Source organism: Saccopteryx leptura, chromosome 10 (assembly GCF_036850995.1).
Source record: "Saccopteryx leptura isolate mSacLep1 chromosome 10, mSacLep1_pri_phased_curated, whole genome shotgun sequence".
In the NCBI taxonomy this organism is placed as follows: Eukaryota; Metazoa; Chordata; class Mammalia; order Chiroptera; family Emballonuridae; genus Saccopteryx; species Saccopteryx leptura.
In genome coordinates this window covers 111406-183494 of record NC_089512.1, presented here as the reverse complement: position 1 = coordinate 183494, position 72089 = coordinate 111406, and the positions used below count along the sequence as shown (strand labels likewise).

The window sequence follows — 72089 nt, the reverse complement described above, 5'->3', positions numbered from 1 at the left end:
TGTTTTGTGTCACACCTTCTCCTGTTAGTCTGATGAACAAGAACCATCGGCTCGGGACCCTCTCCTCTGCAGTGTGGGATCCCTTGTCGCACTCTGACGCATGCTGCCCTGCATTCTGCATTTGGGGAATGTCTCCTGAATAAGGGTCACTGGGATAGGACACATTGTTCTGCTGTCCTCAGTGGGGAAGTTGGGAACAAATAGCACATCGTAAGAGAAAATTTCCTTCCACCCCTGCTGCTGTTTTGCAAAAAGTTTGGAACTGCCATTGCACTTTTCACAAGCAGTGTCTGTGAATGTGTCAGAGGAAGGGCTTCAGCCAGAGACCATGGGCTCATGTCCATCATGCCGTGCTGAAGCCGGTCACCACATACTCAAGCTGAATGAGCCTGTGCTCAATCCAGTGACCTCAGGGATTTGAATCTCGATCCTCAGAGTCCCAGGTTCACACACTATCCACTGCATCACCACCTGGTCAGGCTGTTCCTCCACTTATTGCAACAGGTGAAGGGAAAATAAGACCATGTTATTAAACATCCTGTTGATGTTTCCATTTATATTTTAAGAAATTTATAGACATCCTTGGGAAATTGACATCATTTTTTTGTAAAACTGTTTTTATGAGTTTTAGGTTAATTTAAAAATAAATTAGTAACAGAACTTTTAGTATTTTTAGTGAAATAAAGTCTGGAGGCATAGTGTTCTGAGAGTGAGAAGCATTCTGTAAGTGATATCATGTCCCCTTAAAGTCATTATTTTTTGGGCACTTGTTCACCATGTTAAAAGTGGGTCTGTAGATGGTGGATTGTGGAAAGTAAAAGATAAAGAATGTCATTATTAGTTACATTGCAGCACCAGTAGGAAAGATTGATTTATGAGGCAAGGACGGTTGTCTACAGAGGTTTCAGTGGCGAGGTTTCAAGTATGCTGTTCCCCCAGCAGGCAGGGGTTTTTGGATCTGCCCATCTGACCCACAGGGCACTCGTGCCACCGGCTGTCAGGGAACGCCCAGGACAGTGGTGTCCAGTCAGGTCATTTGCCAGAGACTGCTCGCTGCTTCAGACAGTCCAGTCCCCAGTTGCTGAGGCAGCGCAGTGCACCTGAGCAGCCTCCGTGGAGGCGTCTGTATGGGGACGGGATGTGTGTGAACGCTGAAGAGAGGAGAAAGTGAGGCAGAAAGACTGTCAGTCAGTTAGGGACCAGCAGAGCAATGGTGCTGCACGTTAAGTTGTGTTGTTGTTGCTTATGTTTCATTCATTGAGTTTAGAGATAGGGTATTGGGGGAGAGATGGAGAAACACACAATCATTGTTCCATGCAGTTGTTTCTTGGTGTTCCTATCTGTCAGTTCTTGTACCTGCCTTGAGTCATGAGCGACCACATCATGTAGGGTGGACGGGACAGCAGTCTGTGCAGTCAGCCACCCGGCCGGGGTTTGGTTTCTGCACTTTAGTTCTCAGCCTCCAGGCCACTTCTTCCCAGAAAGGCGTTCCCGGATCATTCGTGTCTGTTCCTGACAGTATTCTGTTCTTTTCCTGCATAGCGGTTGCCTTAACCTAAAGTGGTGTCTTTAACTTTTTATTTCCCGCTTAGCCACGTAAGCCATGAGCCACAGGAAATCATGTGTGTTGTGTGCTCAGCGGTACACTGGTGTCTTTGTCTTTACCGGTACCGACATTAATTACTGTTAAAATATCGGCTCCGAAAGTAAAGCCCTTAAAGAAACAGTAGCCTCGTCAGCCGGTTCCAAAGTAACTTTGGGGACAGTTCCTCTTCTCCTGCCCGGTGGAAGCTCTCTGCACCCCCAGGACGCCGCGGCCACGCAGCCCTCCTCAGCCGAGGTCTCGCGGTGCCGTGGACATCGGCACCAGCCCGCCGGTTCCCGGACGCTCCTCTGGACCGCCGCCCCTCCCGCGTTCCCCTTCCCCTCCGCGGTGCGAGTCCAGGCGCGCAGCGTGGGCGCATCTGCATGCGGGCGTTGTGGGACAGGAGACGGGAGAGCGAGACACCCGACAGCGCGGCTGGGCGGAGGTCTCAGCGACGGACACTCGTGGGAGGGCACGGTGACCTGCAGCGCGAGCACCCGAGGAGAAGGCAGCAGGTCGGTGACAGGTGACGGGAGGCGGAGGAGGAGGCGCAGCCCTGGGAAGAGGGAGGAAGGGCCGGGGCCGCGCTAGGGGAGGGCTGTTAAGGAGGCGCCAACGAACATGGCTGTGGTCTGAGCAGGTCGGGCCGGAGGCGCCCCGGCCGAGAAGGGAGGGCACCGGGCCCGCGGTCGGAGGCGGACGGGACTGTCCTCGGGGGTCCGGGAAGAGGGGGTGCATGCGAGGTGCTGAGCTTGGAGCTCAGGGAAGCGGTTTGGGGAGCGTGCGCTCAGAGGCGGGTGGTGTCGGGGAGGACGGGAGGGTTGGCGCGGAATGAGAGACAGCCCAGCGGTCTGCACGGGAACTGGGCCCGAGGAGGCCTGACCCGCAAGAAACTCTTGTAAGGACAGACACAGGACACGGGACCCACGGCCAGGGAGGTTGCCTGGTCGTCTCCCCTCTGTGGGTGGAAAGGCCGAGAGCGCAGAGCGGAGCGCGCTGGGTCGCAGGTGAGTCTAATGTCCAGTCCTTCAGCTTCTCACGGGGCAGGGTGGGCACGAGGACGGTACTGGGAGTTGGCAACCGCGGCGGCTGGGGGTCCGAGAGGGTGCGCCGCGGGAGGCTCCTGGCTCACCTCCGCCTCGATTTCCTCGTCCTCCGGTGTCCCCAGGGCGCGGTAGGAGGAAAGGGCTTTTCTTGCTCAGAGCGGCGTGTGAACAGTTAACCCAGGTCGTGTGGGTGGGAGCCGCCTGTGCCACCGCGGAGGGTCCGGGTCCGAGGAAGGGAGCAGAGAAGACCTGACGGCAGGCAGGCGGGGAGGTTTATGAAACGAGCTTCTTAATTCCCAGAGCTTCGCTGTCTAGATGCTGCTGGTGGGAGGGGTCCGTATGCATCGAACAAAAAGTGTCCTCGGTGCAACGTGTATGTCTCATTGGGTGTCACTTTGTCAGATGAGTCGTTTTCTGTGTTTGCAAGGACAGGGAAGGCTGAGAAGACTCTGGGTCGTTGTGGTTCCTCCGTGAAGGGAGGACGCAGAGTGCTGTTTGGATGCAGCAGGAATCTCAGGAGTGTCCCCTCGGAGCTGAGGAATGGGTGAGGGACGCCGGAGCAGACATTGTTTTTTTTCGCTGCTGCTTAGATTTGAGAGCGTTTTCGCCATGATTACAGATTTTGGACGTTGTTCGAGTAGGTATTTTTTTGTCCAAGGGCGTCGTGTATGAGTACAAAGTACAGTGTTTCTTCTGGTCATTTATTTTTGCAGCAGTGAGCCGTGAGGCGACACTGTTTTCATTTCCCGGGGTTTATAGTTAAAATAACTCGATGGTGCACGAGAGGTACAAGACACCCTGAGCCTTCTAGGAAGGAGACACTAGCCCGTCGGTTTGGGGTGGGGTTTAGGGAACAGGCGGGATACGGAAGAAGTTGCGGGGGTCCCGCAGGGCCCGCGTGTTCCCAGTCGCCTCACATGGGCGTAGCCTTGATTCCCTTCCGGTCGAGGCCCCGAGGCTGGGCAGTGCCCGTCCCCGCCCGGCCTGACCCCCTTCCTGCGCGGCGGGACCCCCCTCTGCACACTCAGACACACAGGCCGTGTACGCGTCGTCGGAGTAAGGAGTCTGCGTGCGGCTACCGGGAGCGCTTGTGTGTGCGCCGCCCTCGCGGCAGCGGGCTGCACAAGGAGGCCATGGTGCAGGACATCCACGTGGTCCCCGAGGCCAGTGTGACCGACCTCGAGGCCATCATTAGCAACTCCTCTTACGGCTGATTCCAGAAGCTCTTTCCAGAATGAACAGACCATCGCCTGGGCCCTCCCCACAGCCGGAGAGAGAGGCGGGTCCCTAGGCCGGGAGTCCGTGGGCCACGGGGAGGACGACGGGGAGGACTTCTGGCGCTGCCTGGTCGCCGCGTCACGTGGGCTGGCTCTCCTCCCGAGGTTGCAGCTGCGAGACAGGAGAGCCCAGCCACAGGGTGCTTCTGAGCTGAAACCATGGGGCCTCCGAGTGTCCCCTGCAGCGTTGGGGAACCAGCCCCACAACACTTCCCCTTCCAGTGGCCTCTGGGGGAACTGGCCCTGCCACACCCTGACTTCAGCCCCCGGAGGCCCTTACAGACTCCCGAGCCCCAGACTGAGAGAACAGTGACATGGTTGTGTGTTACAGCGACCTCAGGACAGCTGCACACGGGGCATCCTGGGTGCAGGACGAACAGCACACAGGCTCCTGAGGCTGCCCATGGGTGACACGGCCCTATCCCGCTGTCCCCGTGAGTTGGGCTCCTAGGGACCCTGTAGGCCGAGTGTAGAGTGAGCCCGTGGTCCTGGCTGCCCCGTCTGGTCCGCAGGGTGGAGGTGCTGCAGGATGCCCGTGTGGCCCCATGGGGACAGGACAGCCCCATGAGCCGGGGCAGCAGAGCATCTGCTGTATGTCTCTGTTCAGCCCAGCCCTGGGGATCAGCCCCCGTGGGTCTCTGAGCTGGTGGGGCTTTGAGGAGCCCCTGGGGGTGGAGGAGGACTCCTGGGGTGCCCTCTGGGCCCTGAGGTCCTGCCTAGTGTGCTGCAGCCGGCGACCACCTGGGGGCAGCACTGTCCCTTTGCAGGCTGCCTCACGTCCTCTCCTGGCTGCTGCCCACACCCGCCCGTCCAGTTCCGGGCTTCATCTGCTGCAGGCCACTTCCTCCCTGGCTGGGGAAACTGGGCTGGGTGGGGGTTCTGGTCTCGGGCTGGCTCTCCTCTTGGTACCCCCATGGCCGGCACCCTTGTCCTTACTCCTGGAGTCGAGGAGGAGAGAGCTCACCCCAGGGTTGCCTCAGGCACAGCCTGGCCCACTGCCTGGTCCTGACAGCATTGCGGGGGCTCAGCTCAGTGGGGCCGCAAGGAGGAGGAGGAGGTTGGGGTCTTGGGGCCCCAGAGAGGAAGCGTTGGGCTTCGTGTGGGGGAGAACAGGTGCAAGACCACTCTGCACCACTGACGGTTTTATCTCATCCAGGTTACAGGGTCCACTGGGCCCACAGGAGCCCTGACCCTGAGAAAACCACAAGTGGGAGGGAGGCTGTTGTGTCATCGAGGAAGGTGGTCTGGGCTGGGCAGACCCGAGGGTGTCCACCATGTGTCTGACGAGGGAGTGTTTTGAGAGAGAGAGCCCAGGTCAGCATGTGCCTGGTGGCTCCTTCACAAACATTTATTGAGCGGCTTCATAGCGGCAGTCCCTGCCCGCAGCCTGGAAGTCAGTTCACCTGGAACGTCCTGCTGGAAGAACGTGTCCCTTTAACAAAAAGTCTGGAGAAGTCATCCTTACAATTACATGCAGACCTTTGGTTCATGGCCCCTGGGAAGCTGAAGGTATTGTGAACCTCAGAACTCTTTATAAATCAAAGGTAAATGGGAGAAGTGGGCATGATTCCATGTTTAGAAATAGCTTCCTGTGGGCTCCCGCCTGTGTTACCAGACAGAGTGGCAGAGCCAGAGGTCTTTCAGTGGACGGAAGCCCCGCCTGATTATGCTAGCAGCTCTGACTGACTGAGCCTTACCCAGAGCCCTGTGCTGAGTGGAAATAGAGTGGGGAGTTGCCAGCTCTTTGAGCCTCTTACTATCCAGGCAGAGGCGGCAGCAGCAACCCCATAGCTGGATTATCAGGCTACTAATTGAGGAAGGAAAGACTAGGAGAAAGGCTCCAGGAACACAGACTCTCTCACTGTCGGAGCCTATAAATGCTAATGAGCCTCGACTGCCAACGAGACTAAAGCACAATACATGACATCGCCATAGAGACTTATCAACTGCAAACCTCTACCTGAGCATGCCAAAGGGGCAGAACCTGGGGTAGAGAGTCACCGACCAGGAAGAGGGAGAGAAAAGAAAAAGCAAGAAGATAACCTCTCAAAATCAAGAATAATCTACAGACTTTATAACCTATCCCATTTTATTATATTTGTTTGTTTGTTTCTCTTATCTTCATTCTTGATATTTTTTTTTCCTCCTCCAATTTGGCTGATTAACTCTCTGCCGGTCTTACTCTCTCCTGTCCTTGAACTACACTACCCATAAGTGTTACATCTCCCATTATCTTTTCTTTCCTCTTCCTTTCTCTCTATGAGGGTTGCACTCCAAAACCCTTAACTCTCTCTCTCTCCTCTTTTTTCTTTCTTCTTCTTTTAGTGGTTCCCTCTTTTTTTCTCTCTCTCTCTTTCTTTTCTCCCTCTATATTAGTTTCTTCCTTTCTCCTTTACATCTCCTCTCATTCAAACCTCAATAACAAACAAATTATCTTATCTGGGACTCAAACTTATGTTTGTGGCATTTTGGGGGGGTTTTACTTCACCTTTTTAACTCACTAGCAGTGCTCCCATCCCTGGCTCTCCATTTTATCTAGTTCTTGTTCCACTAAATACAATAGTAATTTTTTAATTTTTCCCCCCATTTTTCTGTTTCCCTCTTATTCCTCTCATCATAACTCTTAGTCAACCAACACATAAAGCAAATCATTTTATTCTTGACCCAAATTTTTTCCTTATTTGCTTTTTGTGGGTCCATACCTCCTTCTTTTTTCTTTCTTTCTTTTTTTTTTTTTTTTGCCCCTTTATTACTTTTCCCCAATACAAGCATTGTTTGTTATAATTCACAGTTCACCACAAGATTTTCTCAAGAAAGAGGGGAGAGGAGAGGAGAGGAAAAAAGGAGGGGGGGAATAATTTCATTTTTTTATTTTAATTTTATTTTATTTTTCTTTATTTCATTATTAATTTTTTTTAAAAAAAAACAACTCTTTTCAATTTTTTATTTTTTTAACTTTTTATTCTTTATTAAATCTCATTAATACTATCAACAAAACCACCCTCAGATGCCATTAAGGAAGAGAAAATCGAATATCATGGATACAAAAGAAAGAGAGGTAACACAGCTAGATGAGGAAAAATCTGTGGAGAAAAAATTTAATATATTGGAAACCTTGGAGCTAAATGACAGAGAATTCAAGGTAGAAATCCTAAAAATCCTCCGAGATATACAAGAAAACACAGAAAGGCAATTTAGGGAGCTCAGAAAACAACTCAATGAACACAAAGAATATATTTCCAAGGAAATTGAAACTATAAAAACAAATCAAACAGAGATGAAAAACTCAATTCACGAGTTGAAAAACGAAGTAACAAGCTTAGCTAATAGAACAGGTCAGATAGAAGAGAGGATTAGTGAATTAGAAGACAAGCAACTTGAGGCACAACAGAGAGAAGAAAGAGACTCAAAAATTTAAAAAAATGAGATAGCCCTACAAGAATTATCGGACTCCATCAAAAAGAATAACATAAGAATAATAGGTATATCAGAGGGAGAAGAGAGAGAAAATGGAATGGAGAACATACTCAAACAAATAATAGATGAGAACTTCCCAAGCCTATGGAAAGAACTAAAGCCTCAAGTTCAAGAAGCAAACAGAACTCCGAGTTTTCTTAACTCCAACAAACCTACTCCAAGGCATATCATAATGAAATTGGCACAAACCAACAGCAAAGAAAAAATTCTCAAGGCAGCCAGGGAAAAGAAGAATACAACATATAAAGGAAGGCCCATTAGATTATCATCAGATTTCTCAGCAGAAACTCTACAAGCTAGAAGAGAGTGGACCCCAATATTTAAAGTCCTGAAAGAGAGGAACTTTCAGCCACGAATACTATACCCATCAAAGCTATCCTTCAAATATGAAGGAGAAATAAAAACATTCACAGATACAGAAAAGATGAGGGAATTTATCATCAGAAAAACCCCACTCCAGGAATTACTAAAGAGGGTTCTCCAATCAGATACAAAAACAAAAAAAAACCCAAAGCCAAAAGTAAAAGCTCCAAGAAGAACACAATAAAACCAAATTTAAACTGTGACAACAACAAAAAGAAAGGGGGGGAGAAGATGGAGATTAACAGTAGCAAAGGACGATGGAGTGCAAAAGTACTCACAAAATAGTTCCCTACAATGAACAGGGTAGGAACCCTTTTCAATACTTAAAGGTAACCACCATTGAAAAAACCACCACAGAAGCACATGAGATACAAAAGATAGCAACAGAGGAAAGATGATGGAATACAACCAAATAAAAACAAAAGATAGAAAAACGAAAGAGAAGGATCAAACAAGACACAAAAATAACAGAAAGCAAGATATAAAATGGCAATAGGGAACTCACAAGTGTCAATAATTACACTAAATGTAAACGGATTAAACTCACCAATAAAAAGGCACAGAGTAGCAGAATGGATTAAAAAAGAAAATCCAACTGTATGCTGCCTACAGGAAACTCATCTAAGTAACAAGGATAAAAACAAATTCAAAGTGAAAGGCTGGAAAACAATACTCCAAGCAAATAACATCCAAAAAAAAAAAAGCAGGCATAGCAATACTCATATCTGATAATGCTGACTACAAGACAGCAAAAGTACTCAGAGACAAAAATGGCCATTTCATAATGGCTAAGGGGACACTGAATCAAGAAGACATAACAATTCTTAATATATATGCACCAAACCAAGGAGCACCAAAATATATAAGACAGCTACTTATTGACCTTAAAACAAAAACTGACAAAAATACAATCATATTTGGAGACCTCAATACACCGCTGACGGCTCTAGATCGGTCATCCAAACAGAGAATCAACAAAGATATAGTGGCCTTAAACAAAACACTAGAGCACCTGGACATGATAGACATCTACAGGACATTTCATCCCAAAGTGACTGAGTATACTTTTTTCTCCAGTGTACATGGATCATTCTCAAGAATTGACCATATGTTGGGCCACAAAAACAACATCAGCAAATTCAGAAAAATCGAAGTTGTACCAAGCATATTTTCTGATCATAAAGCCTTGAAACTAGAATTCAACTGCAAAAAAGAGGAAAAAAATCCCACAAAAATGTGGAAACTAAACAACATACTTTTAAAAAATGAATGGGTCAAAGAAGAAATAAGTGCAGAGATCAAAAGATATATACAGACTAATGAAAATGACAATATGACATATCAGAATCTATGGGATGCAGCAAAAGCAGTGATAAGAGGGAAGTTCATATCACTTCAGGCATATATGAACAAACAAGAGAGAGCCCAAGTGAACCACTTAACTTCACACCTTAAGAAACTAGAAAAAGAAGAACAAAGACAACCCAAAACCAGCCGAAGAAAGGAGATAATAAAAATCAGAGCAGAAATAAATGAAATAGAGAACAGAAAAACTATAGAAAAAATTAATAGAACAAGGAGCTGGTTCTTTGAAAAGATCAACAAAATTGACAAACCCTTGGCAAGACTTACCAAGGAAAAAAGAGAAAGAACTCATATAAACAAAATCCAAAATGAAAGAGGAGAAATCACCATGGACACCGTAGATATACAAAGAATTATTGTAGAATACTATGAAAAACTTTATGCCACTAAATTCAACAACCTAGAAGAAATGGATAAATTCCTAGAACAATACAACCTTCCTAGACTGAGTCAAGAAGAAGCAGAAAGCCTAAACAGACCTATTAGTAGAGAAGAAATAGAAAAAAAAACATTAAAAACCTCCCCAAAAATAAAAGTCCAGGCCCTGATGGCTATACCAGCAAATTTTATCAAACATTCAAAGAAGACTTGGTTCCTATTCTACTCAAAGTCTTCCAAAAAATTGAAGAAGAAGCAATACTTCCAAACACATTTTATGAGGCCAACATAACCCTCATACCAAAACCAGGCAAGGATGGCACAAAAAAAGAAAACTACAGACCAATATCTCTAATGAATACAGATGCTAAAATACTAAACAAAATACTAGCAAATCAAATACAACAACATATTGAAAAAATAATACATCATGATCAAGTGGGATTCATCCCAGGATCTCAAGGATGGTTCAACATACGTAAAACAGTTAATGTAATACACCATATCAACAAAACAAAGTACAAAAATCACATGATCTTATCAATAGATGCAGAAAAGGCATTCGATAAAATACAACACAATTTTATGTTTAAGACTCTCAACAAAATGAATATAGAAGGAAAATATCTCAACATGATAAAGGCCATATATGTTAAACCATCAGCTAACATCATATTAAATAGCATTAAACTGAAGGCTTTCCCCCTTAAATCAGGAACAAGACAGGGTTGTCCACTCTCTCCACTCTTATTTAATGTGGTACTAGAGGTTCTAGCCAGAGCAATCAGACAAGACAAAGAAATAAAAGGCATCCATATCGGAAAAGAAGAAGTAAAGGTATCACTTTTTGCAGATGATATGATCCTATATATCGAAAACCCCAAAGAATCCACAAAAAGACTGATAGAAACAATAAGCCAATACAGTAAGGTCGCAGGATACAAAATTAACATACAGAAGTCAATAGCCTTTCTATATGCCAACAATGAAACAATTGAGAACGAACTCAAAAGAATAATCCCCTTCATGATTGCAACAAAAAAAATAAAATACTTAGGAATAAACATAACAAAGAATGTAAAGGACTTATATAATGAAAACTATAAACCATTGTTAAGGGAAATCGAAAAAGATATAATGAGATGGAAGAATATACCTTGTTCTTGGTTAGGAAGAATAAATATAATCAAGATAGCTATATTACCCAAAGCAATATACAAATTTAATGCAATTCCCATCAAAATTCCAATGACATTTTTTAAAGAAATAGAGCAAAAAATCATCAGATTTATATGGAATTATAAAAAACCCCAAATAGCCAAAGCAATCCTAAAGAAAAAGAATGAAGCTGGGGGCATTACAATACCTGACTTCACACTATATTATAGGGCCACGACAATCAAAACAACATGGTATTGGCAGAAAAATAGACACTCAGACCAATGGAACAGAATAGAAAGTCCAGAAATAAAACCACATATATATAGTCAAATAATTTTTGATAAAGGGGCCAACAACACACAATGGAGAAAAGAAAGCCTCTTCAATAAATGGTGCTGGGAAAACTGGAAAGCCACATGCAAAAGAATGAAACTGGACTACAGTTTGTCCCCCTGTACTAAAATTAACTCAAAATGGATCAAAGATCTAAACATAAGACCTGAAACAATTAAGTACATAGAAGAAGACATAGGTACTCAACTCATGGACCTGGGTTTTAAAGAGCATTTTATGAATTTGACTCCTCAGGCAAGAGAAGTGAAGACAAAAATTAATGAATGGGACTACATCAGACTAAGAAGTTTTTGCTCAGCAAGAGAAACTGATAACAAAATAAACAGAAAGCCAACTAAATGGGAAATGATATTTTCAAACAACAGCTCAGATAAGGGCCTAATATCCAAAATATACAAAGAACTCATAAAACTCAACAACAAACAAACAAACAATCCAATAAAAAAATGGGAAGAGGATATGAACAGACACTTCTCCCAGGAAGAAATACAAATGGCCAACAGATATATGAAAAGATGCTCATCTTCTTTAGCTATTAGAGAAATGCAAATCAAAACTGCAATGAGATACCACCGCACACCTGTTCGATTAGCTATTATTAACAAGACAGGTAATAGCAAATGTTGGAGAGGCTGTGGAGAAAAAGGAACCCTCATCCACTGTTGGTGGGAATGTAAAGTAGTACAACCATTATGGAAGAAAGTATGGTGGTTCCTCAAAAAACTGAAAATAGAACTACCTTATGACCCAGCAATCCCTCTACTGGGTATATACCCCAAAAACTCAGAAACATTGATACGTAAAGACACATGCAGCCCATGTTTATTGCAGCATTGTTCACAGTGGCCAGGACATGGAAACAACCAAAAAGCCCGTCAATAGATGACTGGATAAAGAAGATGTGGCACATATACACTATGGAATACTACTCAGCCATAAGAAATGATGACATCGGATCATTTACAGCAAAATGGTGGGATCTTGATAACATGATACAAAGCGAAATAAGTAAATCAGAAAAAACCAGGAACTGCATTATTCCATACATAGGTGGGACATAAAAGTGAAACTAAGAGACATTGATAAGAGTGTGGTGGTTTTGGGGGGGGGGGAAGGGAGAAGGAAGGGGAGGGGGAGGGGCACAAAGAAAACTAGATAGAAGGTGACAGAGGACAATCTGACTTTGGGTGATGGGTATGCAACATAATTGAATGACAAGATAACCTGGACTTGTTATCTTTGCATATATGTATCCTGATTTATTGATGTCGCCCCATTAAAAAAATAAAATTATTAAAAAAAAAAAAAAAAAGAAATAGCTCCCTGGGACCCGGACACAGTTCACATTTCTGAAGCCCTTCATGTTCTCAACGCCTGGGTTGTCTGACCACAAAAATCTGTGTCAAAGCCGAGTTTCATGTGTTTGTTGTTCTCTGGGAGGAAGTCACTGCTGTGGATGGTTCCTGGCTCAGGCACGACCGAGGGAAATGTGGGTGTGCAGGGGGTGACAGTCGCTACGTCAGAGACATTGTGAGTCGTCCCAGCATGCGGCCCTGACACCTGGTCTGCTGTACCCGACCAGGCTGAGCCGTGGCCTGAGGTCCCAGCACGTGGTTCCCAGCTCAGGGTCTCAGGGCCTTTGTGTCACAACGGCATCCTGGCCCCCGAAGCGTGAGCAGGTCTGTCTTGTGGGAAGTGGCTGAGTTGACCCCAAAGAGAATCCAGTCCAGCAGGGCCCGAGCTGGGTTTGTGCTGAGACAATGTAACGTCTGGTGCCCTTGCCTTTAGCATGAATGTTCCCTAGCAGGAGCTGCACAAGGATTGACATCCCTTCCAGGACGGAAGTGACGTGAAACCGTGGCTGGGGTCCACCCTTTGTCTGTGAACAAGAGCCCCTGGCTCGGGAAGGCCATGTGCACAAAGGAGGTACTTCCATGACCTTCGAGGTCCTGGGACCCGGGCTGTGGGCCTGGGAAGGCAGCGCCCAGGCTTCTGGATCTATGCGGAGTCCCCTGCACACCTGGGGCCACACAGGACTCGGTTTTCCGGGTGGGGTTTTAGCTAAGGGAGATGCCAGAGCTAACAGAGCGGTATGGGCCTCGTGTGTGAGGTAACAGGCAGCTCTCGTGAGGGACCTGCTCCCCGGTAGGTCATTTGCACCTTTAGAAGCAGCTTGCGTTGGGAGGGGCCAACGGTCCTGGGTCCCCACAGCTTGAAGTGCACAGGAAATAGAGACATACAGTGCAGGCAGTCAGCGCTGATGCAGTGATTCCTGTCCTGGTCCTCACCAGGTACCCAGACACTCACGGCACCGCTAGTCCAGGAAGTCCTGCCTACAGGCAGCAGGGACAGGGGAGCTGGGCGCTGAGTCCTCCCCCAGGTCAGCAGCCCTGAGCCCCGTGGGGCTTGTCAGGGCCCCAGTCCCCTGGGTCAGCAGTTCTGAGCCCAGGAGGTTTACACCCTGCTGCCTGCAGGGCACATGGGTCCCTCTGCCCCCTCCCTTGGGGTCCCTGGGGTCCAGGTATGGGCAAAGCCTGAGTGACAGGAAAGGGGGCCCCATGGGGACCACACTGTGCCTGCTGGCTTGACTTCCTGTGGGGCCTCAGTGCAGACAGACCTCAGTCCCTCACCTCAGATGACCTCACTCACCTCCGCAGACCTCACTCAGCAACTCCAGCCTCCGTCCCTCCAGCAGAGTTTCCAGCTGGTCCACCACTCTACTCTCCCTCCCTCCTCAGACTCAGGCACTTCCAAAAACACTCCCGGGGACCTCCATTGTACACTGGAAACACCTACTCCTGGGAAGGGGAGGAAAAGGGGCCCCCAACTGGAACAGTCCTGCTGAGCTCCAGGGTGGCGGCAGCTGCAACCCCTAAGTCCAGAGCAGGACCCCACTGTGGGGACAGCACTGCCCAGCTGGAAGGGGGACCCACGGCCCTCACAGCCTCCAGTGTGTGGGGAACAGACCCTCTTGGGGGTGTCGGGATTCCCAGCCATGGCCATGAAGCCCCATGGTCACAGGACACTGGATGGGGAAGGCGGCTGTCCTGTGTGTGACCACAGGGTCAGTGGTCAGAGGACAGGCAGTGACCTGAAGGCCCGACCCCACTCTGACTGTGGTCCTTGCTCCTGGTTCCTCTGGGCCCCAGGCCAGAGCAAACACGCCTTCATCCCGGCCCTCTGGTGGCTTCGTGCCTGCGGCCCAGGCCTCTGACCTGTGAACAGCAGTTCAGCAAGTGTCCACTTCTTTCCTGAAGTGTCCGGTCCTCCCAATCCTGAGTGGCCTTTGTCCCAGACCCCAGCATGGTGCTGCCTGAGTGAGGGAACTGGGTTTCCTGAGTGGGTCTCATCCTGTGGACTCCCTCAGCCCCATTGCTGACCAGACACGAGGTGACCGGGACCCAGCAGAGGCCCCTCACCTTCCTCCCTCCTGGCTTCTCTCTCTGGCTCAGTGGGCTGTTCAGTCAGCAGAGTACCTTGAGCCCCCATGTCCCTCCCTGGTGAGAGGACAGGACTCAGCGGTGAATGAGATGGGAGGGACATTTTGGGCAGCTCAGTGCAGGTTTTTGGGGTACAGTCCTCGCCCCTCAGTTCTAGGCATCCGTCCTCCGAGCTGCAGGTGCCCCAGGGCAGCTGTGGTCTCGGGGACATACTGCTGCGCACCCACTCCCCACGGCCTCCTCCTCTGTCCAGTCAGCTCAGGCCCATCGGCCCCTCCCCCAGGTCACTCTGCCCAGCGCCCCCCTCCCCCAGGACAGCCCAGTGCCCCAGAGGGACGTAGCTGTTGGGCACAGTTAACGTCTCCCCTCTGTGATGTCTTGTCCACCTTGGACCTTCTGGGACCTGCTGCCTTGCCTGTCCTTTGTGTCAACCTGGGCAGTGGGCTGTGCTCTGACCGGGTCTGCAGGACAGGAAGCTCGGGGTTAGAAAGGTGGGGGGTTCTGTGGTTACCTCTGCTGACGGAGACTTCCAGGCTGGGAGCCGCCCACTTTGTGCAGGACATTTGTGACTGCGGAGCTTAGGACAGAATCAGCACCCCCCCATACACACACACATAGGGTTCCCCTGTAGCTCGGCGTTCTTGGCTGTTGGGGGACCCTCAGCGTTCCTGCAGCCCGTGGGTAGCACTTGGGTTGTGTCCGTACCGGGCAGGCTGGGGCCAAGGGGCCGGGGCACATAGTAAGGCCAGGTGCTCCGGTCAGCTGCACGGTGTCCCTAGCATTGGCGTTGGTACACCGCCCCCCATGTGGGGGCTAAGGGCGAGACAGCCCTGGACCTCTGGGTGCCCTGCGGACCAAGTCAGGGGCTGTGGAGGCCCGCCCACTGCGCCCCCACCCCTTCCCGTCTGTCACCCCGTCTGTCTCCTGGTCTGTCTCCCTGTCAGTCACCTGTCTCTGGCTCTCAGGACCAAGAGGAACCATGCAGGGGGGAGTCAGTCCAACTGCAGTCTGTCTGCCCCCCCTGGAAAAGGAGGTAGAATCTCTTCCTGAGGGGGTTCCTGACCCCTCCCACGACCCTCACCTCCCCGGTTCCCCTGAAGCTCCGTGCCCCCCCTCCCACCCCCGCAGCCTGTGAACATCCTCCCTGCCGCTGGTTTGGATGTCTCTGCACAAAGTCCCCGAGCCTGAAGTCACGATTTCGGGGTTTGGGGGTTCTGGGACAGGATGGGACTGGACAGGCTTTGCGAAGGAGACGGTTAAAGGGTTAGGGGTGGACGGAGCTACCTCATCCAGGAGAACCCTCTGTCTCAGATTTTGGGACGTTTAGCATCTCTTCCCGGCCTGTCCCCGGGGCTCACCAACCCTGTCTCATCCTGGATTTCTCCGAGGGGGGGTGCTGCTCCTCCCTGCCGCCTCCCCGGCTCCCAGCTGCTCCCGTGGGCACCTCTCCCCCGCCCCTGCCGCCTGAGTAGCGCTTGGGGCAGGGACCTCCATGCTGGGCAAGGAGCTCCCCTCGGCCTCCTGGCCTTGCCCCGGCCTGCTGGCCACGCAGGACCTCGGACACCCGCTTCACCTTTGTCCCTGGGACCTTCATCTGAGACAGCAGCGATGGGTGTCCCAGTGCAGGTGTGAGGGTGACCGACCCACCAGTGACGGTTTCCCTGGGGGCTGTTCTTGGCTCGGCGTGTTTCCAGGGTCCCGCGATGGGGTTGTCAGGAGGCCTACCATTCTGGGGTATTCGTGGCTCATTAATTTGGCCCCAGCTGTTTATGGAAAATGTCTGAGCTCCTACCACCTCCACTGGCTGTGAGGCTGCAGACAGCTTCACCCTTCATGGGGGAGACTGTGTTCGGGTGTTTGTGGTGTTAGGGGCTCTCACTGTTTCTGCAGCAGGTTTTGTGTTGGTTTCCACCACCCTCCCTCAAAGGGTTCCTCCCACCCTCACCACCTGGGCTCGGCAGGGACCCAGAACCCCTCACTCATGGTGGCTGCGCCCAAACCTCCCCACCACGGACCACACATCCCCAGGCAGTCTGTCCCCGCAATCCAGGTCCAGTCCAGAGGAAAACGTGACCCGTTTGCTGAAACTAAGTATTTCTGTCAACTTTGTATCAAGAAAATCTAAACAAGATGGGAGCGGGGACGAGTACAATGACCCCTGGTGAGGACACAGGGCCACCCCTTCACCTGCGTCCACTTCCACCCCACACCCAGGGGAGGTCATTGAACTTGTCCCAAAGAGCACTTGTGTCCTCAGAAATACTGGAGTGTGGACACCCGAAGGTAAGGACACTTGAAAAAGAGTAAACACACTACACACCCAAGGTGCTCTGACGAGTCATGTATCACTCCAAGTCCCATCACCCCATGTGTGTCCCCGTCACCCCATGATGTCCTGGGCACCACATGAGTGCCCTGGGTACTTGTCCACCATTTAGTGCCCCGTCTGGAACCTCTCTGCCTGTCACTGGCTCCCAGGTGTGTCCTTGCTTGTCTAATGAGTATGCCAGCTCTGTGCTCACCGCTCAGGTCTCCTTTGCATGTAGAAACTCGAGGAGAGGTTTCTTTTATCTTGTTAATGGCTCTAAATCTGCTTCAGTCTCCTCCCACTGAGCTGCGGGCTCAAGAACCCCAGCCTAGGTTCCCCATTTTTGGCAAAAGAATAGTAGAAACCAATAGGTTTTGAAATGGCCTTGGGTAACATATCTAAGAGCATAAAAAATAAAAACTTGAAAGTGCTAAAAACATCTCTTATGATCAGGTGGTGGCGCAGTGGGTAGAGCATCTGACTTGGACACTGAGGACCTAGGTTCAAAACCCAAGGCTGCCGGCTTGAATGCGGGCTCATCTGATTTGAGCAAGGCTCACCAGATTGAGCCCAAGGTGGCTGGCTTGAGCAAGGGGCTACTTGGTCTGCTGAAGGCCTGTGGTCAAGGCACATATGAGAAAGCAATCAATGAACAACTAAGGTGCTGCAACAAAGAATTGATGCTTCTCATCTCTCTCCCTTCTTGTCTGTCCTTGTCTCTCTCTCTCTCTCTCTCTCTCTCTTTCTCTCTCTCTCTCTCTCTCTCTCTCACACACACACACACACACACACACACACACACACACACACACACACACACACAGCTTAGACACAGCAGAGGGCCAGGGACTGCAGGAGGGAAGGAGATGGGGGAGAGGATGGGAGAGGGAGATAGATGGTGATGGAGACTGGATGTGGGGTGGCCCCACCTCCCTCACCCCACCTCCAATGTAGGAAGTACCGTCAGAGGAGGGAGGACGAATCTGAAACGTCATCCACTGATGACTTCGTGGGACCACAGTGTTTTCCATGTTCTTTGTGTGTCAGCATGTTGCTACAGGGGAAAATGTTAACATTCCGGGGGTTATGCACAGAACACGTTGAGTGGGTCAGCTCTGGAGTGACCCTCTCTCCTGTATGGTTGAATGTGAAACCTCCCCATAGGCTCCCCAAATGGCCAGGTGAGAAAGGGAGGAAGGAGAAGGTGTAGGGGCTCTGAGGAGGCTCGGTTCTCCTCTGTCTGTGGAGTAGGAAGTCCTGTTCCTCCATCACCTCCCTGTGCGCGTAGTGAGTACATGAGGTGAGATGGCACAGGAAGCAACAAAGAAATCGAGGCTGTCGTTGAATACCCATTTGGGTGTGGTGTCTGTCAGTGGCTATGCGTTATATTTCTGTCCACCTAACAGAACCCAAACGTGAAGTTAGTGATGTGGTCCAGGGCATGTCACGTGAGTGGAGGGGGCTGGAGGTGAGCAGGCGTGGGGAATCGGTACAGCTGACCTGTGAGGACCAGAAAAGGGTGCCCAGAATAGTTCTGGGCTACACATCATAGGTTCTAAAATAAAAGAGTCATTCTGATTGGACCACTTTTAGTGAGTCCATCAGCTGGACTGCATACCATATCCGGGAGCACACTAATTCTGGTTCCAGTTCACGTGAGCACGGCGAGGTCCAACCTCACAGGCTTTTAGGTGGCAGAGCCAAGTCCGAAGCCAAGGTTTTGTACAAAGCATGTTGTAAACTATGAAAGTGACAACTTTTACAAGTGACAAAACAAAGGTCCTAATAGGTTTGTTCCCTGGATCCACATGTCTGACATTGGGTGTACAAGTTGCGCAGGGAGTCTGGGACTGAGAGGTGCGAACAGACTCCCTCAGGGAAGACCCCTGGTCACACTCAGAGGAGGCAGAGCCGATGTCACCGGACTCTCCACGCTGTCTCAGCGGAACACCGCGCACACTGGGGTGTATTCCGCCAGGAAACGCTCTTCTCTGCTGCCATCTAGTGTGCACCATGGGAACAGCACCCATTTACCAAGCACCTGCCTTGGTCATTTTGCAGGGACACAGTGAATATCCAAGGCTCCTCCCATCACCCCCAGCTCTGGATGTCTGTGTCTTCATAATGGTAGGAACTAAAGTGCGTGGGAGAAAGCTCATCATTCTCTCTGGTGGGACTCCTGTCCACGGAGGCAAAAGCCAAAGCTCACATGACCCCTCCTAAGGTAGGGCCCCTCACCACAGTAAGAAGACCCAGCCGTGCTGAACCATGACTCCTGTGGTAGGACCCCTTCTTACATCAGAGGGTCAAGAGGCAATGAGATCAAACCCAGACCTTCTACTCTCTCAACTGTGACCTTTCCACACCGTCAAATGACACAGAGCAGGTGTGACAGGATGCCCTATGCTCTCAGGGAAAGACCTTTCCTTGTACTCACGTGGATCAGAAATGACGTGATGCCCTCAGTCTCGGAGAGTGACCATTCCTCACCCTCACAGGTTCCAGAGCTGACGTGACAGGACCCCGTTCTCTCTGGTGGGCCTGTTTCCTGTGTTCACAGGGAACAGAACCAATAACAGAACCAATGTGACAGGACTCCTGTGTCAAGCGAGGCCCCTTCCACAATGACTGGACCCAGAGCTTACGGGCATGGCCCCTTACCTTCACAAGGCACAGCCTTCTTCCTGTGAGAGGACCCCGTTCTCTCTGGTGGGCCTGTTTCCTGTGTTCACAGGGAACAGAACCGATGTGACAGGACTCCTGTGTCAAGCGAGACCCCTTCCACAATGACTGGACCCAGAGCTTACGGGCATGACCCCTTACCTTCACAAGGCACAGCCTTCTTCCTGTGAGAGGACCCCGTTACTTCACTGTCTGTGTTCTTTGAAATATGAATTCACCTTGAGCATGTATTGTATGTTGGGTATCTCTTGTTCATCTGATAGAGTTCCTTTGATTGTTACCACAGCTGTTGGAACTTATAAGGTATGAGGAAAATATGTTTTTTATCCCCCACTCTATCGATGAGCTGGACATGTGGAGATAAAGGATGAGAAACTGACTTCAGGAAAGTCCTGCAGCTGAGACGTGGACCTCTGCCAGCTGGGGTTACTGTTATTTTTGTTCACTGTCAGCTGTTTGGGTTAATTTTTGTAGGGTTTGGGGGAATTATGTAGTGCTCCCTCATTTGCACTGGCATGAAAACACATCTGAGAAGCTAGCTGCTTGGACTCAGAGTCATGAGTTTGCAGTATTGAGTCCCGGCTGTGTTTACATTGTGAGGATCCAGTTCAGCTCCTACATCTGTCGTGTGGAAACTTGGGTCCGTTGTCCAGCTCCATGTCTGGAGTTCGGTTGTGGGGTCTCAATTACAGATGTGGATTCAGTCTCTGGGGTCTGTGGTTGAATCTATATTGAGTTGTGTGGCATCTGGAGTGTGGGGTCCCTCTGTGTGTGTCTCCATGTCCTGGTTTCCAGTGTGGGGCCCACACACAGCTCTAGTCATAAGATGTAATGTGGGGCATCTGGTGTCCAAGTTCTTGTGTCAGTCTCTGCTGTCTGGCATTTGGGTTCCAGGGTCTGACTTGGGTCTGGAGAACAGTGTTTTGTTTGGGGCCTGGGGTCCAGGGTCCTACTTTTGGTTTGGGGTCTGTTGTGTGAGTGGAGGAACGTAGGGTCTATGTCTGGGGTCCTGAGTCTGTCTGTGGCCTCTGTCTGGTGTCTTTCAAGTAATGGTTGTTGTATTTACAAAGACAGGTATCTGTCTATTGTTGAAGAAAGAGAGGTAAGGAAATAGCACATTATAGTTTATAAATCTAAGAAAGCATGTTTTAGGAAGAAGCTTCAGCATTCCATTGAGCTTAAGCTTAATCAGCATGAAAGCTCAAGTATTTCTAGTTTTGATGGCCCCTTTCAGGAACCCACTGTGTCCTCAGAAGTTCATTGTCCCCTGTGTTCCAGTCGGGCAAGGGTGAGTGAAGGAGGCCCAGGTCATCACGCACTGGAAGGTGTCCCAGTTCTTAGCCATGGACACAGATAAGCCACATTGGCATATTGAGAGCTAGCTTACAAAATGAATAGGGTGGAGCCCTGGCCGGGTAGCTCAGTGGATTAGAGTGTCCTCCCAATATGTCAAGGTTGTGGGTTTGATCCCTGGTCAGGACACGTGTCAGAAGCTACCACTGAATGATTAAATAAGTGTAACAACACATCATTGTTTCTCTCTCTTGGCTTCTGTCTCCCCACTCCCCTTCCTCTTGCTCTCTAAAACCAATAAATAGCCTGACCTGTGGTGGTGCAGTGAATAAAGCACTGAGCTGGAAATGCTGAGGTTGCTGGTTAGAAACCCCAAGCTCTGCTGGCCAAGGCACATAGGAGAAGCAACTACCAGTCGATGCTTCCCTCTCCTCCCCACCTTTCTCTGTTTGGCTGTGACCTTTCTCACATGGCACTTGAGACCTTGGAGCTCAGGATGGCTCTCTCTCTAAAATTAATAAACAGAAACTATAAAAAATAATTAATTTTTGAAATGTATAGGTTGAAGAGTCCCATCTTTACAGAGACCCCAGTATGAACATATAAGCAATATCTACAGCTTGATGATCTCACATTAGATGCCAGGAAGGAGTTTAGGGAATACAGCCCAGTGGCCAGTGGGTCTGTCCCCTCTGTGCCATAGCTGCTCTGCTTCTGGAGAAGGTCAAGAGCAAGTCACTATAATGTTGGAGGTTATGGGCACTGAGTCCTTCTGCCCTTTTCCTCTGGATGCCTCCCCTTTTCAGGTGGCCCCTCAGTGTCCCTTCTCGGACTGTGGTCTCCAAAGAATGAAGAGGTTGTGAGAGAGCAAGGTCTGGGAGGGTGTCCCTGGCAAAGCCCTGGGCTTCCGGGTGCTTGGCCATATCAGTTTATTATTGGCCTGGATGTCAGCTGGGAACAGCAAGAACAGAGTACAGGAGGGCCATCCTGAGCTCCAAGGTCTCAAGTGCCATGTGGTGGTGGCTGCAGAGAGGAGGGGACTGATAGGAATGTCATATGAGGCATGGACCAAGATAGGACAGAGGGATAGAGAATGCTGGTCACACGTTTAGCAGGAGTTAACATGCACCACTTTCCTGAATCCTCACAGCCACCCAGAGGGAGCCATTCTCCACATTTGACAGATAAGGAGACTGTTTTTCATTTATTTGCCTGAAATCACACAGCTTGCAGGTGGTGGAGCCAGAAGTTTGCTCTAGAGTTTATTCCGAGCTTGTGAAAAGCTCCTGTCAATTGAGATCTCAGAGGAAGAACACATGAGTAGAAGCAGACCAATGCTCTGGACTGAAGAACAGATTGTAAAGACAGAAAAGGGGTAGAAGTGGGGAGGGCACTCTTAAAGGGATCTGTTGGTTGAGCAACTGGGAAGGGCCAGGCCACCTCTTCCCTCTCCACCTATCCTATCTCATTTCCTGCCCAAGTTCTACTTCAAACATCACCTTGGGTGAGAACATGGCAAGCTGGACCATCAGGTTATGTGCAGGTTTTCTTAAAAACATAAAAAAATTAAAGTACAATATTCAACAGAAGGAGTACTTGGACTGCTCGTAGTGTCCAGGATACTGTGAGTGTGCACTCTTCTAGCTCATCTTGGACCATCGGTTCTAGAATTTGAACTATGTTAGAATCAGTCTTTAGTTCAAATGCCTGTGAAATAGAGATAACAATCGTTTCTGTTTCGTTCGGCAAATGGGAGCAATAGGTAAGGTGAGGCATGTGAGGGTCTTAAAATAGGAATTATTACCAGGTCTGGATGCTCATTTAATGCAGAGGGCAGTGCTGTTGTTTAATTTTTTGTCTTTTGTTTCTTTTTAATTGAATCCAGAGAGGGGAAGGGGGAGAGGGAGACAGAAGCATCAATCTGTTCCTGTATGTGCCCCAGCCTAGGATTGAACCAGCCACCTCTGCATCTCAGCATGATGCTCCAAGCAACCCAGCCGTCCAGCCAGGGCCTTTGCTGTTCTGTTTTGCACATATTTGGATCAATATCGCAGTGGACCTGTCTAGGAAAAATCCCACAACTATGTTTTTGCTACTATCTTGTGGACACCTTGAGAATAACAGCTAGGTAAAAGTCACCAGAGAGTTTTTTCCTCAGCTGCAATCTGGTTGCATGTAACCCAAAACTCTCAACCTACTTCTGCATCATCACACAGACGTATTTTACTTATCCCCTCTTTCAATTTGAATCTCTTTACAGCTTATATCATATTTTAGGGACGGCGCGGGGCTGGGCGTGGATGGTGCAGGGCGGGGTGGACAGCGTGGGGCAGTGATGGCGCCGGGTGTGGACCGCGAGGGGTGGGACGGGGCCGGCGAGGGGCCGGGTGGGCGTGGGGTGCTGCGTGGACGGCGCCTGGCGGGTTGGGGCGAGGCACGCAGCCTGGAGAGGGGAGGGACGGCGTGGTGAGGAGCAGCTTGGTGTGGGGTGGGGCCGGTGGAGCGGTGTGGTGCGAGTCGGGTTGGTCCAGCCGGTGTGGCGCGTGGATGGCACGGGGCAGGGACGACATGAGGGCGTGGACTTCAGGGGTGTGCACAGCGCGGGGCGGGGATAGCGAGGGGGTGGGGACGGTGTGGGCGGGACACCTCCGTGTAGGGGTCATTCCGTGGAAAGGAGCTCCACCCTCGCCTTAGACTGGAGCTTCCTCCCGGAGAGAGGATAACTCCCTGGAGACGTCTCCCTCCTGGGATTTGGTGACCTTCCAAGTGAGGGGCCCTCCCTCTGTAGGGTGGCTCTCCTTCCACGGAGGGGCGGCGTCTCCCTGGAGATGTTTCGTGGGGGGAGGGAGGCTTTCCCCTCCCCCTGGTCTCCCTTGTCAACTTAAGCAGCGTCCAGACTTGCAGAATTTTTTTGATGAGCCAAACTGTCAACAACTGCTGGTAATCAAAGTCTCAGGAGATTGAAAAAGTGATCTGGAAAATGGCGTTTTGCCCCGTATTTTGTACATCAAAAGCAAAGCAGAAGAGAAGGAGGTTACATAAAATTGGTGATAGATTAGGGAGGCTGAGAACGTAAAACAGGGTAATCTGTGGGACTGGTTATAAGTAAAAATGTATATACTGAAATTTCTTTTATGTGGGCAAGAATAAGATAGGTAACAATGACCATGATAATAATAACAATGGAGTGGTTGGCTTCTGCTCTGGTGATACAGCTTGCTCTGAGGACTGCAGGGAAAAATTACCCTTAAATTTCAAAGACACGCTATTGTTAGGTAGGATAGACAGGCACCGGGGCAGGAAAGGGGGGAGGGGAACAAAGGGGGTTTAATCTCACCCACTGAAGGAGGGGGTCAGCGGTCACACCGTCTGCCAGGACAAAATCACCAGATGTCCAAATAGCCTTGAAACATGGTACGTTGGTCAGAGTATCAGTGAAAGGGAACCTTGGAAGTACAGTTAAAAAGTATATGATCTCTAAGACCCCAACAGGTAGCAGTGCTCAGAGTAGGTGAGTTGTCCACTTGTGTCTTGTGCCAAGTGCACAACTTTGCTTAATAAACTGCTTGCTTTGTATGAACACTGCACCCTGTCTCCTGCCTGTATTCTATCTCACCTGAGAAGCCCTCATGCACCTGAGTTTTCTCTGTTGCCACTATCAGGTACATTACACTGAGGAAAAAAAATTTTGTTGCAGCCACAAAAACACTTGTTCTTACCTAATTCAAGAGTGCTGATCTCAAATCTGACATTAGTTTTTCTCTGTAAGCTAGTTTCTTTGCAATTCTAGATTTTAGGTTTTTATCTTGTAAAATTTTCAACATTTAGTTTAACATAATGAAGTAGAATGTCTTCTTGGGCATCATCTTTGTGAAAATATAATAATTTATATAATGCAGTAAATGCACTAATACACTAAAAGATATGTTTGCATCAAAAAATTTTTTTTCATTTTTTTTTTTTTCTGAAGCTGGAAACAGGGAGAGACAGTCAGACAGACTCCCGCATGAGCCCGACCGGGATCCACCCGGCACGCCCACCAGGGGCGACGCTCTGCCCACCAGGGGGCGATGCTCTGCCCATCCTGGGTGTCGCCATGTTGCGACCAGAGCCACTCTAGCACCTGAGGCAGAGGCCACAGAGCCATCCCCAGCGCCCGGGCCATCTTTGCTCCAATGGAGCCTTGGCTGCGGGAGGGGAAGAGAGAGACAGAGAGGAAAGCGCGGCAGAGGGGTGGAGAAGCAAATGGGCGCTTCTCCTGTGTGCCCTGGCCGGGAATCGAACCCGGGTCCTCCGCATGCTAGGCCGACGCTCTACCACTGAGCCAACCGGCCAGGGCTGCATCAAAATTTTTCTACGATTTCCAAATAGAACATATTAAAACACTTACTTTAATCATAAAATTTGCGCAAAACTTATTAAGTTCTATTCAGGCAAAAATTTGTATTTGTAGCTCTTGTGTTTGTGTACTTGTTGAGGACAATCTCGTTTGATGCTCCAGCAGTAGTCTGCTCATCACTAACAGCTCCAAGATTTTCGGGAAACTTATCAAGGTGACTGTTCAGGAAGAGAATCTTAACGTTCATGTTACATCCAATGTCACGGAAAGCCAACAGCATCCTTTAAACCAGAAGTTCATAGTTTTTCTGGTTTTTTGTTGCCAAGGAAGTGCTTTGTAACTGCCACAAAAGATTGCCATGCTGCTTTCTCCTCCTTATTAATCTTCCTGGCAAATTTTTTTTTTTTTTTTTTTTTGCATTTTTCTGAAGTTGGAAATGGGGAGGCAGCCAGATAGACTTCCGCATGCGCCCGACCGGGATCCACTCAGGATGCCCACCACGGGGCAATGCTCTGCCCATATGGGGTGTTGCTCTGTTGAGACCAGAGCCATTCTAGTGCCTGAGACAGAGGCCATGGAGCCATCCTCAGCGCCCAGCTAACTTTGCTCCAATGGAGCCTCTGCTGCGGGAGGGGAAGAGAGAGACAGAAAGGAAGGAGAGGAGGAAGGGTGGAGAAGCAGATGGGCGCTCCTCCTCTGTGCCCTGGCCGGGAATCGAACCCGGGACTCCTGCACACCAGGCTGATGCTCTACCACTGAGCCAACCGGCCAGGGCCTTCCTGGCAAATTCTTTGTCTCGTATGAGGGTTCGAAATTGAGGTCCAATGAATACACCTGCTTTTCTCGAAAGACAAGGCAGGAAAAGCAGAAATAATATGTTGAAAGCATTCACTTTCTCTATTCAAAGCCTGAACAAACTGCTTCATTAAGCCAAGTTTGATGTGAAGTGGGGGGGAAATGATCGTGTCTCGATTAACTACAGGTTCATTTATAATATGTTGCATCCCTACTTCCAGAGCTTCACGTTTTGGCCACTCCTTCTGTGTCCAGTGTTTCTCCTGAGCTCGGCTGTCCCACAAACACAGAAAGCAAGGATACTTTGTGAAACCTCTCTGTTGTCCCAGCAGGAAATTTACCATTTTAAGATTCACACAAATGATCCAGTTATGCTCCTCATACTTCAGAAAGTCAAGGACAATTTTTATGTCATTATAATCTTCTCGCAGATGAGTTAAATAACCAATTGGAAATGCTGCATAAACATTACCGTTGTGTAGGAGAACACATTCCAAACTTCATTTAGAGCTGTCAAGAAATAGCCACCATTCTGTTGGACTGTAAGTGGTAATACTTAGCTGACTGAGAAGACTACTGAAATCATGACAGTAATCAAAGTGTTTGTCTTTGGAAAAAAAGTCCACAAAAATTTGTTTACGCTTCCTGAAATGGAATACTTTAGCTGACCTGTAAATTATATTCTTTTCATGAAGCCTGGAGGCTAATGACTCAGCTGCTTTCTTTGATAGGCCCAAACTTCTTACTAAGTCATTCAATTCGTGTTGGCTGAGTGGTTAATGACTGCTTGGCATCAGAAGAAGACCCTTCAGATTCATTCTACAGCCATTTCCTCATGCATCTTATCAAAATACACTTGATCACCATGTTCACTTTCTTTGTCCTTAGAAGAAATAAAACCATTGAAAACTGGAGCTGGGAGTGTCTCAGAGTGTGGGATAGGTCGTATTGCTGAAGGAATATTAGGATATGCGATCATATGCTGTTCTTTCTTGCCAATGCCCTTTGTATGGATCAGACGAAATAACAGTCACTGCTGTGGTCCTTAGGTTCACGCCAAACCATGGGAATACCAAAAGGCATTCCTTTGCATTTTTCTTTTGTCCAATCACAAAGCATTTCCTCACAATTATGACACACAATATGAGAAGCCCAATTTTTTTTTTTGATCGCCAAGGGGAACTTGAAAATAGGCAATATATGCATATGTCACAAATGATGAAATATTGTGCCATTGATGTTGAAGTGTGTAACAGACCCATATATAACAGAAGGTGTTAGGACTATTCTTACATTTACTCCTACTTGAAGAAGCCTTGATTCAATCATAAAACAAAATAAGAGGGTGTTTTTATCAGATAATAATTTTTTACATTTAAAAACAACTACAATTATGTAAAAGTGATGTTTGTAAAACAATAATTGCCTTGTGGTTATGTTCAATCCAAGAGTCATTGCCCTTTAACTCCAATTTAAAACCAATGCAAAACAAAAACAAACAAACAAAAAAAATGCATGCCATTAACTGTAACAAAAAGATTAAAATTGCATAGAAGCTAGAGCATACACCAAAAAACGAATTTCAGATTTGGAACCAGCAATGCAGAAATATATAGAAACAGTTCTAAAACCTCATGCAACAGTAAATGAAAAAGAAATTGTTCCCCGTGTTATTGTAGATGCAGAAGACAACAGACCGGCTCAATTACAGTAAGCCTTTGACCTTTTTAGAGAAAAATATCTCTGTAGGACATGACTACCCAGCATGAACTACTTTTAGTCTGACCGACCTGTGTGGTTATTTTAGGTCTCTGAGTTTGAAAGGCCACCATGCAAGCCTCCCCTGAGCTTGTCAGGTTCAGCATGAGTCCTGGCTCTGTTTGCATTGTATCAGGTTCAGCTCCTGCATCTGTCATGCAGCAAGTGGGGTCAGGCATTTGGCTCCATGTCTGAAGTTCGGTTATGTGGTCTTGGGTACAGATCAGGAGTCTGTCTCCAGGGTCTGTGGTCGAATATGTATTCTGTTGTGCATCTGGGATCTGAGATCCCTTTGCATGTAGCCTCGTATCCGAGTTCCAGTGTGGGGCCCACGAGCAGCTCCAGTTCTAGGGCCTAATGTATGGACTCTGGTGTCCAAGGTGCCGTCAGTTTCTGGCATTGGTGTTTCCTAGTCTCAGTTGGCTCTGGAGACCAGTGTTTGGAGTTCAGTGCCAAGTTCTCTTTTTGGTTTGGAAGTCCGTCCAGTGCTCAGCTTCAGTTGTCTACAGTCCTTGGGGTCCCAATTCTGTCTAAGGTCTCTGTTCAGTAATGATTGTTATGTTCACATTGGCAGTAAAGTATATACTGATGGGGAAAGAGCAAAGTAAATTGTAGATTTTATTCTATAAAACAGAATATGTGGACCCTGGCCATGCACTGAGCTATCTGGTCAGGGAAACATAGGTTTTTAAAATTAATACTATCAGTTGATGAAATTATTTTGGAATTCCAATTGCAATGTATGTTACAGGTTATTTGAAATAGTATTTTATATGTGTAAGTATAGGGACCTCCTGGTTTATCTGTTACTAATGATTTCAAGGTTAACTGTTATGAGAGGAGGAAACATGGGTTATGGAATTTCAAACTTTTGAAGTTTGTTGTCACTTCCTTTATAGTGGAATATGGTCCCTTTTAAATGTGTCCTCAGTGTGTCTCTGCTGTTAGGTCGTGTGCATCTTGAGAACAACACGTTGGTGGCAGTCAGGAGGAACAGGGGTGTGTACGGTGCATTATATGTCAGTGGTTGTATTGCAGGAATCAAAGGAGGACAAAAAATTCCAGACAACTTGATGAAGGAAGTAGGATTTATTTAGCCGGCAGAGCAGGGTTACCCCGAAGGAGGCAACCAAACAGGTACTCCCCGAAGTTAGATTTACATGTGATATACTTTTAACAGAATAGAGGTTGTCATGCCAGGGGCTCGTGATCCCTTTGTCTAGTATATGTCACTCCCATGACTCCAGGATGGGAGGGTGAGTTTAGGTAGACTCAGAGGATAAGTGTTGGAAGTTTTTAAATTAAGGTATGTAAACATTGTTTCTTAAAAGCTTTTGAAAAGTGAAAAGGGGAAGAGGTTTTCAGATAAGTTCTATCTTCTTTGCTCTGTGTAGCAAGTGGCCCCAGGCACCCTTTCAGAGAACTGTAGGAAGTAGTTAATCTATAACTGGCTGACTCAGCTACCCCTGCAGGCTCCTTTCTCTTGCATTCTTCTTGTTCCTTCCTTCTCAGGGAAGAGGAGCATGCCCCTCCCTCCTTAGTTGATCCAATTACCTGCTTATGTTAAGTATGTTTTCTATCTCTGTACTGATTTTCATTTTTTGTGGTAATATATTGGTTCTGAAAGGTATTTTCTATCCCTAAATAAGAGAGTTGGATGAAACCCATGGTTATGCCCTTGCCAGGTAGCTCAGTTAGTTAGAGCATCATTCTGATACACCAAGGTTGTAGGCTTGATCAGGGAGCATCCAAGAACTAAACAATGAATGCATGAGAACATTGGTACTGTCATATTTGGAGTTTAGCAGTTCTGATAGGTGTGAATGCTGTATTATTGTAGTCTGAATTTGTCATTTCCTAATGATATATCAGGCAAAGCTTATTTTTACAAGGTTAGGTGCTTGGTCTCATCAAAATAAGAAACATGAAAACTGGGAGTGTTTAGGAGTTTATCTGAGCCAAAATGACTCCAAATGTTTGGGATGGAGATCCTACAGACTCATAGTGTAGCAATTTACTTTTTATTTCTTTATTTTTTAAAATTTATTTTAGACAGTGGAGAGAGAGAGAGAGAGAGAGAGAGAGAGAGAGAAGGGGGAGGAGCAGAAAGCATTAACTCCTATATATGCCTTGATCCGGCAAGTCCAGTCATTTATTTGTTTGTTTATTTTATTCATTTTAGAGAGTGGAGAGAGAGAAGCAATTTTTTTCCTTTTTTTTTTTTTTGGCAAGAGAGAGGGACAGATAGGAACAAACAAGAAGGGAGAAAGATGAGAAGCATCAATTCGTTTTGGAGGCACCTTACTTGTTCATTGATTGATCTCTCATATGTGCCTTGACCAGGATGCTACAGCACAGTGAGTGACCTCTTGCTCAATCCAGCAATCTTGGGCTCAAGCCAGTGACCATGGGGTCATGTCTATGATCCCCGGTTGAAGCCCACAAACACCACGCTCAAGCTGGTGAGCCTGTGCTCATGCTGGTGACCTTGGGGTTTTGAACCTGGGTCCTCTGTGTCCCAGTTTAGTGCTCTATGCACTGCATCACTGCCTGGTCAGGCAGCATTCCCAATTTATAGATTAAAAAACAGGCAAAGAGAAGTTGAGAATCTTGCCTTAGGTCGCACAGCTGGTGAGGGAAGAGCTGAGATTCAAACCAACTGTGGAATGATCTGGAGTCCATGTGATGTGCACCAGGAGATGCTCACCCTGAAGAGGCAACGAGGAGAGAGTGAGGGAGACCAGATGCCCAGACTGAGTCAGGTACATGGACATGCAGATGCACATGTTCTTCCCTGGTTTGCACCACTGAGGCTACAGAGGTCAGAGGAAATCAGGACAGGAGCCAAGAGAAGCCAGAGGAGGAGGTGGTTGTTATAAAGTACTCATACCCCAGATGCTGAAAGGTACTGTACCTCAATTCTGTGGATTTACATAGAGAAACCAAGTCCAGATGAATTTTGAAGAGTTTTATTAGAGGAAGAGATTTATTAAATATGCTAGCCGCATATAGCTGACACAGGGCAGCAGACCCAAATTGTGTGTGAGCCTCCAAAATATTTCAGGGGCTGTTTATATACCCTTGATCACACATGAGCAGGGGAGAGCATGACATCATGGCACAAGCTGACAACATTTGTTTAGGGGACATACAGATACATTAATACTTTCAAGGTAACACAATCAAAGATGTTTACAAATCCTTTAGGGTTCATCTTCCCTCACTAGCCTAGAGGTATTTTATAATCAAGATTCCAGGAAGGGGGAGGAACTACAATCAATGTAAGGTGGTATGTAAATTCTGTCTCCCATTGAAAGAGAAGAAGTTTCTCGGTTAACCTTTATTTTAGTTTTAAAACTAAAGAATATAGAAGTTTCTGGATTGATTTTTGGTACCTTACAACAATCCCCACTGGTTTTATTTCCTAAATCAAATTCTTAACTTAATTTACTGAAGAATTTGAGGCTGTGGAGTAAGAATATTAACTTACAACATGTAATAGATATTTAACAGACAGCATTAATAGCAATGCAGTTCACTAAAGAAACAAATATTACTGATTATTTTCCTATGAAAAGTACAAACCTTTTGCAATTTACATTAAACTAATTGGCTTTTATAACAATTTACTTTTAGTCAGAACTCTTAATTTAAAAACCTTTAACTTTTAGTAACAATTAAGTTGGCTTTCGTTTTACCCTAGTTTCCCCTTTCCCCAAAGTCTGATTAAAAAGGAGTCCTTAGTGATTTTCCTCATTCTTTTAGCCATACATAGACCAGCCAGCTTCCAGTTTGTGGTTGGAGAAGGGCAAGCCATCTTTCTACCTTAGCCGCAATAGGAGTTGTCAGGATTATGGTGTGTGGACTCGTCTACGTGTGAGTCAGTCCTTGGGTGATGTACTGGATCTCCTGGCAATGATAGAAGCGCCTCTCAGACAGTCTTTTGAACAGTTTGCTGAGTAACCTGAAAACCCTGCTAGTACCCTAAGGAAGGGGTGGTTATGTTTCCTTTATGATCTGATTCATGCATTTTACTTGTCCTGAACTTTTTGGTGTCTGTGGGCACAATGTAACTTTAAATTAGCTTCTAATTAATATTGGGTCCCTTTCCTACCAGCTTTAAGATTGTGGATATAAATGCAGGCCCAACACTAGAATGGGCAAGCTAAACCTGGAAATAATTCTATATAGTAACTTCCTAACAAGTGTCACTGTACCTTATTTATTTGTCAATTATTTTATTAAAGTCTATTTCTAAATGTTTATTTGGGAAAGCCCTTTACCTGTTTTTTTTTCTATAATTTCCTTATTTTCTTTAGTATTTACTTGGATACAAACTGAATATTCAGGTATTATTGTTGGCAAAATTATTTTTCTAATTGGTTTTGAATAAACCTTTGGCAATAAGGGTCCCAAAAACCCCACTGGTTTGGGGTGGCATTTTTCTACTCATTTAAATTCTTAATTCCTGTGTTCCAATTATAGGCAGACTGAAAAAATATGAAACAATAAAATTAAAACAGCTAATGTTAACAAATATTATAACAAGTGTCCTAATAAGTGACTAAAGCCTACTAGATTATTTAACAAAAACTAAGTTCTAACCAATATAACAGGATTCAAAATAAAAATTCTTACAGTCACAAATGTTCTTAACATGTTAACGTAATTTTACTAAGTCTATGTTGACACTATTACTGATTTATATTATTTGAAAATGTAACCTAATTCCCACTTCAGTCTGAGAATTGTCTCAAAGAGCAGGAGTTACACATATTCAGTAAAAGTCCACAAGGTACTGCAGTTGTGGTTGCATTTTACACTCTGTAGCTAAAGTCCAAGTCCTAATGATCACTGCTTTTAACTGAAATTAGGAGCATATCCCAGCCTAAAATAGGCATGGAGGCATTGAGACAAGAGGAATAAAGCAGACACTATACATTAAACAAAGCAACAGAAATAAGACTGTCAATACCCACAGTAGAGATCTTTGAGGGATAAATAAAACTTGAATATCAGGCAAGGTATAGTAAGTGGCCCTTGTGTTTACAAGAAATGAGATCAGTTTACCTGCTACTTGGAAGAAATACCCTAGGCTCATCCACGGTGATGTGAGATGGGGCCAATGGCCCTGGGCACCTTCAGATGGCAAGTCCCAGCTGGCTGGGCAAGATCAGCTTACAGGTGGCTAGATTAGGGCTGGAAGAGAGCGGACCCTCCCTCTGCAGAGCAAGGGGGCAGCTTACCTTCTTGTGTTCCTTTTTCCCACAGCAAAGGAATGTCCTCTGGTGGGGCCGAGAAGCCTGGCAGGCCTCAGCTCAATGACCTTCTTTTCCACTCTTGAAGCACGGCTCTGATGAAATCCTGTGAAGCCCCTTCTGGGCACTGGAGCCTTTAAGGGCGTATGCTAAAAGCTGGTATTTTCCTGATCTTTTGGGCTTTATTTGCCTTTTCCGTTCCTTACTTGATCATTATAGACCTTAAAAGCCATGCTCAGAAGATCTCGTTTAGGAGTTTGAGGGTTCTTTCCTGTCTATATAAGCTTTTGGAAAAAGACAAAACATCCCTGGCTGGTTGACTCAGTGGTAGAGCATTGGCCTGGTGTGCAGGAGTCCCGGGTTCGATTCCCGGCCAGGGTACACAGAAGCACTTATCTGCTTCTCCACCCCTCCCCCTCTCCTTCCTCTCTGTCTCTCTCTTCCCCTCCCACAGCCAAGGCTTCATTGGAGCAAAGTTGGCCAGGGCGCTGAGGATGGCTCCATGGCCTCTGCCTCAGGTGCTAGAATGGCTCTGGTTGCAACAGAGCAATGTCCCGGATGGGCAGAGCATCGCCCCCTGGTGGGCATTCTGGTGACATAGTAATGCCCCAGATGAGCAGACCATCCCCCACTGGTGGGCATGCCATGTGGATCCCAGTCGGGCTCATGAGGGAGTCGCTCTGACTGCCTCCCTGTTTCCAACTTCAGAAAAATACAAAAAAAAAAAAAGACAAAACAGTGTTATTAGCTGGATCAAATAAAAGAGGGTAAAAGCTTGCAGGAGGAACAGCTTTGGTGTCTCCTTTAGAATTCCAGAGTCTCTCTGCTGCTGAATAACTCATTACATTAGCATTCAAAAGAAATTTTAAACTTACTTTAGCTATTCCTTTTTTCTGTTTCTGACTCAATTCTGGCTTGACTAAGGGGATGTGGCTCCCGCTCTGTATCAAGTGTGTTTTAAGCCACTGTGGTGGATTCATTGTTAATTTTAGCTATTGATCAATGTATGGAAACTGATCGGGGCAGCCTGGATTCCCAGTTATAATATTCCTTACTAGCTGGAGATAAAAAGTTCCAGGCACCGGCACCTATTACAAAACTGAAACTTGTTCCAGGAGAATCTAAGAATTAGTGCACCAATATAAGCAAGAAAGATGAGACAGATAATTAACTAGCACCCAGAATAAAGGGCGTTTTACTTTAGTGGTATTTATTACAGTGGGGAACAAATTTTTTTTCATTTTCTGTTGCATGAGATTTTAGAACTTTTTCTATATATTTCTGCATCACTGATTCCAAATCTAAAATCCGTTTTTTTGGGTGCATGCTCTAGTTTTCATGCAATTTTAATTTCTTTTTGTTACAGTTAGTGGTATGCATTGGTTTTTAAATTGGAGTTAAAGGGCAATGACTCTTGGATTGAACATAACCACAAGGCAATTATTGTTTTACAAACATCACTTTTACATAATTGTAGTTGTTTTTAAATGTAAAATATTATTATCTTATAAAAACACCCTCTTGTTTTATTTTAAGATTGAATCATGGCTTCTTTGAGTAGGTGTAAATGTAAGAATAGTCCTGACACCTTCTGTTATATATGTGGCTGTTACACTCTTCAACGTCAAAGACAATATTTCATCATTTGTAACACATGCATATATTGCCTATTTTCAAGTTCCCCTTGGTGATCAAGACAAGAATTGGGCTCCTCATATTGTGAGTCATAATTGTGAGGAAATGCTTCATGACTGGACAAAAGGAAAATGCAAAGGAATGCCTTTTGGTATTTCCATGGTTTGGTGTGAACCTAAGGACCACAGCAGTGACTGTTATTTCTGTCTGATCCATACAAAGGGCATCAGCAAGAAAAAATGGCATATGATCGAATATCCTAATATTCCTTCAGCAATATGACCTATCCCACACTCTGAGACACTCCCGGTTCCAGTTTTCAATGGTTTTATTTCTTCTAAGGACAAAGAAAGTGAACATGGTGATCAAGTGTATTTTGATAAGATGCATGAGGAAATGGCTGTAGAATCTGAAGGGTCTTCTTCTGATGCCAAGCAGTCATTAAACCCTCAGCAGTTTAGCCAACCTGAATTGAATGACTTAGTAAGAGATTTGTACCTATCAAAGAAAGCAGCTGAGTTATTAGCCTCCAGGCTTCAAGAAAAGAATGTACTTAAACAGTCAGCTAAAGTATACTGCCGGGGTCCCACAGGAGGAGACGGCGTTGGTGAAATCGATTGAGAGAGCCGAATTCTTTTCTTTCTCTTTATTCTCTGGTTAGCATTTACTGCCAGGCATCTCTGCCAAATGTTAGTATAGCTCCCTTTTTATACACACACACTGAGTTACAATTAACATGGTGTTAATTATTGCTTCTGTTTCACGATGTTTACATGTTTCCAGATAACAGTTAATTTATATCCATAAATTACAAACCAGGTAGCAAATCATTCAAAATACAAAATAACTTGAATAGCAATAACAACATCGGTAAAAGCTTTTAAAGTATTAGTACTAATAGTTAACTAACTTTACTGCTGTTGTGAGTTAAGGGGCAGAGAGAGATTAGCAGACGAAATCATTAAGGACTAACAATGGGCCACCGTTTGCTCAGGTAAATGGCTTTGAGTTTAAGCAGTGTCCTACTTTTTCTCACAAGATTCTAAAAGGCTTGCCTATAAAGAAATTGACATAACATTAAGAGTAGCTTTCACCCAAAGATATACATAGTGCACTTGCAAGATAGCCTAGTAGCAACATAATTTCAGAAGACATTAACTGTTATTACTTCTATGGATTCCCCTACATTTTTCTCATTATCAAAAAATCTTGGAAAGTATATAAATCTCATGAGAACATCTCATTGAGAAAGCCTAGCAATTGCCTTTAGCCAAAAGACAATTCTCTTAGTAAAACATTCTTTTCTTGCTGACTACGCTCTCATCCTAGGCCACACAATGGGCCATTCTACTATACCTTACCTAAGATACGATTGTCTAGTCAAATATTACTTATTTATTATATTTAAACACTAGTTAAGTTCTAACTCTATTCTTCTCAGAGTGTACCACTATCTGCAGATCAAATAAGCAAGAAGAAAGGAATGCTTCTCTACTCTATCACATGAAGGCCGAAAGGTGCTCTGTGCACAGCCACTGCCTCCTACCCATTCACAAGTCACAATCTATTCTTTTTAACATGATTAAGAAGAAATTCTCCTACAGACTTAACCCTTTACAAGGGATATCATAGCCAGCCTCTTATGTCTATGAGCCCAGCTCAAGGGGCCCACAGGCTTTTCTGTGGAACTCACACCCTCTGTCTCATTTCCAAAGAAATCACTACGAATCTACAGGGAAAGCACGGTACTATTATCCCTGTGCCATAAATAATAGCACACACCCAGAAAAGGGGGGATATAAGGCCAGATTAATTCACAAAGTCAAAGGGGGAAGTATCGTTGTGTCTCTCCTTTGGGTGACTTCGTCAACCCGCAGCCATTGGTCTTCTCTGCTGTGACTTTGTCAATCAGCAGTTTTTGATCTTCTTCTGCTGTGACCTTGTCAGCCAGCAGTTGTGGGTCTTCTCCTGCTGTGACCTTGTCAGCCAGCAGTTGTGGGTCTTCTCCTGCTGTGACCTTGTCAGCCAGCAGTTGTTGATCAGCTCCCGACATCATACCATTTCAGGAAGCGTTAACAACTTTTTGTGGACTTTTTTTTTAAGACAAACACTTTATTTAATGTCATGATATCAATAGTTCTCTCAGCCAGGTAAGTGTTACCACATACAGTCCAACAGAATGGCAGCTATTTCTTGCTCTAAATGATGACAGACTACTACTAGAGCATCAAATGAGATTGTCCTCAACAAGTACACAAATGTAAAAGCTACAAACGCAAATTTTTGCTTGAATAAAATTTAAATAAGTTTTGTATAAATTTTATGATTAAAATAAGTGTTTTAATATGTTCTGTTTGGAAATTGTAGTCATATCTTTTAGTGTATTAATGTATTAACTGCATTATATAAATTATTATATTTTCACAAAGATGATGCCCAAGAAGACATTCTACTTCATTATGTTAAACTAAATCTTGAAAATTTTACGAGATGAAAATCTAAAATCTTGAATTGCAAAGAAACTGTAGCTTACAGAGAAAAACTAATGACAGATTTGAGATCAGCACACTTGAATTAGGTACAAATAAGTGTTTTTGTTGATGCAACAAAAATTTTGTTCCCCAGTGTTATTACACAAGACAAGAGGAAGGAGCCAACAGAAGAGAATAATTTCTTCAGGGGAGAAATCTAACAAAGCCCCTGAAACTAAAGGTTGGATCCAAGAACAAAGAGAATAAACAATTTCCCATTTAAAATTGCCTTCTAGTCATAAACCTCCAATTCTTGACACAAAAACTCAAGCCAGGCCTTAAAACAGACACATTTAAACATAAAACAAAGACTTCACATAAACAAACAAATAATGAGTGTGCTTTATTTCAATTAAAATAATGCCAGATATTTTGACAAAGACAAAGCTTTATAGACAAGGGAAGCGCTCCCCCTCATGGCCTCTCAGGTGCACGCAGGCCACAGCACCAGAGATTCCTTTAAACCAGGGGTTTCTAAACAGACAGAAGGAGAGCAAAGAATGAGATCTCGACAAATACAAAGGTGTCTTTACTCAGGTTTTTCTGTGAGAGCATAACACAACTAGCTGCCTCCAGAAGTTTGGTGTCTCTACTCAGTCCCCTTGTCTTCCTAGAGAAATGTACAAATGTGAAAACACAAATGAACCTTTCTGGAAGTCCGCTTTCCAGAGTACAACTAAATGCATCCCAGAGAATCCTAAGGCAGGACCAACAGACCTCCTACCAATGTCTCAGTCTTTGGAGAGTCCCAGACTTAGACCAGTTTCAGCTCAGTAAAGCAGCTCTGAAGGCCCTACCTACACACCAGAGTTCCACATCTCCAGTCACAACTCAACAAAGCCCCAAACTTACCTACAGTTTAGTCCCAAACAGATAAGCAAAAGCAAGAATTCAGAGGAAAGCCAGAATTCAGTAAAGCCAGAGAGTTGCTTTACCTACCTCCTTGATTTCTCTGCTAAATTTTCCAAATTGTTGAATTTGGGAACTGGGAGGCGTCTACTGGAGAACTGTCCAAACCCACAGGAAAACCAGGAGCCCTGGAAAGTCTCAGGTGGCATCTCTGCTCGAGATTCAAGGGGGTCAGACAGCTCCCAGAGAGCCCATCTGATTCAGGGTGTCTCTACCTGGTGACGTGAAACACCACAGGTCTGTGTTGGGTGCCAAATGTTGTAAAGTACCTGTACCCCAATGCTGAAAGGTACTGTACCTCAATTCCGTGGGTTATGTAGAGACACCAAGTCTGGATGAATTTTGAAGTTTTATTAAAGGAGGAGATTTATTAAATATTCTGACTGCATATAGCTGACACGGGGCAGTAGACCCAAATCATGTGTGAGCCCCAAAAATATTTCAGGGGCTGTTTATATACCCTTGATCAGACATGGGTGGGAGAGAGCCATGACATCATGGCATAAGCTGACATTTGTTTAGGGGACATACAGATACATTAATACTTTCAAGGTAACACAAAGATGTTTACAAATCTTTTAGGTTTCATCTTCCCTCACTAGCCTAGAGGTATTTTACTCTCAAGATTCCAGGAAGAGGGAGGAACTACAATCAATGTAAGGTGGTACATAAATTCTGTCTCTCATTGAAAGAGAAGTTTCTTGGTTAACCTTTATTTTAGATTTAAAACTAAATGATTCAATGTTCTTGCAAGTCAGAAACTTCTATATTCTTCTCCCTCCCCTCCCCACAGGAAGGACGGGACAGGAAAGCCTGACCTTTTCTCCTAGAATATCAATTTTTCAGCTTTTTGATACCTTACAACAGTTAGCCTACTAAAAGAAAATGCTTCACTTCCTGGGAATCTAGGAAATTCCTTTCCTGGTGAGTCTGTCTCAAATCCCTCTCCCTGGGCAGTAAGCTAAGTAGATTGACTCCAGACTTCCATATTTCCAGGGGTTGAGTTTCTGTGCCTGACAGTGTACTCTGTGGCCCTCCTGGAACTCTCAGGTTTCATTGACAGGGGTGATTGAGGTATGTGGGCTTCATAGTTTTATGGAGATAAGATTTATTAGAACAGGAGGTCAATAGACCATGGAGGAGATTGGTGTTGACATTCCCATAGCACTTAAGGAACTGTTTGTCTAGCTCATCTCTTGTCATGAAAGTGAAGAATTTGTTTAACCAGTTACTTCTGTACTAATTAGTCTTGGGAGGGTAAGGAGTCAGTAGACTCCTTCTAAAGTCCCCTCAGAACTAGAGTATGACCTGTGTAACAGCTATGGCTGTGGAGATGCAATTTAATGCTAATGAATCACCCTCTTTGCAAACATAGGCTTCTCCCTTGAGTGTGTCCTCTAATATATGAGATCTGACATCCAGTTAAATCCTCACTCACACTCCCTGCAAACATAGGGCTTCTCCCCTGAATGTGTACTCTGGTGTCTGAGGAGATTTGCCTTCTGTGTAAAGCCTCGCTCACACTCCCTGCAAACATAGGGCTTCTCCCCTGAGTGTGTCCTCTGGTGTCTGAGGAGAGTTAACTTGTGTGTAAAGCCTCGCTCACACTCCCTGCAAACATAGGGCTTCTCCCCTGAGTGTGTCCTCTGGTGTCTGAGGAGAGTTGACTTGTCTGTAAAGCCTCGCTCACACTCCCTGCAAACATAGGGCTTCTCCCCTGAGTGTGTCTTCTGGTGTCTGAGGAGAGTTGACTTCTGTGTAAAGCCTCGCTCACACTCCCTGCAAACATAGGGCTTCTCCCCTGAGTGTGTCCTCTTGTGACTGAGGAGATTTGACTTTCGTGTAAAGCCTCGCTCACACTCCCTGCAAACATAGGGCTTCTCCCCTGAGTGTGTCCTCTGGTGTCTGAGGAGAGTTGACTTGTCTGTAAAGCCTCGCTCACACTCCCTGCAAACATAGGGCTTCTCCCCTGAGTGTGTCTTCTGGTGTCTGAGGAGAGTTGACTTCTGTTTAAAGCCTCGCTCACACTCCCTGCAAACATAGGGCTTCTCTCCTGAGTGTGTCCTCTGGTGTATGAGATCTGCCTTCCATGTAAAGCCTCGCTCACACTCCCTGCAAACATAGGGCTTCTCCCCTGAGTGTGTACTCTGGTGTCTGAGGAGAGTTGACTTATCTGTAAAGCCTCGCTCACACTCCCTGCAAACATAGGGCTTCTCCCCTGAGTGTGTCCTCTGGTGTCTGAGGAGAGTTGACTTGTCTGTAAAGCCTCGCTCACACTCCCTGCAAACATAGGGCTTCTCCCCTGATTGTGTCTTCTGGTGTCTGAGGAGATTTGACTTCTGTGTAAAGCCTTGCCCACACTCCCTGCAAACATAGGGCTTCTCCCCTGAGTGTGTCTTCTGGTGTCTGAGGAGAGTTGACTTCTGTTTAAAGCCTCGCTCACACTCCCTGCAGACATAAGGCTTCTCCACTGAGAGTGTCCTCTGGTGTCTGAGATTTGACCCATCATCAAAGCCTTGCCCACACTCTCCATACTTGATAGCTACAATTCTTGACATTCTTACTCCCATAGATAGTTTGCCTGTGTCCACTGAATTCACTTCCTGGCCACTGCTGGGCATTCCCTGCATTATTCTCTCTTGCTCAGTAGAGCTCCCCATGTGTCCTTTGGGAGGTTTTAAAAAGGCCCTTAAAATCCTCCTCTGCCTGGTCCTTTTAATCAAAGGTTTGGACTTTTTTTTGACCTCTTGACCTTCAGCTTTGTCATCCCAGCTGTGTGTATCAGTATGTTGCTGCTGCTGATTTGGATCCTCTGGGCAGGAATCCTCTGACTGGAGCTGTTTTCTTCTAGATGTTCCTGGGAGAATCTGAGGGGAGTTATTGTGTCTCACGTTTTCTCTGAAGAATTTCTGACTGGAGAAGGCCAGAAAGTTGGAGGAACACGGGTTTATCTCTGGCTTTGGTTCTGCTGAAAGAGAAAATTTTGGTCAGAGAAGAGGTTGATAAGGCTGCCTGGGCCATATGTTTTGTCTGCTGTTAAGACTTCTCTCATGAGTCATTCTTATGGGGTTGACAGTGTAATCTCTGTCTTCCACAAAGTATTTCTTTATAGTCTGTTTTCTCTTTTAATTTTTATGTACTATATCTTCTTTAGAAATCCAGAAAGCCCATATCAAGGGTCCTTTGTACACATTTCCAGATGAGGGACTGTCAAGTAGCATCAGGGGCTGTTTCACCCCTTGTATGGTGGAACAATGCTAACATTTCCTATATACATGTAGCTTTTAACACAGTCATTTGGAAAGACGACTGGCCCCATCTAGGAATTGCTTCCCTCATAGTTTCCCACAGATGATAAACTGAAAATATGTTCTTCCTCAAGTCTCACACCAAATATTCATATTTGATTTCATTCAGTGTCAGTCCCATTTCATATACAATGGGAAGTCCTGTTTCAAAATACTTCCCCAACCATATGTCTTAAAAATTGATTGATTTTAGAGAGAGGAGGAGGAAGAAGAAGAGGAAGAAGAGGAAGAGGAGGAGAAAGAAGAAAGAAGAAGAAATAAGAAGGAAGAAGAAGAGGGAAAAGGAAGAAGGAGAAGAAGAAGAAGAATAAGGAAGAAAGAAAAAAGAAGATGAAGGAGAAAGAAGAAGAAAGAGGAAGAAGAGGAAGAAGAAGAAGAAAAAAGGCATTTATTCATTGTTCTACCTAGACATGCAGTCATTGGTCATTTATCGTATATGTCCTGAACCAGGCTCAACCTTGGTATTACAGGATGATGCTCTAACCCAGTGGTAGTCAACCTGGTCCCTATCACCCACTAGTGGGCATTCCAGTTTTTGTGGTGGGCGGTAGCAGAGCAACCAAAGTATAAATAAAAAAGATAGATTTAACTATAGTAAGTTGTTTTATAAAGATTTATTCTGCCAAACTTAGCAAAAATCTGACATAAAGTACTTGGTAAGTAATTATTACTATATGCTTTAACTTGCTGTAATTGCTTTATAAATTTTATAAAGTAATTTCCCTACTTTATAAATTACCATTACTATGGAACCAGTGGGTGGTTAGAAAATTTTATGACTAACAGAGATACAAAAGTGGGTGGTAGGTATAAAAAGGTTGACTATGCCTGCTCTAACCAATTGAGCTAACCAGCCAGGGCCTCTAACCATGCTTCTTACATGCCTGATTCCCATTCCTCTCCCATCCTCTCTCACTTGGAGATGAAGTAATGTCTGAGAGGATTCCCCACTGAAATTTGTTTTCAAAACTTAACAAAGCAAATCTTAGAGAACAAGCCACCCTGTAGGTGGGAACAGCACCATTGTCCCACCTCAGGAAATCCCAGCATCTATTCTTGGATCACAGCACTGCATTTCCAGGCTGCTGGTCATCTATCTGACCTCTGCTCTTACCCTGTATGCTAGACAGGAGTGGCCCTCAGAAAACAGGCCCTGGCCCAGCATGTGGATGTCCTTGGTTCAATCCCTGGTCAGGGCACACATGAAAAGTGAGTATCTGCTTCTCTTTCCCTCCCTCTCCCCCTTCTGTCTCTCTTCCCCTCATACAACCAGTGGTTCAATTGATTCGAGCATCAGCCCAATAGCTCAGTTGGTTCAAGTGTTGACCTCAGGTGCTGAGGATATCTCAGCTAGTCTGAGCGTGGACCTCAGACAGGGCTTGCTGGGTGGATCCTGGTCGGGGCACATGAAGGAATCTTGTCTGTGTCTCCTACTCTCACTTAAAAAAAATTAAAAGTAAAAAAATTTGTCTAAGAATCAAAGACATATGAAATGAATCCTTAATTTCTGAAGCATCTGATTTGAAATCTTACTGACTTTAGAGTGTACCATGAAAATTTCTAAAGTGAGTGCTCTCTTTTCTTTCCATTTTGAAGAACAGTTGTGCCCACCTCTAGCTGCTGCGAGCTCTCTCTTCCACTTGCTGCTGCACTTGATGCCTAGCTTCTGGCCATACTCGTCACCGTACCAGACTAGCAGCTCACAGTCTGGCCTGATGACCCGGCAGGTTCGGTAGAAAATCTGCCCATGATACTGAAAGGCCACCAGGTTCTGCTCTTCATCATCCTGGGCACAGTTCACATACCTGGGATTGAGGTAGGTGAAAGAAAAACCCACAGGCGATGAGTTCCTACTACCTTCAGATCCATGTCCAGCTCTGCACCTGACACTCGGGCTCTGATGTCGCCCACTCTCACATTGCTCACGGGGAACTTTCTGTTCAATGTCTGAGCCTGTCACAATGTCATACTACTTCCTATGTCCAAGTCCTGCTTATGGTGCTCATTCTGCCTAATACCATTTTCCAAAGCCAATTGGAGATGTAACCTCACCCTGATTGGCCATAAAACCCAGTCACCTCTAGCTTCTCTAAACTAAATCAGGTTCTGTTTATATCACAGAACTTGCTACTTGATGTTGGACTCTGTGTCTAGATTAGTTCACATCATTCAATACTCAGCCCAAGTCCATCTTTTCTTGAGAGGCCTTTCTCCATTCTCCTCACATTTTATCTAGGTAGCACTTGATACCTCAACCAGTTTCCCATAAAAATCTGAAGGTCCCCCACACAAACACAAAGTGAGAAGCGGAGAGGCAGGCAGACTCCCGCATGTACCCGACCAGGATCCACCCGGCATGCCCACCAGGGGCCAATGCTCAGCCCATCAAGGGCGTTGTTCCACTGCAACTGGAGGCATTCTAGCACCTGAGGCAGAGGCCATGAAACCATCCTCAGCGCCTGGGCCAACTCTGCTCCAGTGGAGTGTGGGCTGTGGGAGGGGAAGAGAGAGAGATAAAGGAGAGGGGGAAGGATGGAGATGCAGATGGGTGCTCCTGTGTGCCCTGGCTGGGAATCAAACCCCGGACCTCCATAGGCCAGGCTGACGCTCTACGACTGAGCCAATTGGCCAGGGCTTAAAGGTTTGTCTTAGCAAAATTATAAAGAACAATAATTATTACATTATTCACATTCTGTAGCCCCTGATAAAATAGCCCCTCAGGAAAGTGGCCCATGATCATTGCTCTGCAGGCTTCAGAACTCAGTTCTAGTTAGAAGTGAGGCTGGGATAATTTGCTGCCCTCACTGGTTTAGGCTATCAATGATTTAGGTATCCTGGCACTGTGCACTTCTCAAAAAATAGAAAAATTATAGTTAAATATTTCTAAAATCAATTGTTTCACTCTGTCTGCAATTAGTCCTCCATAAGAATATGGGATACATGATCTGTTTAAGTAATGAATACCTTCCTCTAAACTAGAATATAGTAAGGGTTTGCTTAAATAATGTTAATTAGATAAATTAAAGTGTAATCCAGGCCCTCAAAGTTTTTCTCCAGTGGCTAAATTTTGTCTAGCATAGAGATTTCTATTTTGAGGACATATGCTATATTTTTATCTCCTTTTTCCTCTAAATATCTCTTGCTTTGAAAGAGTATCGAATGAAGATAAAAGAGGAACAGAGGACTGAGGGAGACCACTGAGGGAGGCATGATGAGAAGGAAAGATGTATGGGCTTGAGAGGGATGAGTGTTCTCGTGACTCCCAGAAACTTATTGGCTTTACCTCATCCAGTTGGCCAAGGATTCGTCTTTCCCATTCACATACTGATAGCAGTTTCTCCCTTTGGTGATCTGCATTTCAAGAAGAAAAAGGAAAGGTTTTTTTCCAGGTGAGGAGGTAATAGAAGAATTAGTTTACCCTACTGTCAACAAAGGTCTTTCAGCTCGCATGCATTGCCACTTGTGACCACATGATATTTTTCTTACTCATCACATCTGAGTTGACCTATCCACTCAGGGCTGGGAGGAAGCATTTTTTTGTGTCTGTACCATTTTGCTCCCACTTAACCTGTGATCCTCAACAGGAGCTCCATGGTCTGCAAAGTCCACTCAGTACTCAGAGCTAACCAGACTGTCTCCATCCATGTCCTAGTATGTAGAAAGGCAGGTCCCACCAAGCCATGGGAGGAATGTGAGAAGCCACAAGACATGGGAAGAGGTAAATACTTCTTACCTGCCAGGAGTATCCGTTGTTGCCTGCCTCTTCATCTTCTGTGATCTGGCCCTTATAAGGGCCAAAGTGCAGACCCACTGGCAGAGTAGATGCCTCATTCCACACTCCAAGCCCAGCCTCAGGGATGCCCGACAGTCTGATTATCAACCCAGGGGGCAGAGTGAGGACTGCGTGGTTTGGATGCCCCTTATCCACTGCACTGTCTTTTACAAATGTAGGGGGCCCATGCACGTCACAACTGTCAATGAAGAAGTTCTGACACTTCTCACAATCTGGGGGTGAGAGCAACAGGGATTAGGGAAAGTGTAGTGCATGTTCCTGGACATGTAGAGCTTCAGAGAGAGCCCAGGCACTCACATCACTGAGCCTCAATTCTGCAGTGCAGGTCCTTTGGGGAAGGGAATGCTCTAAGGGCCTAATGACCAGATGAAATTATTGTATGAAGAGATAACATGCTTTGTGAGGGTCACTTACAGAGGTGGTCATCATCCTGGGGCTTGCTGACCTCTTGGTACACATGGCCTTTTCTTTCTTGTAGGCTATACATCTTTACTTCAGTCTCCTTTCTCCTGAGTTCTAAGTTGGAGAAGAGTGAGTTTGGTGGAGTCTGGAGTATTAGTCCCTATTTTGTCAGAAAACACACAATAATGTCCTCCCATCAAATTATCACCTGTCCTTCTATATACTCTGGTATTATCCTCTGTCAACTATTGGCTCAGAGAGCCTCTACAATAGTAAGCCTCTATACTGACTACAGATGGCCAATTCAATCTTTGATTATAGATCTTCCCATTATGAAGTATAACTTCCCAACTTTATTAAGGGCACATTATATGTTAGGTATTGAGGAAAGGCCTGGTATACAACACCAACAGCGTATGGTTGCTATTATCAGAGATGTATTTTTGGAACAACTTGTATGTGTCAGTTCTTTTACATTGAATTTAAGCCCTAGCCAGTGGTCAAAGGATAGAGCGTCGGCCCAGTGTATGTCCTGGGTGTGATTCCAGTCAGGGTACATAGGAGATGCGACCATCTCCTTCTCCACCCCTCCCTCTTCCCCTTCTCTCCCTCTTCTTTTTCTGCAGCCAGTGGCTCAATTTGTTCGAGCATTGGCCCTGGGTGCTGAGGATGGCTCGGTTAGCTAGAGCACATCATCCTGAGGTGCTAAAAAACAGCTCAGTACTCGAGAACTGGGGTTGCCAAGTAGATCCTGGTAAGGATGCATACGGGAGTCAGCCTCACTATCTCCCCTCGTTTTACCTAAAAAATAAATAAATATACACAAATAAATTTAATTGAATACTGTCAAAGCATACATGCACGTATCTTCTCCTTACACATTAGCATTGAAGAGCTCAGAGAATTTGTAAGATTTGCACAAAGCTCCAGTGCTAAATTCACTCTCAGTTTAGTAGAGTTTAAATCCAGGCCTCTCCAAAGTTCACCCCACATACCTAGGCCATACTTATTAGCCTTTCTAGAGGACTTAGGGGAACTGAAATCTACAAATGATTTTCTCTTAACCAATTTTCATCTAGTGTTGTCCAGAGGGTCTTGCTTCTTCTGGATGGACTGTGATGCTAAGGACCCAGGTTTGAAACCTCGAGGCTGCCGGCGTCAGAGTGGGCTAATCCGGCCTGAGTGCAGGCTCACCAGCTTGAGCACAGGGTTGCTGGCTTGAGCGTGGGATCATAAGCATGACCCCATGGTTGCTGGCTCAAATCCATGGTAGCTGGCTTGAGCAAGGGGTCATTCACTGTGGTGTTGCCTCCCAGTCAAGACACATAGAGAAAACAATCAATGAACAACTAAGGAGCTGCAATGAAGAATTGATGCTTCTCATCTCTCTCCCTTTCAGCCAGTCTGTCCCTGTCTGTCCCTCCCTCTCTCTCTATCTCTCACTAAAATAAAAGAGAAAAAGAAAAAAAATTGGCCATTCATGTCAAAAATACAATAAAGGTCACTTAACTGGACAGAAAGTCCATTTCTTTAACATAACTCTTTATCCTTTCTGTTTTTTTTTAAATTTTTTAAAAATTTGCCTGACCTGTGGTGGCACAGTGGATAAAGCAGCGACCTGGAACACTGAGGTCACCAGTTCGTAACCCTAGGCTTGCCTGGTCAAGATACATACAAGAAGCAACTACTACAAGTCGATGCTTCCTGCTCCTCACTGCTACCCCCTTCTCTCTTTCTCTCTCACTCCTCTCTCTAAAATCAATAAATTAATTTTTTTATTGGTTTTAGAGAGGAGGGAAGAGAGAGAAACACCGATTTGTTGTTCCACTGATTTATGCATGTAGTGGTTGATTATTCTTTCTTTTCTTTTTTCTTTTAGCTAGAGACAGACAGACAGGAAGGGAGAGGGGTGAGAAGCATCAGCTTATAGCTGCAGCACCTTAGTTGTTCATTGATTGCTTTCTCTATGTGCTTTGACCAGGGACTCTAGTTGAGCCAGTGACCCCTTGCTCAAACCAGCAACCTTGGGCTCAAGCCAGCAACCTTGATCTTCAAGCCAGTGATCATGGGGTCATGTCTATGACCCCACACTCAAGCCAGTGTACCTATCCTTAAGCCCGCAACCTTGGGGTTTGGAACCTGGGTCCTCATCGTCCCAGGTTGATGCTCTATCCTCTGTGCTACCACCTGGACAGGCTTCAATGGTTGATTCTTATATGGGCCCTGACTGGACATCAAACCACAACTTGGTGTATGGGGACGACTCTCTAATAAATTAAGCAACTTGGCCAGGGTTCCTTTCTGTCTTCTTGTTTCAGAGTGGCCTTGTCCAGTCTAATGGTACAATGACCACCTTGCCTCCTTTCCTTCTTATCCTTTCACCTTTACACATTTAACCATCCTTGCCCTTCCTTAATCATCAGAGTCTGGTCAGCACCAAACAGTCTTGGGAACAGAACCTTGGGTCTGTGGACCACAGAAACCATTTCGGTCAAGTTACAGATCACACCTGGACTTCAGCTGTGTTTCAGTGCTAGACCCATGAAAATGGAAGCACCTTACTGACCACACCCTCATAAAACCAGACACACTGAAGAGATGGCTGACACAGGGCCTGATACAATGGTCCCTACCCTGGCCCACAACCCCAGCTGCCTTAATCACCATGATTAATCCTTTCCTGTCTGCAATGTGGCCGGGACCACCCAGGGAGCCCTGTCCTGGAGCACTGCTCACTGGCCAGACCTTCCTCCTCCTCTTGTGATACAAGTGTTCTGAATGAGTTATTTCTTTACTATACTGTTCCTGCTCATTAACACATCTATAAATATGTGTAATTATTTACACATGGAAGCAATGTAGCAAATCACCCCATACTGCACAATGCACTGTTTGCATCTCGCTCATTTGCTAAACGCAAGCTCTGTCCCTTGTTAGCTACAGAGAGGGGTGGGGGTGGGGGGCTGACCCCAGGTCAGTTTCAAAAGGGAAGCTTGCCTGCGGCCCCTCACCTCGCTGCCTCCGAGTCCATTCTTCATGCGAGTCCTCAGTGTCCTCCGCCGGGGGTCTGGTGGCCTGCCGGCAAGCGGGCTGAGGAACTCTGAGGCCTGGGGAGAAACAAAATCGTGGTCTGGAAAGCGAAGCGGTTGAAGGAGCAGCTTCCACACTCCGTCAGCCCCTGGGCCGTCCAGTGGTCCCCGCCCGGTTCCCGCGCCGGTTACCTGTGCGCAGCAGCGCGTCCTGGTTCCTCTTCATGTTACCGCAGCGCGCCTTCTCCCAGTCGCCCATGGCGGCCACTCCTGGGAGAAGTAAGCGTGGATGTCCCGGAAAATCAGGGGCCTGGGGTGGGGGGTGGGAGGGGGGGGAGACGTGGCCACGTGACCCCGCCGCAGCGGCCGGCAGGAAGCGCCCCTCCCCCGGCTGGGTCCGGCTGCCCCCAGCCCGCCGCCTGGCGCTCACCTGCGGCACCGCCCACGCCCTTCCCGCTGCTCCCTTAGCTCCGCCCTGCGGGCTCCAGTCAGCAGCCGCGCTCCCGTCCGCATCCATGCTCTGGCCACCCTGCCTGCGTGGGAGATGGCGCTGAAGCCGACTGCTTGGCCCACAGGCGTGCATTCGCACGCGTGCGAGCACTCTTGCGGTGGGGTGTCCTGAGAGGAGACACATGGGGCCAGCCCAAGGGACGCAAGGACAGGCCAGGCCAGGCCAGGGACTTCAGCCAGACCAGTAATCCCCTTGCTCAAGCCAGCGACTTGAGCTTTAAGCCAGCGACCTTTGGTCTCAACTGGCGACCATGGGGTCATGTCTATGATCCCGAGCTCAAGCCCACGTCCCCGCGCTCAAGCCGAATGAGCTTATTACATTTTCTTGTTCAAGCGCTCTCTTAAGTTCCTCTATTTTACTCTAAAGTTTATTGAACAATTGAACATCATTATGACTGCTTTGAATTCTTTATCTGTCCATTTACCCATCTCCATTTCATTAGGATATTTCTCCGGAGTTTTTTTCTTGTTCCTTCATTTGGGGTTTATTCTTCTATCTCCTCATTTTGTTTGTCTGTTTTTGTTCCTTTGATTTGATGAAATGGTCATCTTGCCCAGTCTTGAAAAAGTTGTCTTTGTTACATTGTGTGTTGAATAGTTTCAGCCTGCCGGTTGTATACAGCACTTGTTGTGTGGCCTGGCCTGAAAGAGTGGGTTCTGAATGGACCACCTGTGGTGTGAGCCTCCTTGCCCTTTTAATTGGAGCAGGGCTGCCTGGTGTAAAAGGGGCTGCATGGTGTGTGTTTTGCGTGTCCTGTTTTAATCACTGGGGGACATTTTTTTTTTCATGATGTTTTTGAACTTTTTCCATATATTTCTGCATTGCTGATTCCAAATCTGAAATCCATTTTTTTTGGTGCATGGTCTAGTTTTCATGCAATTTTAATTTCTTTTTGTTATAATGGCATTCATTGGTTTTTAAATTGGGGTTAAAGGGAAATGACTCTTGGATTGAACATAACCAAAAGGCAATTAATGTTTTACAAACATCATTTTTTCATAATTGTAGTTGTTTTTAAATGTAAAATATTATTATCTTATAAAAATGCCCTCTTATTTTGTTTTAAGATTGAATCATGGCTTCTTTGAGTAGGTGTAAATGTAAGAATAGTCCTGACACCTTCTGTTATATATGTGGCTGTTACACACTTCAACGTCAAAGATATAATATTTCATACAATATTTGTAACACATGCATATATTGCCTATTTTCAAGTTCCCCTTGGCGATCAAGACAAGAATTGGGCTCCTCATATTGTGAGTCATAGTTGTGAGGAAATGCTTCATGACTGGACAAAAGGAAAATGCAAAGGAATGCCTTTTGGTATTCCCATGGTTTGGTGTGAACCTAAGGACCACAGCAGTGACTGTTATTTCTGTCTGATCCATACAAAGGGCATCAGCAAGAAAAAAATGGCATATGATCACATATCCTAATATTCCTTCAGCAATATGACCTATCCCACACTCTGAGATACTCCCGGTTCCAGATTTCAATGGTTTTGGTTTTATTTCTTCTAAGGACGAGGAAAGTGAAAATGGTGATCAAGTGTATTTTGATAAAATGCATGAGGAAATGGTTGTAGAATCTGAAGGGTCTTCTTCTGATGCCAAGCAGTCATTAACCCTCAGCAATTTAGCCAACCCGAATTGAATGACTTAGTAAGAGATTTGGGCCTATCAAAGAAGGCAGCTGCGTTATTGGCCTCCAGGCTTCAAGAAACTAATATACAGCTAATGCATCTCATTTCAGAAAGCATGAACCAATTTTTGTGGACTTTTTTCCGAAGACAAACACTTTTTTTACTGTGATGATATCAGTAGTCTTCTCAGCCAGCTAGGTGTTACCACTTACAGTCCAACAGAATGGCGGCTATTTCTTGACAGCTCTAAATGAAGTTTGAAATGTGTTCTCCTACACAACGGATAATGTTTATGCAGCATTTCCAATTGGTTATTCAACTCATCTGCGAGAAGATTATAATGACATAAAAATTGTCCTTGACTTTCTGAAGTATGAGGAGCATAACTGGATCATTTGTGTGGATCTTAAAATGATAAATTTCCTGCTAGGACAACAGAGAGGTTTCACAAAGTATCCTTGCTTTCTGTGTTTGTGGGACAGCCGAGCCTGGAAGAAACACTGGACACAGAAGGAGTGACCGAAACATGAAGCTCTGGAAGTAGGGATGCAAAATACTGTGAATGAACCTATAGTTAATCAAGACAGGATCATTTTCCCCCCATTTCACATCAGACTTGGCTTAATGAAGCAGTTTGTTTAGGCTTTGAATAGAGAAAGTGAATGCTGTCAACATAGTATTTCTGCTTTTCCTGCCTCGTCTTTCGAGAAGATAAAAGCAGGTGTATTCGATGGACCTCAAATTCGAACCCTCATACGTGACAAAGAATTTGCCAGGAAGATGAATAAGGAGGAGAAAGCAGCATGGCAGTCTTTTGTGGCAGTTACAAAGCACTTCCTTGGCAACAAACAAGCAGAAAACTATGAACTTCTGGTTCAAAGGATGCTGTTGGCTTTATGCGACATTGGATATAACATGAACGTTAAGATTCACTTCCTGGACAGTCACCTTGATAAGTTTTCTGAAAATCTTGGAGCTGTGAATGATGAGCAGACTACTGCTGGAGCATCAAATGAGATTGACCTCAACAAATACACAAACGCAAGAGCTACAAACGCAAATTTTTGCCTGAATAGAATTAAAATAAGTTTTATGCAGATTTGATTAAAATAAGTGTTTTTAATATGTTCTATTTGGAAATTGTAGAAAAATTTTGATGCAGTCATATCTTTTAGTGTATTAGTGTATTTACTGCATTATATAAATTATTATATTTTCACAAAGATGATGCCCAAAAAGACATTCTACTTCATTATGTTAAACTAAATGTTGAAAATTTTACAATAAGATGAAAACCTAAAATCTTGAATTGCAAAGAAACTGTAGCTTACAGAGAAAAACTAATGTTAAATTTGAGATCAGCACATTTGAATTAGGTAAGAATAAGTTTTTATGTGGATGCAACAAAAATTTTATTTTTCAGTGTTATCTGTTGTCAGAGCATGGTCTGCGCTGGGTTACCTGATTGCTTTCTTGTATCTCACCCCCCATTAGATCCATGTTTTTTCCTGGTGGGGTAAGTAGCCTAGGTGCACACACAGCCTTAATTTGTTTATTCTTCACCTTCTTGGGGCTTGGCAGCCCTGTGCACATGGGCAGTATTGCCCCCCTCACTCCACACTGGGTCGCAGGGTTTTGCTAGCTTTGTGCTTTCCTTGGGTAGAGCAGCCCGACCAGTGCGAGCAGCAGCGCCCCCCAATCTCTGCACTTTCTCTAATCAGGCAGTCCTGTGTGCAGACCATAGTCCATTTTCCGGCTCCACATTTTCAGGAGGGATAATGCCAGTAGTGACCCACTATCTCTGCACTTTTTCTTGGTTGAATAGTCCTGCATCTGGTACCAGAGTGTTTTGCTGGCTCTGCACTCTTTCTAGGTGGGGAAGCCCCACATGCACAGGCAGCTTAGTGGGCAAAGTGTCACTCTGCCATACCTACCTGCTGGGTCAATATCTGGGAAGAAGAACAATCTTTATACAAGCTATGCTGCCCTCATGATTCTGTTGTATTTAGCTCCAGGAGGGGCGGTTGGGGATGTGCTGCAGTGCCCTGCAGGTGGCCATAGAGCCTGGATGGAGCTCCCCATCTTCTATCCACATGCCCGGGAGGTATAAACAGTGGCGCTCACTGGTCTCTTCAGTCCTGAGCTGTTCCTTCACCTCCTGCAGAGCTCTCATGGTCCCACAGCCTTCTCTATGCTTTCTCTCTCTCTCTCTCTCTCTCTCTCTCTCTCTCTCTCGCTTGTGCAGAAGCTGTTTGTTTCTCAGTTGTCTTTCAGGAGGAATTGTTCTAAGCAAAGGGGTACATTGGATGTGTTTTGGGGAGGGTGCAAGCTCAGCGTCCACATGTGACATTATCTTGGACCCACTGGAGAGTTCTTAAATAAAGTCTGATATTGGCTGCAGCAACAGGCTTCTGCTCTGATACACTCTTATCCCTCATATTCAAATGTCTATACAATTTTGGAGACATTGGTTTTCTCTCTGACTTCAATTAGTTGTTGGATCCAGGAGGAGTAGTTTTATTTTCACCTTGTTTGATTTTTTTCTCCTGTGAGGATGGGCATGATAACTGCCAAGCTTCTTACTTGTAGGACAAGAAACCAGGAGTCTTGCGTTAGTAGCTTTTTATCTCTTGGATTTGTGTTCCCTATTTGTAAAATAAAGGGATCAGATCACTCCATGGTGCCTAAAGTCTCCTCTAGCTCCAGCATTCTGTTCATTCCATAAGCACTGACTTGCGTGAACAACAGTGCAAATTTGTGGCATTTGCTACTATTCTACAGGTAGACCTATAGGTGAACAGAGAGGCACATTTTTTTTGAGTCCTCCCTTGATTACATTTATGAAATTCAGGATGTTCAAGAGTCCAAGAAATTCAACATGTGGAGCCAGTAAGTTCCATGTATTCTTTAATGCTCTAAAAATATATTCTGAATGCTTGGTAAATGCGGAGAACTTTTATCGTAAACTTGGGATCTCAAAGAATGTGAATGTATATAATTGTGATGAATCTCTCTTTTTCCTCCCCCATTTTTTCTCTCTAGCTATGATTTGTTTTTCTCTTTTTTTCTTCCTCTCTTCTCCTTACCCTCCCTGGATTTCTCTATCACCCTTCTTTTCATCTTGTTTTTCTTCTTTCCTTCCTGCCATGCTTTCATAAAGCCTTTGAAAGTGCCCATCATATACCAGGCACTGGGCTAGGAACTCATGTTCCCGCACTCAATGACTTCCCATTCTACTATTTTTACTTCTGTCCTTTTAACTTTTTTATTTAAATCTCCTTAATTTATTATAAAATATAATGTGCTTTGATTTGACAAGTATATTGAATTTTAACAACTTTTTTTTTATAAAACTGTATTCTTATTGCAGAAATGCTAGAAAAAATTATAAGAAAAACAAAACAACAAATTTTCCATACAGAGATATTTACTGTAAATATTATGACATTTTCTTCCCATATTCTCTGTGTACCTATTATATTTCTCTATCTATATGTACCCAGGTAGATTGGGTGTGGGTACATCTGTGTGCATAGATGTGCATTGCACATGAGCATATCTCTCTGTGTCTATATGTGTCTGTCATTTGTGTACATGTGTATATGTAAACAAATGAGTATTTATTCACTCATCCAATAAACACTTATTGTACTTCTATTATGTGCCAGGCACTGTGCTTGACACTGTTTGCCTATAGTGAATGAGACAGACTCACTTTCTGTCTTTATAAACATAAGCACTGGATTTGGCAGTGCAATGCATTTAGTCCCAGTTTTGATTGATTGTGATGAGGTCCAATATCTCAGCTTCTTGGAAGGCAGAGCTGAGGCCTAAGTCTCAATCCTTCAGCAATGCGTGTTCTCAGGTATAAAACTGAGAAAATTTACGAGTGACAAAACAAAGACCCTGGGCGGTGTACTGTGACCAAAATAACCTTTCTTATAAGTGGTGACCCAGGCTCAGATAAATTCTGGATGCCCAGAGGTTAGGAGGTCTCTCAGTCTGGACTGCTGCCATGGCACAAGAAAAAGTGCATGTTAGGAAAGGGGTCACTTTGTGCTAAAGAATTAGAAATAGTGTTTACGCCCCTGACTGTCAAGAGCAAAGAAAAGACTTCTGGTGTTGTCACCACAGCAGACAGATTATTATTTTATTTTTTAATTATCTCAGGTTTTCTCTAGTACTTTTTTCCCCCAAAAGATAATGGCTTGCTCTCACCAGAGAGCTCAGTTGGTAAGAGCATCACACCCATACACTAATGTCATAGATTTGATCCTGGGTCAGAAACATATTGATGTTTCTGACTGTCTGTCTGTCTCCCCCTTTCCTCTCTCTAACATTAATTAAAATTTAGAAAAAAAAAAAAAGAAAAATGACGATGGATTTTTTTGATGTTCTTGCAGCTTAAATTGTATAGAGGAAAGAATTATTTTTTTTTCAAAATCTCACCCCAAGAGGAAAAAGTGATAAGGTTGTAAAGTACCATATTTCTCCATGTGTAAGGTGCCTCACTGTATAAGATGCACCTTAATTTGGGGGCCCTAAATTTGAGAAAAAGATAACAAATGCAAATAAACGGGAAATGCAAGTAAAATAACTACAACCACTGTTTAGGACGCACCCAGATTTTAGACCCCAGTTTTGCCAAAAAAGATGAGTCTTATACATGGGGAAATATGGTATACACCCCCCAGATGTCTCTGTGAACAGTTCTTTCTTTTACTTTCTCTGGATTTAATTTACTATCCTGGTTCTTAGTATGGGTGGAAAGGCTGTGTATTTTCCATTTTTTCCCCCTAAAATGTATTCATCACTACATTATGCCATAGGTTTTCTTATGTAGTTTTTATTTTCATTAATTTTAAAGTATTTTGTAACTTGAATTGTTATTTTGAGAGGGATTATTTAGGAGTGAATTTCTTAACTTAAAAAAGTAAGGGTTTTGTAGTTAGTTTCTATTACTGATTTCTAGATTAAGTGTAATGACAACAAGAAACGTGCTGTATATCATTTCAAAGGTTTGAAGTTTGTTGAAACTTGCTTTAAAGAACGTACACTATGGTCTCTGGTAAATGTGTTCCAAGCGCACTTCTCTGCTGCCACGTCGTGTGCATCTTGGGAATAACAGCTCGGTGGAGTTCACCCGGGAAAAATAGGGCAGTTGGGGGTTGTGCGTTATCAATGTTGAATACAATGCTATCTAGAAGTTACTTTTATAACTTGTAAATATAAGAAATTTCTAGTTACTGTTTGTTACTGGTTTCAATGTTAACTGTAGTGAAAGCAAGAGCCATACTTTATATCAGGGGTCTCAAACTCAACTCAGCATGTGGGCCGCAGAGCAAGATCACAGCGGTTCGGCGGGCCGCACTAGGTCTACAAAAGGCAACTGTTACGCAACACTTTTCTCACTGCAATTGAAAACAAAAAAAGTCAGTACAACAAGCACAATTGTACATGCAGTTTACTCAGTGTCACAAAACGACCAGAAACTGTAGTTCACATCACAACTGCTGTTAACTAAGCTAATATCTAGCTAGGATGCTAGAGAAATGAAAAATACAAGTAGGCCCCTAGGCTTACTTAATTTTATCCAAAATATTTTGAACTTCGTGGATTAGTCTGCGGGCCGCACAAAATTGTTCGGCGGGCCGCATGCGGCCCGTGGGCCGCGAGTTTGAGACCCCTGCTTTATATCATTTCAATCCTCTGAAGTTTGTTGGAACTTGCTTCATAGCACATACAATAATGGTCTCTGTACATGTGCTTCTTTGCTGCCACCTCATGTGCATCTTGGGAAATACACCTCAGCTCAGGTCCACAGGAAAGGTTTGGTAGAGAGGATTGTCTACAAACGTTGGTTCCAATTTACTGTTCATGTAAAGTTTCTGTGTATCCTTAGTGATTTGTTTTGTGGGGACCGAAATATAAACAAGGTGTTTTTATATCCAGGGGACAGGTGCTGGATGTAACCACCCATTTCACCTGCCCAGCTAACAAAAAGCTATACCTGATTATTACTTATCCCACCTATGTTTTCCGGAAGAGGCTGGAAGCTAGTTTCTTATTGGTGTAAAGTTAGATATAAATGGTATGGTGGGGGTTGTCTTTGAGTTGTCCTGGAAACAATTGAATTGCTAATGGACCACGTTTTTTCCCTGAATAAAGACGGACGTGCTTCTGGGGGCCGCCATTGCATCGGCTAAGGAGCAGTAGAGACTGTTAGCTGTGTGGTCCTCCTGAACCCATCTTTATGTATATATCTTTAATTCTTTGTCTATCATTTCTTTAATTCCATACCTTTTCCCGTTTGAGGACCCCGTAACAGACTTGTCGTGACTGGACCGCGACAGAATCTATTGGTTCCTTTTTTGTGTGTGTGACAAAGAAAGAAAGAGAGACAGAGAGGGACAGAGATGAGAAGCCTCAATTCTTCATTATGGCTCCTTAGTCTCCTTAGTTGTTCATTAATTGCTTTCTCATATGTGACTTGATGGGGTGCGGGGGGGGGGACTCCAGCAGAGAGAGTGACCCTTTGCTCAAGCCATTGACCATGGGGGTCATGTGTGTGATCCCATACTCAATCTAACAACTCCGCACACTCAAGCTGGTGAGCCCACACTCATGCCGGTGACCTCAGGATTTGAACCTGGCTCCTCTGCTTCCCAGTGTGAGTCTATATCCACTGCGCCACTGTCTGGTTAGGTGGAACCTATCGGGAAGGGGAGAGGTGTTGGGTTAAATCTGTTATGATTATACATTTCCTCATTTTTCCTTGTAGCTCTGTTCTGTATAATTAGAATTCATGTTATTGAAAACAGACTAATTTGGAACTCCCTAGTTAATTAAAGTTACTGATATGAAGTACTGTTTATTTCTATTAATGCATTTTCCCCTCAAGTGTACTGTATGCTATTATATAATTTTGCATGTAATATAGATAAGTGCGAAAGGAGGTTTACATTTGTTCATATGGAAACAACACAATAGTTCATAAATAGGAATCCCACAAATAACTGTTTGGCATACTAAAAAATGTAAACCTACCTTTGTACCACCTGTGTGCCTTTACCCATTCTTTCATTTTCAATCGCTTTGTACCTTTATCAGAGGTAGATTTAATGGTGGGCACACCGGGCATGCACCCAGGCCCCAACTTCTGAAAGGCCTTGCAAAACCCCAACTTGACACTTTTTTCCAATGACAAGGGGCCCAATATTTTCTTCTGTGCCCAGGGCCTCAACTGACCTTAGTCCATCTCTGACCTTTATGTTTTAGGATTTAGGTGACTCCATGTCCTATATTAGTAATGAATAGTCATTAAAATCTATAAGGAATGGAGTTTGGTCAAGGCTATGATATAAGGCTCCAATTTTTTTGTATTTACTTTTCTCAAAGTATTTATTATATAATGCATATTGTTTCCATGCAACTAAAAAGATATCTCAGACAAAATTTTTACATGGATGTGCAGGTATTACTGGGCATTTTTTTCTGTTTTGTCATTTTGTCTATTGACATGTCATTACCCCAAAGTTTTAATTTTTGTACCTTCATACTGGAATGCATGTGTGTATCTAGTTGTACAAGCTTCTGTGTTTTATTTTGCTTTTCAGAATTGTCCTGTGCATTGCGGGTGCTTATTGGCCTCCATTCTGTGCACTCACTGCCTGCCGTTAAGACCCTCCATCAGCCTAGGCTCATGACAATCCGAAGTGTCTGCATACATTGTGGTTGTCCTTGGGGCCACTATCCAACCTGGGTGAGAAACATGTGTTTAAAGGTCATTCTGGAACCTGAATGATTGGCCTGGGAATGTAGAAACCACACCCCATTAATGCAGTGAGTTAACCTCTGAAGATTGAGGAGTAATCTAGAATGTTATCCATTGATGAATACGTAGGGTCACAGTGCTTTCTGTGTTGTTCTTCATGTCTCAGTGTACTGTTATGGGGAAAGTATTTGTTCACATTCTGGGGTTTATAGTCAGGACATGTTGACTGAGTCAGCTTTGGAATGACCATCTCTTCTGTTTGGTTGTATAAGAAACCTCCCCATCAACTTCCCCAGTGGCCAGGTGAGATAGGAAACAAGGAAAAGGTTTAGGGCTCTGAGGAAGCTTGGTTTCCTCATATAGCCTGCTACAAGCAGGTATTGTCCTCCAGTCCCCCCATATGGACCTCGTGAGTGCATGGGGTGGAACAAGAGAGGAAGATGAGGAAATCCAGTCTGTAGCAGAATAGCTGTTCTTCCAGCTGTTTCGTACACTTTGGGTGTGGTCTTTCTTACTAGATATGGGCTCTATTTTTGTTCATATATCAGAATCCAAATGTGAAGTGAGCAATGTGGTCCAGGGGATACTAGGTAAGTGGAGGGGATTGAGGCAAGCGAGAGTGGGGAACAGCCACAGGCAGCTTGTGAGGACCCAAAAAGGGTACCCAGACTACTTCTGTGGTATATACCTCATGTCCCAAATTAGATGAGCTATTCCCATGGGGCTACTTTTTGTGAGCCCTTCCTATAGATGCAAAGCAGATTCGGAAGCACGCTGTGGTCCCAGTTTATTGAGCATGGCGAGGTCTAACCTCACAGGCTTCCAGGCAGCAGAGCCAAGTCCAGAGCCTAGATTCATGTTGCAAGCTCCAGAAAGGAGAACTTCTATAAGCAATAGGAGAAAGACCCTGAGAGGTTTGTTCCCTGGATCTACATGTCTGACATCTGGTGTCCTGGGATGAGGAGTGAGGTGATACCTAGAGGCAGACTTTCTATCCCGATTCCCAGCAACCATGGAGGAGAAGAGGGGACGTCTGGAGAAGGAGGCGGCTGACCTTGTGGCGAGTTTTTCATGGAGGCTTGAGGTCAGTGTGTGAGGGCAGAGCAGATGTTTTAGCTAAGGGAAGAGGAGAGACCTAGAGATGAATATCTCCTCTGCATGCATCTCTTGGAGGGGGTCATGGGAAAACTGGAAGGAGAGACTGACTAGTGAATTCTCCCTCCTTGCTCAGGCCAGGGTGTGAAGAGGACAGTGAGTCTTCAGTTCACTGGCCAGGAAAGATCATGAGCAGGATTCCGCATCCCAGCTGCAGTAGCTTGTGTGGTGAAAGGGGTAATCTGGGGCTGAATTTCCACCCCTGCTTTAGCCAGAATGATGGGCAGGAGAGGTTTCTGTAGGAAGGGGCCAGGAGAGACCTGGAGGAGAATTGTTTATTTTCTGACTGTAGCCCAGCATCTCATGGGCAGCTGGAGCCTCCGGAAACAGGTGAGGAGAGACCTGGACGAGGCTTCTCACCAGTCTGTGAGAAGTAGTGGGGTTTCTGGGGTGAGGGGTGCACTTCAGCCAGCATGAGTCTGGCCACGCCGGTGCCGGGCAGCCCTGCCCCAGCTGCTCAGCTCAGGTCAGGGCTCACTGGTCCTGAAGCCTCCCCCAGCCGGCCAGGTTCCAGAAGCACTTCTTAGATCACAGCCTCTCCCAGCCTTTGCCCATCTCTCCTCTGCTTTTCCCTCCCAGCGGTGTCAGGACCTGAGATGCCCAGTGCGGATGAATCTGCATGGGCAGATGTGGTGGCAGAAGTAGTTCGGGGTGTCAGTCCGGACAAGGCACAGGCTGCCAAGGTTCTAGGGGTGGAACATTGATGGGAGAGGGTGGTGATGGCCAGACAAATATCCTCCAGAGAAACAAGTGACTAGGGCGCTGCCAGGGAGGGGAGGGGTGAGACATTGGGGGAAGGAGCGCAGCTACAGTAGGAGGTGAGAGAAGGGCCTAGGCTGGGCCAGGTGAGGGATGTAGTGTAGGCGGAGGTGGAAGTAGGTGCGACCGCATCACTTCGGGGCTGGAGAAACCCGGGTGAGAAGGGAGGGGCTGTGGCCTGTGTTTGGAAGGAGGGCGGGGCTGCTGTGAGCGGAGCTATGAAGAGGTGGGTAAGGGGGGGGGGTGCCTATGGTAGAGTAAGGTGCAATAAGAGAGGACTGAGGCTTTCAGAAAAGAGAGCCTGGGTGCGACAAGGTCATGGAGAGAGAGAGAGAGAGAGAGAGAGAGAGAGAGAGAGAGAGAGAGCCGGAGGAAGGGGAATAGGATTGAAACCATGACCATGGAGCTGCCCGGTGATGTGTCTGAACTCCCATTTCCCCCACAGAAAGGAAGAGACAGCAGGGTCCACCGGCATCAGTTGCAGCCAATTCCAGTAGCCAAGCCTTCAGCTTTAAAAAATGTTTATTGATGAGAGAGAGAGATTTGCTGTTCCATTTACGTAAGCATTTACTGGTCGCCACAGTTTGAGGACTCGTTACAAGGACCCCCTAGTCTCGGGTGGGACCCCTGCACCCAATTACAGGGTCAGATCTGATGTGTCAGGGCTCCGTACTCCCTCAGGGAAGACCCCTGGGCACATTCAGAGGAGGCAGAGCCGATGTGACCGGACTCTCCACGCTGAGTGGATCCATGCACACACTCCGGTACAGAGGAAACAATCTTCTCTGCTGTCATCTAGTGTGCACCGTGGGAACAGCGCCCGTTTACTGAGCATCTGCCTTTGTCATGTTGCAAGGACACAGTGAATGTCCAAGGCGCCTCCCATCACCCCCAGCTCTGGATGTCTGTGTCTCCATAATGGAAGGAACTAAAGCGCATGGGAGAAAGTTCACCACTCTGTCAGATGGGACTCTTCTCCACGAGACAAAATCCAAAGCTCACATGACCCCCTCCTAAGTGGGGCCCCTCACCACAGTCAGAAAACCCAGCCATGCTGAACCATGACTCCTTTGTTAGGGCCCCCTTCTTACATCACAGGGTCCAGAGCCAATGTGGTCAAACTCAGACCCTCTACTATCTCAGCTGTGACCCTTCCACACCGTCAAATGACACAGAGCATGTGTGACGGGATGCCCTATGCTCTCAGGGAAAGACCTTTCCTTGCACTCACGTGGCTCAAAAAATGACGTGATGCCCTCCATACTCTCTCAGGGAGGGACCTCTCCTCACACTCACAGGTTCCAGAGCTGATGTGACAGGACCCCCTTCTCTCTGGTGGGCCTGTTTCCTATGTTCACGGGGAACAGAACTAATATGACAGGACTCTCTGTGTCAGGCGAGATCCCTTCCACAATAAGTGGACCCAGAGCTTATGGGCACAACCCCTAAATTTCACAAGGCAGAGCCTTCTTCCTGTGAGAGGACCCCCTGTTACCTCACTGTCTTGTATGAATATGAATTCACCTTGAGCATGTATTATATGTTGAGTATCTCTTGTTCATCCGATTAAGTTTATTTGATTATTACCAATGCTGTTGGAACTTACAAGGTACGAGGAAAATGTGTTTGTCTCTTTTTTATCCCTCATACTGTCGATGAGCTGGACATGTGAAGATAAAGGATGAGAAACTAACTTCAGGAAAGTGCTGCAGCTGAGACGTGGACATCTGCCAGGTAGAATTACCATTATTTTGTTCACTGTCAGCTGTTTGGCTTCATTTTTTGTAGGGTTTGGGGGAATTATGTAGTGCTCTGCCGGGGTCCAGCCCCGGGGGGGATCCAGGGGTCCCACAGGAGGAGACAGCGTCGGCGAAAATCGAGTGAGAGAGCCGAATTCTTTTCTTTCTCTTTATTCTCTAGTTAGCATTTACTGCCAGGCATCTCTCCCAAATGTTGGTCTAGCTTTCTTTTTATGCACACACACTAAGTTACAATCACATGGTATTTTGTTTCACTATGGTTACATGTTTCCAGATAACAGTTAATTCATATTTATAAACTATAAATCAGGTGGTTAGTTATTCAAAGTACAGTTATACAATAGCAATAACAATATTGGTACAAACTTCTAAAAGATTAGTACTAATTAATAACTCTACTTTACTGTTGTTGTGAGTCAAGGGCGCAGAGAGAGATTAGCAGACGAAATCATTAAGGACTAGCAAAGGACCACCGCTTGCTCAGGCAAATGGCCTTGAGTTCAATATCAGAAGGCATTAATTGCTATTGCTTCTATGGATTCCCCCATATTCCTCTTTATTATCTGAATCGAAAAACCTTGGAAAGTATATAAATCTCATGAGAATGTCTCACTGAGAAAGCCCAGCAACTGCCTTTAGTCATAAAACAAGTCTCTTAGCAAAACATTCTTTTCTTGCCGACTGTGCTCCCATCCAAGGCCACGCAACAGGCCACTTCACTACACTTTACCTAAGATTCTAATGTCTAGTTAAACTTTATTCATTTACTATATTCATACACTAGTTAAGTACTAACTTTATTCTTTCTAACATGATTAATAAGAAGAAATTCTCCTACAAACTTAACCCTTTATGAGGGATATTATGGCCAGCCTCTTATATTTATGAGCCCAATTCAAGGGGCTTACAGGCTTTTCTGTGGAACTTACACCTTCTGTCTTATTTCCAAAGAAATTACTACAAATCTACAGGGAAAGCACGGTACTATTATCCCTGTGCCACAAATAATAGCACACACCCAGAAAAAGGGGGGATATAAGGCCAGATTAATTCAAAAAGTCAAAGGGGGAAGTATCGTTGTGCCTCTCCTCCGCGGTGACTTTGTCAACCCGCAGCTGTTGGTCTTCTCTGCTGTGACTTGGTCAATCAGCAGTTTTTTATCTTCTTCTGCTGTGACCTTGTCAGCCAGCAGATGTGGGTCTTCTCCTGCTGTGACCTTGTCAGCCAGCAGATGTGGGTCTTCTCCTGCTGTGACCTTGTCAGCCAGCAGATGTGGGTCTTCTCCTGCTGTGACCTTGTCAGCCAGCAGTTGTGGGTCTTCTCCTGCTGTGACCTTGTCAGCCAGCAGTTGTTGATCGGCTCCCGACAGTGCTCCCTCATTTGCACTGGCATGAAAACACATCTGAGAAACTAGGTGCTTGGACTCAGAGTCATGAGTTTGCAGTATTGAGTCCCAGCTGTGTTTACATTGTGAGGATCCGGTTCAGCTCCTACATCTGTTGTGTGGAAACTTGAGTCCGTTGTCCGGCTCCATGATGGAGTTTGGCTGTGGGATCTCTGTTGCAGATGTGGATTCAGTCTCTGGGGTTTGTGGTTGAATCTGTATTCAGCTGTGTGGAATCTGGGGTCCCTCTGTGTGTGTCTCCATGTCCTGGTTTCCAGGGTGGGGCCCACACATAGCTCTAGTCATAAGATGTAATGTGTGGTATCTCGTGTCCAAGATCTTGTGTCAGTCTCTGGAGTCTGGCATTTGGGTTCCAGGGTCTGACTTGGGTCTAGAGAACAGTGTTTGGTTTGGGGCCTGGGGCCCAGGGTCCTACTGTAGGTTTGGAGTCTGTTGTTTAAGTGGAGGAATGTAGGGTCTATGTGTGGGGTCCTGAGTAATCTGTGGCCTCTGTCTGGTGTCTGTCAAGTACTGGTTGTTGAGTTTACAAAGACAAGTAGCTGGCTATTGGTGAAGAAAGAGAGGTAAGGAAATTGCACATTATATTATATAAATCTAAGAAAGCATGTTTTAGGAAGAAATTTCAGCATTCCATTTAGCTAAAGCTTAATCTGCATGAAAGCTCAAGTATTTCTAGGCTTGATGACCCATTTCAGGAATCCACTGTGTCCTCAGAAGTTCATTGTCCCCTGTGTTCCAGTCAGGCAGGAGTGAGTGAAGGAGGCCCAGGTCATCACGCACTGGAAGGTGTCCCAGTTCTTAGCTATGGACACAGATAACCCACATTGGCATATTGAGAGCTAGCTTACAAAATGAATAGAGTGGAGCCCTGGCCAGGTACCTCAGTGGGTTAGAGTGTCCTCCCAATATGTCAAGGTTGTGTGTTTGATCCCTGGTCAGGACATGTGTCAGAAGCTACCATTGAATGATTAAAGAAGTGGAACAATATAACATTATTTTTCTCTCTCTCTGCCTCTGTCTGTCTCCCCCCACTCCCTTTCCTCTTGCTCTCTAAAATCAATAAATAGCCTGACCTGTGGTGGTGCAGTAGAGAAAGCACTGAGCTGGAAATGCTGAGGTTGCTGGTTAGAAACCCCAAGCTCTGCTGGTCAAGGTACATGGGAAAAGCAACTACCAGTTGATGCTTCCTGCTTCTCCCCACCTTTCTCTGTCTTCTCTCTCTAAAATTAATAAATAAAAACTTTTAAAATTAATTAATTTTTAAAAATGTATAGGTTGGAGAGTCCCATCTTTACAAGGACCCCAGTAAGGCCATATGAGCTATTGATACAGCTTGAGGATCTCAAACTTGATGCCAGGAAGGGGTTTAGGGAAAACAGCCCATCAGCCTGTGGGTTTGGCCCCTCTGTGCCATAGCTGCTCTGCTTCTAGAGAAGGTCAAGGGCAAGTCATAATAACGGTGGGGGTTATGGGCACTGAGTCCTTCTGCTCTTTTTCTCTGGATGCCTCCCCTTTTCAGGTGGCCCCTCAGTGTCCCTTCTCGGACTGTGGTCTGTTGGGAGCCGATCAACGACTGCTGGCTGACAAGGTCACAGCAAGAGAAGATCCACAACTGCTGGGTGACAAGGCCACAGCAGAAGAAGACCCACAACTGCTGGCTGACAAGGTCACAGCAGAAGAAGATAAAAAACTGCTGATTGACAAAGTCACAGCAGAGAAGACCAATGGCTGCTGGTTGACAAAGTCACCGCAGTGAAGACAAATGGCTGCGGGTTGACAAAGTCACCACAAAGGAAAGGCACAACGATACTTCCCCCTTTGATCTTTTGAATTAATCTGGCCTATATCCCCCTTTTTCTGGGTGTGTGCTATTATTTACGGCACAGGGATAATAGTACCGTGCTTTCCCTGTAGATTCATAGTAATTTCTTTGGAAATGAGACAGAGGGTGTGAGTTCCACAGAAAAGCCTGTAAGCCCCTTGAACTGGGCTCATAAACATAAGAGGCTGGCTATAATATCCCTCGTAAAGGGTTAAGTTTGTAGAAGAATTTCTTCTTATTAATCATGTTAGAAAGAATAGATTGTGACTTATGAATGGGTAGGAAACAGTAACTATACAGAGAGCACCTTTCAGCCTTCACTTAATCCATCACTTTACCTCCCTAGCCTTTTCATGTGATAGAGAAACTTTTCTTTCTTCTTGCATACCTGACCTGCAGGTGGTGGAACACTCTGAGAAGAATAAAGTTAGAACTTAACTAGTGTATGAATATAGTAAATAAATAAAATTTGACTAGACAATAAAATCGTAGGTAAGGTGTAGTGGAATAACCCATTGCATGGCCTTGGATGGGAACACAGCCAACAAGAAAAGAATGTTTTTCTAAGAGAATTGTTTTGTGACTGAAGGCAGTTGCTGGGCTTTCCTCAGTAAAACATTCTCATGAGATTTTTGTACTTTCCAAGGTTTTCTCTTCAGATATGTGGTGGGATCCATAGAAGCAATAGCAATTAATGCCTTCTGATATTATGTTGCTACTAAGCTATCTTGCAGGTGCACTCTATGTATCTTTAAGCAAAAGTTACTCTTGATGTTATGACAATTTCTCAATAAAACAAGCTTTTTGTAGTCTTGTGAAAAAAATTAGGACACTGCATGAACTCAAGGCCATTTGCCTGAGCAAGCCATGGTCCTTTGCTAGTCCTTGATGATTTCGTCTGTTAATCTCTCTCTCTGCGCCCTTGACTCACAACAACAGTAGAGTTATTAATTAGTACTAATCTTTTAGAAGTTTGTACCAATATTGTTATTGCTATTGTATAACTGTACTTTGAATGACTTACCACCTGATTTATAGCTTATAGATATGAATTAACTGTTATCTGGAAATATGTAACCATAGTGAAACAAAATACCATATGATTGTAACTTAGTGTGTGTGCATAAAAAGAAAGTTAGACCAGCATTTGGCAGAGATGCCTGGCAGTAAATGCTAATGAGAGAATAAAGAGAAAGAAAAGAATTCGGCTCTATCACTTGACTTGCACCTACGCCGTCTCTCCCTGTGGGACCCCTGGATTGCCCCCGGGGCTGGACCCCGGCAGTGGTCTCCAAGAAATGAAGAGGTTGTGAAAGTGCAAGGACTGGGAGCGTGTCCCCGGGTAAGCCTGGGCTTCTGGGTGCTCAGTCACATCAGTTTATTATTGGCCTGGATGTCAGCTGGGAACAGCAAGGACAGAGTGCAGGAGGACCGTCCTGAGCTCCAAGGTCTCACATGCCATGTGGTGGTGACTGCAGAGAGTTGGGGATGGATAATAATGTCATATGAAGCATGGGCCAAAATAGGACAGAGTGAGAGAGATTGCTGGTCACATGGTTGGCAGGAGCTAACACGCACCACTTTCCTTATGAGTTTATTTTAGCCAAACCATCGACAATTGCTGATAATCAAAGCCGCAGCGGACTGAAAAATGATCTGGAAAAAGGCATTTTACCCCGTATTTTGTACATCAGAAGCAACACGGAAGACAAGGGGGTTACGTGAAATTGATTGATAATAGATTAGGGAGGCCGAGAACGCGAAGTAGGGTAATCTGTGGGACTGGATAAAAGTAAAAATGTATATACTGAAATTTCTTTTACCTGGGCGGGAATAAGATAGGTAACAATGACCGTGATAATAATAACAATGGGGTGGTTGGCTTCTGCTCTGATCTGCTTGCTCTGAGGACTGCAGGTAAAAGTTACCCTTACCTTTCAAAGGCGTGCTGTTGTTAGGTAGGATAGACAGGCACCAGGGCAGGAAAAGGGGAAGGGGAACAAAGGGGGTTTTATCTCATCTACTGAAGGAGGGGGTCAGTGGTCATGCAGTCTGCCAGGACAAAATTACCAGATGTCTAAATGGCTTTGAAACACTGTACATTGGTCAGAGTCTTAGTGAAATTGAACCTGGGAAGTTACAGTTAAAAAGTATATGGTCTGTAAGACCCCAACAGGTAGCGGTGCTCAGATGAGCTGAGTTGCCCACTTGTGTCTTGTGCCAAGTGCTCAGCTTTGCTAAATAAACTGCTTGCTTTGCTTGAACACTGCACCCTGTCTCTCTCCTGAATACTTTTTCACCTGAGAAGCCCCCTTGGACCTGAGTTTTCTCTGTGCCATTATCAGGTACAAAAGACAATAGACAGGCTCAATTAAAGTAAGCTTTTGACATTCGGTAGAGAAAAATACCTCCCTAGGACATGACTACTTACCATGAACTGCTTTTAGTTAGTAAGTTTTAATTTTAGATCATCTTGTGTGGTTATTTTATGTCTCTGAGTTTGTAAGGCCACCATGCAAGCCTCCCCAGAGCTTGTCACATTCAGCATGTGGCCCCTTTTTTGTCCGTACCCTCCTCAGAGAGAGGCTGGCTTCCTAGAGAGATGCTTCCCTGTCCCAGTAGAGCCCTAGCTCTATGTCGATCAGGTGTCCCTGATTCAACTTCCCTGTGCAGTGGGACACTCCTGCTTAGCAGCAGGGTTGGCTGCCTCTTTGAGACTACTCTTGAGGAGGCTATGAGGATTCTACTTATTGGTACTGAGGCCACTTGCCAACCGGAGGAAATACATAGCTAGTACACAAGTGAGTTGCAAGAATTATAGCAGTGTATTACTCACAGGTCCTATGGCATGCCTGGATACAGCTTAATGGGGCCTCTTGGCTGTCCTTTGTTAGAGTGGCCAGCTCGGAGACAGTCCACCTTTAATGTTGGAGTCTGGGTGACTAACTGTAGCTGGGGGCCCCTTGGCTTTAGTACCCTTTCTGTCATACACCTGCTAACACAGGGGTAGTCAACCTTTTTATACCTACCACCCACTTTTGTATCTCTGTTAGTAGTAAAATTTTCTAACCGCCCGCCGGTTCCACAGTAATGGTGATTTATAAGGTGGGGAAGTAATTTTACTTTATAAAATTTATAAAGCAGAGTTACAGCAAGTGAAAGCATATAACAATAATTACGTACCAAGTACTTGATGTCGGATTTTTGCTAAGTTTGGCAGAATAAATCTTTATAAAACTGTTGGAATCCATAGGAGTCCGAGAAGACCAGAGTAACAGGCTTTATTGAAAGGAAGAAAGGAACCTGGCTGGGCACTTCTTCCAGGGAGAACAGCACCGGTTACAGACTAGGGGCGAGTTATATAGTGTTTGGGAGAGCCTGAGGGGATACTGAGGCAAAAGTCCTGGTATGTTCCCTTTTATGGTTTGAGGATTTCAGCTTTCTGGAGTGATCCTTCTTGGGGCAGGTTGACCAGCTTCTTGGAATTCCTCTGTCTTAGGGGTGATAGTCCAGTAAGGGTGAGGTCTGACAGGTAAGCGAAACATCAAGAGGGCATTTTGGAATTCACGTATCTATCAAAAACAATTTACAAACAAACAAACAAACAAACAACTTACTATAGTTAAATTTATCTTTTTATTTATACTTTGGTTGCTCTGCTACCACCCACCATAAAAGCTGGAATGCCCCACTAGTGGCGGTAGGGACCAGGTTGACTATCACTGTTCTAACAGGTGTTAATCTCCAGGATTATCACATTAATTCAGTTTTGGGGATTTCCTTGCAGGGAGTTTTTTTTTTTTTCTGGGAGCTCTTTTTTATGTGACTCTACATAATTGCCACATCAAGCCTCTTTTAGGGAGTTTCTTGCAGAGAGCTCTTTTTATCTATATATAATTTCACACACACGTTAACTGGTCCCTGAGCTAAGGGCATGGTCTTGCTTATCATATCCCTATACACTAGATTAGCTCCCACCCAGAGTGTGTAGCCTTATTCACTTACCTTAGGTGCTTTTAATATTATATACTAACATTTATAGATATCTTCTATAGTTTCTATATTTCTATATATTTAATTACTGTAACATTTTATTACTGTAACATTCTACCCCTTGATTCTGGTGAGCAATACATTTTCTGGCTTTTGGTGCCTGACCAGTAATGCTTGTTGTGTTCATGTTGGCAGGAAGGTAAATATTGGTAGAGAAAGTGAGGGAAGAGAGTTGGACACTATATTTTATGAAACTTTGAATGCCGGCTCCAGGGAGAAGCCTTAAGGTTCCATTTAGTATAATCTGATAGAAGGCTCCAGTATTCATAGGGTTGATGGCACATTAGAGGAAGCCATTGTGCTCTGAGATGTCCATCATCCCCTCAGCCCTCTGGTTCATGTTTGGGAGGAGTTTCTCCAAGGCAGTGCTGGTTATGTGTTTTGGGGAAGTGAGAGGGAAATGGTTCTATTGTATGAGAGGCACCATGGGAATCAAAAATGGGCGGAAAACATTGTGAGGTACAGAATTAGATTGTTGATGGATAAAAAAAAAAAAATTAAAGGTAGCCTTGTCTAGGTGAAAAATAGAAACATGGTCCGAAGATATATCTTGGTTTTTTACTTTGTTTTTCTTTCTTTTTTCTCTGCCTTTCTGTTGAGAGAAATGCACTAGGCATGTTGCAGGTCTATCGCAGCTTTTTCCATTGGATTTTTGCATTTTTTACATTGGTTTGAGAGAGAGAGAGAGGCATGACATCATTTTTTCAATTGTTCCATTTAGTTGTTTACTCATTGGTCACTTCTCTCAGGTGCTGAGACCTGTGACAAAACCCAGAACCTTGGAACACAGGGAGGACACTCCATGCACTGAGCCATCTGGTCAGGGCACCATAGGTTTTTAAAAAATTATTGTTATCTTTCAGTTGATGAAATTATTTTAGAATTCCAATTACAATGTATGTTACAGGTTATTTAAAATTGTATTTTAGAAGTGTAAGTATAAGGACTTCCTGGCTTATCGGTTACTAATGACTTCAAGGATAACTGTCATGAGAGAAGGAAACATGGGTTATGGAATTTCAAACTTTTGAAATTTGTTGCCACATGCTTTATACTGCAGTATGGTCCCTTTTAAATGTGTCCTCAGTGTGTCTCTGCTGCTAGGTCGTGTGCATCTTGAGAACAAGACGTTGATGGAAGTCAGGAGGAACAGGGGTGGGTACAGTGCGTTATATGTCAATGGTTGTATGGTAGGAATCAAAGGAGGACAAAAAATTGAAGACAACTTGATGAAGGAAGTAGGATTTATTTAGCTGGCAGAGCAGCGTGACCCCAAAGGAGGCAACCAAACATGTATTCTCTGAAGTTAGATTTCTCACATCTTATATACCTTTTACAGAATAGAGGTTTTCATGCAAGGGGTCCGTGATCCCTTTGTCTAGAGGTATAAGTCACACTCATGACTCCAGGATGGGAGAGTGAGTTTAGGTTGATTCAGAGGAAAAGTGTAGGAAAATTTTCAATTAAGGCATGTAAACATTTTTTCTTAAAAGCTTTTGAGAAACAAAAAGGGGAAGAGGTTTTCAGATAAGTTCTCTCTTCTTTGCTTTGTGTAGCAAGTGGCCCCAGGCACCCTTTCAGAGAACTGTAGGAAGTAGTTAATCTATAACTGGCTGACTCAGTTACCCCTGCAGGCTCCCTTCCCTTGCATTCTTCTTGTTTTTCCTTCTCAGGGAAGAGGGGGCCTACCCCTCCTTCCTCAGGTGATCCACTTACCCGCTGATGTTAAGTAAGGTTTAAGTTTTTTTTTCTTTTTTACTGGGACAGAGAGAGAGAGAGAGTCAGAGAGAGGGATAGATAGGGACAGACAGACAGGAACGGAGATAGATGAGAAGCATCAATCATCAGTTCTTCGCTGCGACACCCTAGTTGTTCATTGATTGCCCTCTCATATGTGCCCTGACCGCGGGCCTTCAGCAGACCGAGCAACCACTTGCTCGAGCCAGCGACCTTGGGTCCAAGCTGGTGAGCATTTTTTTTTTATTTTGCTCAAGCCAGATGAGTCCACGCTCAAGCTGGTGACCTCAGGGTCTCGAACCTGGGTCCTTGGAATCCTAGTCCAACGCTCCATCCACTGCGCCACCGCCTGGTCAGGCAAGTTTTCTATCTCTAAACTGACTTTAATTTTGTGGCAATATATTGGTTTTGAAAGATATTTTCTATCCCTAAATGAGAGAGTTGGATGAAACCCATGGTTATGCCCTCACCAGATAGCTCAGTTAGAGCATCATTCTGATACACCAAGGTTGTAGGCTTGAGCCTCAGTCTGGGGACATCCAAGAATTAAACAATGAATGCATGAGAACATTGGTATTGTCACATTTGGAGTTTAGCAGTACTAATAGATGTGAGTGATGTATTATTGTAGTCTGAATTTGTCGTTTCTTAATGATATATCAGGTAGAGCTTATTTTTACAAGGTTAGGTGCTTGGTTTCATCAAAATAAGAAACATGAATTCCAAAAATTTATATGGAACCAAAAAAAGAACACGAATAGCCCCAACAATCTTGAAAAAGAAGAATAAAGTGGGTGGTATCACACTTCCTGATATCAAGTTATACTAGAAGGCCACTGTACTCAAAACAGCTGACATAAGAACAGGCATATAGATCAATGGAACAGGCATATAGATCAATGGAACAGAACAGAGAACCCAGAAATAAACCCACACCTTTATGGACAATTGATATTTGACAAAGGAGGTAAGAGCATACAATGGA

At 45.2% G+C, this 72089-nt stretch overlaps 1 non-coding gene and 1 pseudogene across 1 annotated transcript; both read right to left on the bottom strand.

The window, feature by feature from the left end:
- Window positions 1-24992: 24992 nt before the first annotated feature.
- On the bottom strand, window positions 24993-25068 carry TRNAA-AGC (transfer RNA alanine (anticodon AGC)). Its single transcript has one exon. It is a non-coding gene; the product is annotated as a tRNA-Ala (tRNA).
- Window positions 25069-39388: 14320 nt separating this feature from the next.
- On the bottom strand, window positions 39389-52812 carry LOC136382418 (histone-lysine N-methyltransferase PRDM9-like; annotated as a pseudogene).
- Between the last annotated feature and the right edge of the window lie 19277 nt (window positions 52813-72089).